This window comes from Chiloscyllium plagiosum, unplaced genomic scaffold (assembly GCF_037043375.1).
Source record: "Chiloscyllium plagiosum isolate Xiang-an unplaced genomic scaffold, Cpla_swu_hap1 HiC_scaffold_52, whole genome shotgun sequence".
Lineage (NCBI taxonomy): Eukaryota > Metazoa > Chordata > Chondrichthyes > Orectolobiformes > Hemiscylliidae > Chiloscyllium > Chiloscyllium plagiosum.
In genome coordinates this window covers 12670908-12742996 of record NW_028270190.1, presented here as the reverse complement: position 1 = coordinate 12742996, position 72089 = coordinate 12670908, and positions in this window count along the sequence as shown.

Here is a 72089-nt window from a genome sequence, read left to right as displayed (position 1 = left end):
ACACAGTGTTCTAAATGCAGCCGAACCAATGTCTTGTACAATTTTAACATGACGTTATACTCTTATACTCAATACCCCAGACGATTAACGGAAGCATACCATCTGCCGTCTTGACCATTCTAAACACCTGTGCAGCAATCATCAGGGTACAATGGACCTGCAGTCCCAGATCTCTCTGCTCAGCAACTTTACCCAAGGCTCTTCCACTTCGCTCTAAAATTGGACTTGCCTAAATGCATCACCTCACATTTGTCTGGATTGAACTCCATCTGCCATTTTTCCGCCCAACTCTCCAGTCGGTCGGTATTCTCATGTATTCTTTCACAGTCCTTTATGCTTTCTGCTCCTCCACCAATCTTCGTGTCATCTGCAACCTTGCTGATCATATCAACAGTGCCCTCTTCTGGATCATTTATTTACATGAGAAATGACAGTGGCCCCAGCACTGATCTCTGTGAAACACCACTGGTCACCTTTCTCCATTTCGATAAACTCCCTTTAACTACTACTGTCTGTCTCCTGTTGCTCAACCAGTTCTTTATCCACCTAATTAGAACACCCTGCACACCATGGGACTTCACTTGCTCTATTAGTTTACAATGGCCAATCTTATCAAACCCCGACTTCAGCTGCTGTCTGAACTTAGTCTGCGTCACAGCATAAATCCCAGTGTTTGTGCAGCAACTGAGGAGCTGCAGCATGAAACCCAATTCCAGCACAAGGTTGTGTAGATGCACAGGCCTATATCCCAAATACCGCATCCGATACCATATAGAATACACCATTAACGTTGACCATAATGCAATAAAATTAGCTGAGATCACGAACAGTAAAATGATGGATTTATTTCGATTTCTCATTGCTATGTCACACTGGCCGTCCCCATTGGTGTGAGCCCGGAGTCTCCTGCGGGATCGACTTGTCACTAAAATGTGTCTGATGGTGAAAGCATTGAGGACCAGAATCAGCAGAAATGGGAGTGCCGGAGTTAGAATGTGATGGAGGGACTCAATTGCAACCCAGGCAAGAGAGTCACGAACAATATTTTCTACAAAACAAAACCAAGGTGTGTTTTTCAGCCAATACCTACCTGTGAGCATAAAATACCAGAAAATGTTCTTTAAACTGCTCAGTACGGCCACAGTTCCCAGAACTATAGCCGCCGTTTTTTTCACAGCAATATTTACTTTTCAACTTCTGGCAACAAATGGCAACAAATCGATCAAAGGTGAAAGCGACGGTGAACCAGACTGCACAATCAGTGGCTGCATAAAACAGGACGGCGTGGATATTACACAGTGGAATGGAAGATCGCAGGAAACGAAACTTTTCCCAGAAAACAACAGGAATGTGTCTCAATATTAGGTCGAGAATAATGACAAGTAGATCCACCACTGAAATGGCCCCCAGGTAATGACTGACACATCGAGTTAACCCACAATCTTTGTAAAGCAAAACGAAGATCGTCACGATGTTGACTGTGAGGAAGGAAAACGAAAAAGAAAATGCATCAGCATGGAGTTAAAGTTCCCAGTTTGAGGACGCAGCAACATTTTCAAATGTGTCACTATATTCAGTGATTTATTGAAATATTTGAATCTAAAATAACAACTAGTGAGGTCTGAATTAGTTGTAAAAATGAGAGGTGAAACACAAGAAATCCTCTCTCCCGAAGCATACAGACACACATCCATAAGGACAGATGTTTTCTGGAACATCCCCACACATTCAAATACTCTAGAGCAGAGATAGGTCATTTTTGCCAGTTCCTCATTCGGAGTGCGAAAATGCTGCCGCCATTAAGAATTCTGTCACAGTTCTTGAAGACAAGCGGAGATTGGAAATTTCGACCTTTTGGTCAAAAATGTGATCGATCCTCTGCAGTGAAGAAATGTAACGCAGGGATAATGTATTCACCCCTCGAACTGCATCAGGGGACATCGAAACATCGTCTACCTCTTCCTAGAATGGATTTTCTTCGTCAGGATATTATCTTTTGTTCAATTAATAGACGTCCATCCGCTTAGACATAATGTTGGTGCCAGAATGTTTTGGGTATTGTTGGGTATGAACTTTTCTGGATGATATCGGTTCCAGAGTTTTCCAAGAAATGTTCCAAATAATTCCCAGGAATGATTTGGTTCAGTAAAGTGTCGGTCTCTGTTATGTAACACATAGGGAAGGAGCAAAGTCACTTTTGTTTTCAAATCGCACACAATTAAATTCCATCATGAAGTCATTCAGCCCTGAAAGCCTGCACGAACGTTCAAAAAAATCGACCTTGACATCCTGAGCTGCATGTTCCAGAAACTTTCAGTCATTCAACTCCCTGGGTTCCTGTCACTGACCATACGCCACTTGGTCACTTCTCACACTAATTATCTTCAAACATGGATTTGGGAGACATTTCAATGATGATAGATTCTCCAACCAATATGTTCCATAAGATTTAACCACTCCAAGAGGAACCTCGATTACCCAGCATTCGATAACCTGAATTTTCGGATTATCTGAACAAGATCGCTAGGTCCCGATGCTTGGCTAACTGTTTTATCTGGCATTCGATTGTCCTGCATTTGATTAACTGAACAAAATACTCTCCACCAGTGTCCTTCGGGTATTCAAGTTTCCACTGTAATGCTAGTTTAAGAGTCCATTACACATAACAATCAAAAACATGCACTTGTTTTATTGCTTCCAAAATGCAATTACGATTAAAGCAAGTAGTCATTGGATGTGACTCACCTGATTTTATTGAAACAATAACAGCACGTATTTCCTTCTCACATTAGCAAATAAAATAAGAGATCCTTTGCAGCGAATATCAGGTATTATGGAAAAGTACCAAGAGCAGAACCTACAATGACAGAATCTCTGGTTTACACTCTCAGCCTTTTTCCCCAGGGTTGGTGTATTGCGGACGAGAGGGCAGTCGTTTAAGGAAAGATGGGAAAGAACAAAAAGGAACGTGAGAGCCAACCTTTTACATAGAGGGTGGTAGACAGATGTAATGAGCTGCCAACAGAAGTGTTTGAGGTGATTCAGTATTAACAACATTGAAAAGTCAATGGACAAATACATGGATGGGAAAGGATTAGAAGTATCTGGGACAAGAGCAGGAAAATGGCGTCGGCGTGAATGAACTTTTTGATCGGCGTGGACCAGTTTCGTCCAAAAAGCCTGTCTCTTTCCTGTAGGATTATATGACTGCATGACTCTATGAGTAAAAATACTTCAATTGCACTTTTCCGCACAGCATTCTGCATCCTGACCATTTGCTGTAAGATAACATCTATCAATCTATCGGCATTGCTTCTTTTGTCAATTATTCTAAATCTGTGACCTTTTGTTCTCGATCTTTCCATCAATTGGGAATCGTTCCTCTTTCTTTCCGTTGAAAAAACCCTTTATCATTTTGAGCACCTCCATCGAATCTCTTCTCAACGTTTGCTTCTCCAAGTTAACTCCTATGATCTATCAACATCATTGAAGTTAGTCAGATGCACAGCTGATTGGATATAGGAAACGAAGACAGAGGGTAATCCTCCGATTGACATCCCACGTGTTACTGCAAATTATGTGCAAATTATTGCAGCTGCTGGAATTTGTACTGAAACCCACAAATGCTGGAGATCACAGCGGCTAAGACAGTATCCATGGAGAGTCCAGATGATTTGTAGTCAGGGCTCATGTTAGTATCGAGGGGGCAGCCTTTATGTAATTATGGGAGTGTGAGTGGAAATGTTGGGGTGCACGTTGATGGTGGACAAAAGTTGTTTTCACTTAGCTCAGATAAAGTGATAGAAATGTTTAAATGGCGAAACAATGGTGCATAGAACTGCCAGACTGGGAAGAGCAAACAAAACCATTTGGGGTGGGGGTACGAGTGGGGGCTGGGTTAGCTCGGGAGGGAGGACATGGGCACAGAAAATGTCTCAATTAAGGCTAAAGGAAAGGAAAGAATGGTAGTTTCTTCACAATGTGCACGTGTTGAGCTCAATCTGAAGTTCGTCTCCAGTGTAACATGCCGTCGGACTCTTTTAAAACTGAAGAAGTTACATCGACTGTCTCAATTTCCTTGTTTCTCCCACACACTTTAACGTGTCCCCTTCTGAAATTGGCGTAGTTAGCTGTCTCAGGTCACACCTCATTTTGTTATCAAAACCATCGACAAAGGCAATGCTCTTGTTGTCTGGTGTACTGATCTATAACTTTCCGAGGCTCAACGCCAACTCTCAGACACTTCCTCTCCTCTTCCCGTAGACCATGACTGCACATCAGAACATCAAGCAATTTTTGTCAGGACTGTCAGCATTACCTCTGCTCATCTTCCCCACACTGTCGACAACCTTGTAGTGTCCCATTCACAGACACTACAATCCAGACTACTCCTGGGGGACCATCATATCAGCCTGTTGCTCCCCACTGAGCTAATTTCCTCCTAACTTGTTACCATGTTGTCTCCACTTGTGCAGACTCTGCCCACCTATACCGCGATTCCTCTAATGGCCTCCACCATAATGGCAGTTTCCTGTTCGCTAGCCCTAATTCCCTTCTATCGACCATGCATCTCCTATCTCGATATACAACCATTCCCCACCAGGGATGTCTGTGAGAAGTCGTCTTCCTCCTTGACCAGAGGACGTAACAAATCTCATTCATCAGGACGCTCCTCCGCATTCCTGAACTTGCCCCCTCACTGAAATATTTCTTTAATTCATCTCACTTCTGCCAAGTCAAAGGAGAGGCAATGGGCACCCACATGAGTCTCAGTTTTGCTTACGTCTTTATGCAGCAAGTGTAATAATTCTTGTCCGATACACAAAGACAGCCTCCTACAACTCCTTCAATTGATGAATCGACAGGCTTCTTCCATGCAACCTCATGACCTGCTTGATTTGCCTCCAATTTCCACCTTTCTATAACATTCACATTGTCCTTTTCTGACACTTGCCATGGTTTTCTTGACCTCTCTGTCGCCATTTCGGGGAATACATTTTCCACTGCCATGCACCACAAAGCTTATGACTCCCATAATTGCCCTCACTGCAGCTCATTACACCCATGTCCTTCACGGGCTCCATCCCATTCTTCTCGTTCCTTCCCGCATGTCGCCCGTGTGCAGATGATGCTACTTATCAAAACAATGCTGCTGACATGGTTTGCTTCTTCCATACCCATGGTTTCTGTCTCACTGTAATTGATAGGGTCCTCATTCTCCAACATTTCAGACAGCTCCAGCGGAATTCCGTGGCAAACACATCTTTCCCTGACTATTCTTGTCTGTTTTTCTCAGGCATCACTCCCTCTGAGACATCAATTCCATTTCAAAAGCACCAAAATCACCCCCTCCAATCGGACCTTCCCATTTAACTACAGAAGGTGCAAAACCTGCCTCTTTACCATCCAAGAGCTTTGCAGCTGAACAGCATTACACCTGAAAAATTGTGTCTTGAATTTGTGGCATCCATTCTGGCCTACTCTGCATTGGCGAAACCAAATACAGAGTGGGTGGCCGATCGGCAGATCATCTTAGGTATGTGCGCAAGCAGGATCCTGAAACTTCCTGTCGCCCATGATTTTAACACAGCGTCCTGCTTGCATACCCACATGTCCGTCCTCAGAACGGTTCAATGTTCCAGCAATTTACAACGCAAACTAAAGGAGAAACAGTTCATTTTCAAGCTTGGCACTTTACAGCCTTCTGTATTTCATATCGAATTGAAACATTCAGATTTTGAACGAGCTTTCTTCTTCGCACTTTTTTTTTCAGAAGAGGATTTCTTGCGTGAGATGAGTGAGATAACTAATTTTTTTCGTCTTTATTTTTCAATAAATTCTTCGGGAATTTAGAATAGTTGGAATAGAGGTTAAGGCAGTTGAATGTTTCTGCTGCAGAATGTGGGAAGTAGAGTCTCCACTGGTGTCCCGGCTGACTTCATCTGCGTGAAATGCACTCAATTCCAGATTTTCAAAACTCGTGGTATGGACCGAGTGTTGGAACTGGATGAACTTCGGATCAATCAGGAGGCGGAGGAGGGCGTATTGAGACCACTCCTGGGAGATCGTCACATTTCAGGTACAAGTGAAAAGGCAGATGGGTTCCTGTCAGGGGACGGAAAGGCAATCAACAGGCAGTGCAAGGATCCCGTGTGGCCCTTCCGCTCAACAACAAGTATACCAATTTCTATACTTCTGTGCAGGACGACTTACCAGGTGCCAGCCATGGGGTACACGCATGTGTCCGCCCCTGTTGCTCCGAAGGGAATGGAGGAGAGGTGCAGAGCATTAGTCGTTGTAGGTTTCATAGTTCGGAGGACGGAGAGTAGGTTGTGTGAGAGCGAGTCAAACTCACGATTTGTGTGTTGCCTCACAGGTGCCAGGGTTCGTGATTTCTCAGATCGTGTTTTTAGCATGCATGACGGGGGGAGCAGCCCCTAGTCGTGGTCCACATGGACATATCGATATAGGTAGGAAAAGGATTGGGAATTTAAGGCAGAAACTCAGGGAGTGAGGGTGGAAGCTTAAAAAACACAGTTGCTATCTCTGGTTTGTTTCACGTGCCACGTGTTAGCAAGACGAGGAACAGAGATGGTGTGGAGTTGATGGCGCGGCGATAAAGTTGGTGCAGGAGAGAGGGTTGAGAATTCCTGGATGATTGGGGCTAATTCTGGAGTCAGTGGGACCTCTACAAATAGGATGGTCTGCACCTGAACCAGAGGAGTACCAATATAATGCGGATAAAATTTGTTAACGCTCTTCGGGAGGGTTAAAGCTAATTCAGCAAGCAGATGGAAACCTGTTTTGTAGTTCTAGGGTCCACGATGCTGAGAGTATTGAGGTCAGACATAACGTTTCAAGGTCACAAACGTGCACCAGCAAGCAGGAAGGTTGTTTTAAAATGTGTCTACATCAACAGCAGGAGCTTCCAGAATAGGTTGAGTGAACTTGCAGCATGGATTGGTATCTGGGACTTCGAAATTGTGGCCACGATACCAGGACTCGACAAACTGGGAACCAGAAACTAAGGCCAGTGAAAGATACAGGACTCAAAGAATCTCGTACAAGATAGATGCAAACAATTCATTTACTGAGAACATATTGTGGAAATAGGGAAGAAGCGAGGGGACTGGGACTAACTAGAGGAGTTCAACCGTGGACGGTTCAAATCACAAGGAAAAGATTATTGAATAAAGGTATTGTCCAATCATCTGAAATGGTTTGTTACATGAAGTTCTAAACCTACCTGACAGAATCCGTCCAAATGTCAGGAACTGGGACAAGATGACAGCACACCATGGAGAGCTGTGCAGACTGTGCTCGTGTACTGCTGAAGAAACTGTACTATCTTATCAGCAAGGCGGCCATTGCAAACCATTGCCAGTATATTTTTATTACACTTCATGTAGATAACAGCCACGCACGGGGAAATTTATTGTGAGCTCATATTGTGAGTAACAGTCAATGGGATACCCAGAAAACTATTTTTCAATACCTCCACTGCACCAGTAGAAGGGTGTTGTGTGTGAGAGAGAGTGTGTGTGCTTGTGTGTTTGTGTGTGTGCGTTGGGAAGGTGAATTCGAAAATTTTTTTTGACAACAAACAAGGATGGAGAGAATCCGTTGAAATATGAGCAACTGGCAGGGATTTGGATAAGGGACCAATAGAGACTGAGGGATTATTTGATTCCCTGCATTGTGGAAACAGGCCCTTCGACCCAACCAATCCACACTGACATTCCAAAGCGCAACCCTCTAACTAATGCACTTAACGCTGTGAACAGTTGAGCCTGTCCAATTCACCTAATCTGCACATTTTTTTGGATTGTGGGAGGAAACCGGAGCAAATCCACGTATACACGGGGAGAACGTGCAAACTCCACACAGACAGTCACCCAGGCTGGAATAGAACCTGGGATCCTCGTGCTGTGATGCCGCAGTGCTAACCACTGAGCCACTATTCCGCCCCCTTCGCTGATGCACAGATGTGATGTTGTCCGTGACCATATTTTAAAAAAAAGGATTGTTGGACTCAACAACATCGATTAACACAGGAATGTTGGATGGATTGGGATTTTGGTGTGAATTCGGATATGACCCGTGGAATATTGACTCAGATTTACTGCTGCACGTTTGAATTTGGTAGTGTCAGCAGCAGATATTGGTATCATTAAGATCATATACCATAGCTCATGGTTCAAACAGCAGACGGGATTAGCCGGAAAAATATTCTGGAGGTGTTATTAGTTACAAATAGAAATGTTCAAGTTGTGGAGTCAGGAATCAGCTCATTGTCAAAGGGATCACCACAGTTGTGACTGGTCTGTTTCAGGCTCAGATATTGGCCAGAGACGAGATGGAGTCACAGGAAGGAAACGGAATTCAGAAGCAGAACAAAAGACAGTGAAGTCCATGTTCCCAATATTTCAGTGTCAAGAGCAGTGATCCAATGAATCGTGGTACACAGCTAAAACCGAGAAGCTCAACAGCGACTCACAGAAAGGGACACTGTCAGAAGCAAAGAAGGAGAGATTGAATGAACAAGTTCATTCCGCTGTTACTAGTGGTTTGTGGAGTGAATCTCTAGATTCAGAGCCTCAGCCAGAATAATAATAGTGGCAAGGAGAGAAGAGTAAATGACAAGTATAGTAATATTATTGTACATGTTTTATCGAAAGATTAACTGTAGAGTGAGACTTACAAGGAGCACAAACGAAAGCCAGCAGAGCAAAAGAAGAATGTTAAGTGCATATTGGGTCTGGTCTGATAATCGAAATAAATCGTATTATGTTGGAAAACCCACACACACTGAAAAAAACTCCTGTACATTTTTGGAACGTCCTGGTCTACCGTTCTTAGATTCTGATCCATCGTTGTAACAGTCCATCGATTGTTCTTCGATTCTAGTCTCGACTGCCCATCACTCTGGAGCTGCCGAATCATGCAAAGGGAATGATTCAAAATATAGACAAGGGTTATTAGAGTTGTACGAGGTGTTATTGTGAGGACATTGTGTTGTTTGTGTTTTTCTTTGAGAAAAGAGAGACATTCATCAGATACAGTTTACCGAATCCTCGTAATCCATAGGTTGTTGCATCACATAATGTCTCTGACCTGTTACAGAAAGATAGGCGAAGACCATTCAGCCTCTCGAGCCTGTTGCAGAGGGACAGGAGGAGGCCATTCAGCCACTCGTGTCCGTTACACAGGCACAGGACGAGGCCATTCAACCGTTCGTGTCTGATACAGAGGGCTAGCAGGCCACTCAGCTTCTCGTGTATCTTACAGGGGACAGGAGGAGGCAATTCAGCCTATTGGGCCTGTGAAAGTGAGACAGGAAGAGGCCATTCAGCATCTCAAGACTTTTCCAGTGTGACAAGGTGAGGATATTCAATCTATCCTGTCTGTGACCGAGAAACAGGATGAGCCCATCAGCCCCTCGAGCCTGTTACAAAGGGAGAGGAGGGGATCATTCAGCTACTCCGGCCTGTGAAAGAGCGTCTTTTGGAAGTCATTCAGCTTCCCAAGTCTGCTGCAGAGAGACAAGAGGAGGCCATCCTCTGAAGCCTGTTGCTTCAGAGGCCATTCAGCTTCTTGAGCGTGTTTGACAGGAACAGGAGGAGGCCATTTAGCCTCACGATCCTGTAAAACAGAAAATGGATGGATACCATTCAGCCTCTCAATCCACTTACAGAGGGACAAAAGGAGGCCATTCCTCCTCTCAAATCTACTACAAAGGAAGAGGAGGAGTCCGTTAAGACTTTCTTATTTCCGACAGCTTAGTTAGTAAGATTGCAGATGACACCAAAATTGGAGGAGTAGTGGACAGCGAAGAAGGTTAACAGAGAGTGCAATGGGATTTTCATCAATGGGCCAAGGTGTGGCATATGGAGTTCAATTTCGATGAATGTCAGGTGCTGCATTTTGGAAAAGCAAATCCGAGCAGAACTTATACACTTAATGGAAAGGTCCTGGCGAGTGTTGCTAAGCAGACAGACCGTACATTGGAGGTTCATATTTCCTTGAAAGTGAAATCGCACATTGATAGGGTAACGAAAATGTATTTGGTAGGCTTTCCTTTACTGATCAGACTATTGATCTTAAGAATTGAGAGACCATGCTGTGGCTTTAAAAGACATTGGTGAGGCCATTGTGGAATATTGCATGCAATACTGATCTCTTTCCTATCGGAAAGATGTTGTGAACCTTGGAAAGCTTCAGGAAAGATTGACAAGGATGATGCCAGGTTGGAAAGTTTTGAGCTGTTGGGAGAGGCTCAATCGGCTGGGACTGTTTTCTCTGGAGTGTTGGAGGCTGAGGGGTGATCTATAGAGGATTTAAAATCATGAGGGGAATCGATAGGATAAAGAGTATTTTCTTTCCCTGAGTGAGACCAGAATGTGAGAGCATAGGTTTATGGTGAGAGTGGAAAAGATTGAAAGATATCTAAGGGCAACTACTTCATACAGATTGTATGTAATGAACTGCTCGAAGAAGTGGTTAAGGGTGGTACATTTACAAAATTTAAAAGGGACCTCGTTGGGTATATGGATTGGATGGGTTGATGGCGATGTGGCGCAATTGCTGGCAAATGGGACTAGATTAGGTTGTGATATCTGATCGGCATGAACGAGTTTGACCAAAGGCTCTGTTCCTTTGCTGAATATCTCGATGACCTTGTGAGTCGATGAAGGGGAGCAGGAGGACGCCATTCTGCCTCTACAGACTGTTAAATACTTTGAAGGATAAGAGACATAATGGGAGGGTGAACAGGCTGGGGTTTCTTTCCCCTGGTGCATCAGAGGCTAAGGGGTAACTTTATAAAGTTTTGAAAAGTCAAGAAGGAAATTGATAGGAGAAATGGTGAAGACATTTTTCCCCACGGCGGAAATTACAAGAAAACCGACTTAGGCTGAGTGGTGAACTATTTAAAATGGATTTAAGGGACAACATTTCCACGCAGATAGTTGTGCATTTATGGAATGATTTGCCAGAGGAGGCTGGTCCAATTATAACATTAGAAAGCATCTAGATGGATACATGACCAGAAATGGTTTAGAAGGATATGAATCAAGTGTTGTCAAAAGGGTATGGATTAATATAGAATATCTGGTTGGCATTGATGCGTTGAACCAAAGGGTCTGTTGCCGTGCTGTATATCTCTGTGACCATGCAACTGGAGGAGGCCATTCACTCTTTTTATCTATTAACAGAGAAACAGGAGGAGGCCATTCAGCCTCTTGAGTCCGCAAGAGGGGAAGAGGATGCCAAACAGCTTTACATTCTGTCAAACAAATGCACAGCCAGTCCACTTGCTTCTTTAATCACTGAGAAAAACAAACACAATTATTTCATGCAGATTTTGAAGATATTTAACAGAAACAGGAGAAAGGCTTTCAGTCAATGCACACTGTAAGGAATATGAAAAGGCCACTTAGTCCCTCAATTACATTCCAATGGAGCAGCACGAAATCACACAACTATTCGAGCCTGTTACTCAGGAACAGGAGGCGCACATGCATTTTCAAAAACATCGGGCACAGGAACAGGAAGCAGTCTTTAAACTGCTCGAGACTGGTACACAGGAAAATCTGGAGGCAAGTGAGCCTCCAGGATCCTGCTAACCACGAGTTGGGCATTTCTCATAGCACCAAGCACATGGTCAGCAAGGAGTAACTAACACAAACATACAGTGGATAGGCACAGAATAAGTTTCAGGGACGTATCTCAAATGCTTCAGGATGAGAAACAACAAGTGCAAGGGAAAAATACCGTACAGTTATTCACGTGAAACCGAACACTTACTTCATGGAGAATGGGTTGTCTGAACATTGGGATAGAGAGAGGAATGACAGCAGTTGGAAGAATCGTATTTTAGATGGTACATTCACAAGAATGTGAACGTAACATGAAGGCATTAGCAGGCTATTATGAATGATTCCTTATATCACATTGTCAATACCTCTCACAGAACGAACCCCGACAACATAAACCCAGCTGAGATATCTGTTCAAAGCGGTGGATCAGTGGTTAGCACTTGTTCATTACAGCACCAGTAACCAGCGTTAGATTCAAGCCTCAGGTTACTGTGTGAGTGGAATTTACACATTCTCCCTGAGCTATAAACAACTCAGATTCTGAAGCTAATTTGCGATATTTCCATGATCTCCCAATTGCCCTGAGACTTCGAATAATCTGTGCTGATACACACCCTTTGTAATTGTACAGCCTACTTTACATTATCTTTCAATGTTCGTTCTAACAAAGTGCACTGCCATACATTGCTCTGCATTAATCCTCAGCTGCCATTTATCTGCAAGGACTGAAATTCGACTAGAGTCACATGACTGCTGAAAAACGGACGTACTCATTTACATGAGCAAGAGAAATGCTGACAAACTCGAATAAAACGAGACAAAATTGAGAAAATTGCGAAGGAGAAAAATAAGTCTTGGGAGATTCCCTATGTCTGTAGAACTTGAAGTAAAAGTGCCTGGGTGCCTGTGTCTGTGTACATTTGAACGTCTGTATCTATGCATCTGTATTTGTCTCTGTGTATCAATCTGTGCGGGGTCAGGTCAGATCGTCTCTGTGGTGCTTGAAGTGATACAATGTATCTCTCTGTTTGCCTCCCCACCTTACAGTGTCGACAGCAATGGAGGGTGAAAACCACCACGAATTCAGTCTGCGTTGGAGAGCGGGAGGGAAGGCGATCACAGCACAATCCAAATTGACAGAACCATCAAGACACACACACACACACACACACGGTTTTTCCAGGGAAGGCCGTGAATGGCCTGTGATCCATTACAGTGGAAATATCATGCAAAGAAATGTCTGTGCTTTCCCGACAATGCGGTACTTACTTGTCCTTTGGTCATTTTGGACACAGAGTGCACATATTAAAAATTATTTTCAGTACAGTTGCCTTCAGGCACCTCCGAGTGTACCATTCTGTTCAGGAGATGAGTTCAATTTATTGCACTTTCTGTAAACTGCAATGCCTGACATGCAATTTAAAAAAAAAATATGAGAAAGGATTGAAAAGTCCCGACAAAGGTCTGATGGTTGTGGTCATATCCCAGGAACAAAATCGCTCGGTATTGGATGAAACTGCTCTGTGGTTTCAAAACATATCGTGTGACGAATAAACGAGCAGTGGAATGTCAGAGATTGACAGTATTTCATGCCTTGTCAGAAAAAAAAGACTTATTCCACTCGTGCCGCAGTGGATGGTATTGCATGATTCGAACACACAAGAGGGACAGACAGAGACGTCTTGATTGCAATTTTAATGGATTTGCTCCAAAAACCACGAAGACTTCATTGCAATGAGATGAAAACAGATACACACAAACATAACAATAATCCTCTGTCTTCGGAATTCTAAAGCCCTCTGACTTTCTGTTCGAATACGAATTTGATTGTTTGAAACTGAGTCGATTCATTTGGAGCATCTCTAATAGCAAGTAATGTAAATGGGCCATTTGTTTAATCCAAGAAATAAGTAACTAACGTAATCTTCGGGGTCTGATGTCATTTTTCAAACGCTCCGTGGGAATTCAGGATGTGAAATGTTGAATGGCGATGTTATGCATACCTCTTTAAATAATTTAGCAGTAAAATTGGACCTTTGTCATGTCTCCATTAGTAGTCCATGTCTGGTAAAAAAATGTAAGCAGGTCCTCCAAAAATGTTTTGCCTTGCCATTGCATAATGGAATTGCCTCCAGAAACATGCTGGTTAGAAAATGATAGTTTCCACTTTGGTTTTAGGGAGGGAACCTACGCAATCATAGAACATAGAACATAGAACATAGAACATAGAAGAATACAGCGCAGTACAGGCCATTCGGCCCTCGATGTTACGCCGATCCAAGCCCACCTAACCTACACTAGCCCACTATCCTCCATGTGCCTATCCAATGCCCGCTTAAATGCCAATAATGAGGGAGAGTCTACCACTGCTACTGGCAGGGCATTCCATGAACTCACGACTCGCTGAGTAAAGAACCTACCCCTAACATCTGTCCTATACCTGCACCCCCCCCTTAATTTAAAGCTATGCCCCCTTGTAATAGCTGACTCCATACATGGAAAACGATTCTCACTGTCAACCCTATCTAAACCCCTAATCATCTTGTACACCTCTATCAAGTCACCCCTAAACCTTATTTTCTCCAATGAAAACAACCCCAAGTGCCTCAGCCTTTCCTCATACGATCTTCCTACCATACCAGGCAACATCCTGGTAAACCTCCTCTGCACCCGTTCCAGTGCCTCCACATCATTCCTATAGTATGGCGACAAAAACTGCACACAATACTCCAGATGTGGCCTCACCAGAGTCTTATACAACTGCAACATGACCTCAGGACTCCGGAACTCAATTCCTCTACCAATAAAAGCCAGTACACCATATGCCTTCTTCACCGCACTATTTACCTGGGTGGCAACTTTCAAAGATCTGTGTACATGGACACCAAGATCTCTGTGTTCATCCACATCACTAAGTATCCGAAGATTAGCCCAGTACCCCATCTTTTTGTTACTCTTACCAAAGTGAATCACCTCACTTTCAGCTACATTGAACTCCATTTGCCACCTTCCTGCCCAGCTCTGCAGCGTATCTATATCCCGCTGTAACCTGCCACATCGTTCCTCTCTGTCTACAACTCCTCCTACTTTCGTATCATCCGCAATCTTGCTCACCCAACCTTCTAACCCCTCCTCCAGGTCATTTATAAAAATGACAAACAGCAATGGTCCCAAAACAGATCCTTGCAGAACACCGCTCGTGACGGCACTCCAAGAAGAACCTTTGCCATCAACTACTACCCTCTGTCTTCTTCCGGCCAGCCAACTCCTAATCCAAACCTACAACTCACCCTCAATGCCGTACCTCCGTATTTTTTGCAGTAGTCTTCCATGGGGAACCTCATCAAATGCCTTACTAAAATCCATATACACCACATCTACCGCTTTCCCCTCGTCCACCTCCTTAGTCACCTTCTCAAAGAATTCAATAAGGTTTGTGAGGCACGATCTGCCCTTCACAAAACCAAGCTGACTATCCTTGATCACATTATTCCTAACCAGATGTTCATAAATCCTATCCCTTACAACTCTCTCTAAGTCTTTGCCCACAACAGAAGTGAGGCTCACCGGCCTATAGTTACTAGGGTTATCCCTGCTTCCCTTCTTGAACAAGGGAACCACATTTGCTAGCCTCCAATCTTCTGGCACTACTCCTGTAGACACCGAGGACATAAACATCAAGGCCAATGGCTCTGCAATCTCCTCCTTTGCTTGCCAGAGAATCCTAGGATAAATGCCATCATGCCCAGGGGACTTATCTATTTTCACCCTTTCCAGAATTTCCAACACCTCTTCTCTACATACCTCAAAGCCGTCCATTCTACTTAATTGTGACTCAGTATTCACATCGACAACACTGTCCTGTTCCTGAGTGAATACTGACGAAAAGTATTCATTCAGTGTCTCCCCAATCTCTTCAGCCTCCACACGCAACTTCCCACTCCTATCCTTGACTGGACCCATTCCTACCGTAGTCATTCTTTTCTTCCTGACATACCTATAGAAAGCCTTAGGGTTTTCCCTAATCCTACCAACTAAGGACCTTTCATGTCCCCTCCTTGCTGCTCTTAGCTCTCTCTTCAGGTCCTTCCTGGCTACCTTATAACTCTCAATCGCCCCAATTGAACCTTCACGCCTTATCTTTACAAATATAGTCCATGTAAAAGGTTATTCAAATGTACGAACTGTCATCAAAAAGGCTGATTTTCCTTGTCTGTCTGGTTTTCCTGACATCTGACATGTATGGCAGGTATGGCAAGATTCAACCAGATCTTTATGTAATCCAAACAATGATAATGCTTCTGTATCTGAGCATGAGTCTTCACTCCTTGATGATATCCTCCCGGTAATTCTACCACCAAACCAATCTGGTGAACCATCTCCCATTTCTAATCTACACCACTCTGCCACGGTCTCCATTTCAGCCTTAAGATCCTTCCCTTGAAGTCATAGCATTCTGGAATATATCTGATTCCTTTGCTGAGTAGGCTTTATGATTTAATGCATTGATCGTCTCTTCTTTTTGTTGATTTAGAACTGTTCACCTCTGCCTGATATTTTATCTGCTTAGGATTCTCCTTTACAATCTTATCAAACAGAGTGTCAGCTAACTTGACTTTACGTCCTTCAACATTCTCTTTTGAGGTTTCCTTCTTGTCTTAACTTAAAGACGTGGCATCTTGACACTACACAGTCTGGAAAAAGTCTAGAATAGTTCTCTTATTACTCCTCAGTTCATTGGTTTCCTTATAGCTTTTGCACTACAAAAGGCATCACTCCCATCTGTTATTCAGTCATACCATTGCCAAACATTATCTGAATTCCTGGAATAGCCAGTTTTTCCAATACGCCCACAAACAAAGCCACAGTCTTGATTGCACTTTCTTGCCTTATCTTATACAAGAACACAGCACCTCTCACCATTTATTACACAGATTACACTTTTCTCCGGCAATATTTCAGAAGGAATGGAAGTATCTTCATTTCATACTACTAAAGACAGACAAGCTCCCGTATCTCTCAATATTTGAACTTCTGTAACTGGACCGCCTGCCCTACCTAAGCACACCTTACCCAAACAGGTGAAGTCTTTCAATATATCGGGCACAATCTTACAATCCAGTCCGTGACTGGGCAGTGTAGTCTCCTTCAGGTCCTCGTTTTCTCTTGGAATTGCCTTAATTGCCTTAACTAATCCCACTGTATAGCCTCTTTTGACACATCGTGTTATCCGAATGCCTTTCCAAACCAACCAGTGATGTGAATTTCTGTTTCACATTAATACACTTTAAACACCTCGGAAGTTTCATCTCATTTCCACCATCTTGAGTTTCTTTCTCCAACTGTGATACACTGTTCCCAGTGTGATCTACTCCCTGTTTGTTTGTTTTTTGCCTTGCAGGATTTCCCTCTATCAGCAGCTTGATTTCGATTTTTGCACTAATGCATATTCATCCATCATCTCTGCAGTTCATTTAACTATTTTAACTTGCTGCTACTCAACATGAGTTCTTGTCACTTCTGAAATTCAGTTTCTAATCTCTGACTGAAGCATGACAATCCTAGGGGGAGTCATAGATCTCTAATGCTCTCATCCGTCGATCAAAGTTGTTTTGTTTAATTCTTTCAAACTCGATATTAATCTGACCTGATTTATTTCTTAAATTTCTGCAACGTTGACTATATGCTTATGGCACCATGCAGTTGACACGGAAGTTCTTCTTACTCTCCAGAAACTCCCATGTATATCGCTTTAAACATCTCACTCACAATGCCAACGAACTTGGTCTGATTTAAAATTACCCACGCAGTCTGTGGTCAGCTTCTCTGTTTAGCGTATTTCTCAAAGGAAATGAAAAAAATATTTTCAACATCTTTTCACTGACTTTTGGTAATGTTTGGATATCTGTATATTTCGTAACCAAGCTGTACACTACAATGCATTTGCTTATGACTGCTTTGATCTTGTTCTTTTACTTCTGCCATTTGAAGTGTTTTTTCTTTGCTTTCAGTTCAGCATCATCTCTTCCAAATCGCACACACTTTCACTTTCTCCGGCTTTTAATTGCAATTCAACCTCATCTCTCTCTTTCACCCTTTGCACTACCAGTATAATTCGTTCATTTTCTCTTGCCTTGGCTTTTAACCGTAATTTAACCGTGTCACTTCCTTCTTTTGAGTTCATTTACGAACTCCAATTGCCTAATATGCTTTTTATTTCTAATTCCTCTCCACTTGACTGTTTCTCTGATATATCTAATTGCTTGGCCACCTCCGTTAGAATTTCTGCTTTGTTATTATTTGAAATTAAACACAATTATAGTCTGTTTGTTAATTCTGCAGTTGTCACATTTTGTTCTCAACTTTCTTCGCAAACTTGAAAGTATCTTCGATCCCCAAATGCCCTTTATCAATTATAAAAGCCATTTTCCCATTTTTAGATTAACTAACAACAATCTGCTGAAATTAAAGAGATTTTCCATTTCTCACTTTAGGTTTTTTTAACGATGCAAGACACGAGTACACAAATATGTTTCAATCTGCTGGGATCTTTCATACCCTTAATCTGTTCAGATCTGTCTAGATCCCGTACTCCAGCGACTGATTCTGTCATAAAGCAGATGTTTACTCCTTCCCACTGAGAAATGGAACAAATAAATCGCCAAAAGAGGAGCAGCAGTTGTGCGTGAAATGTGGTGTAACGTTCTTTCATCAACCTCTAGTGATTAAATAAATTAAGCCTCAGACACTCACTTTAAAATCATCAAGTAAAACTTAATTTATCTAACTCAGCAATAAACAAATTAACCAAATTAATTTTAAAAATTCGCTTCTACTAACTATTCCCAAACAAACCAAGAATGCAATGGTACACTTCTCCAATTAAGAAAAGCAAAATCCCATTCATATAACAAAATAAAATCGAATTCAGTCTCTCTGAATTACAGCCAGGTTACGAGTTCCAGAATGTTCTATGCCTTCTTGTGTCGTTCTTCTGACCGGAGCCTCTAATGTCCTTCAAGGGAAAAAAAAAGTCCATATTTACCTGGTCTGGCCGACATTTGCTTCCAGACCCACAGCAATATGGTTAACTCTTAGTTGCCTTCTGAAATTGCAAACCAGCGATTCAGTTATATCAAACACTCTGAAATCTCAAACACGTGAAACTGGAACAACTAGAAATTTATTATTCGGACTGTAGTATTTCAATTATCTCACCACTACCTTCTCAAAGCAACGTATGAAATGGAAGGAAATATTGGCGCAGTGAGCGATATTCAATTTCAATTAATGAATGCAAGAGGATGACCATACTTAGGGAAGAGAGACAAATTGGACATAACTCACTTTAAACAGGGACTTGTACATATACCTATAAAGGACTTATATGCTAGAACATGGGAAAAGGCGAAAAATTAATTAAATCTCACATTTCATTCCCATCTCAGCTGATCATCAACAATACCTTTGTTCGCTTTTTTTTTTATCGTTCTTTCTCTTTGACCATCCATTCAACTCACTCTTTCCCCTGCATGTCAAATATCCCTGTCATCAGCATCAAGTACATGCTTTTCCAGCTGCTTTCAGTCCTGCTGTATGGTAAATGGACTCTGAAATGCTAACTCTGTTTTTCTCTTGACAGAGACTGCCAAACCTGTTCCATTTACACAGCACGTTTTGTTTTTCTATGTTGTTGTTGTTTTCAGACCTCCAGTCCTTTATTTAAAAACCAAAAGAACTGAGGATGTTGTTATTCAGCAACACAATCAGAAGTTGCTGGAAAATCTCAGCAGATCTGGCAGCATATGTGAAAAAAAGTCAGTTAACTTTTTTGGATTTGGATTCCCTTTCTCAGATCTGTTCTGAGGAAGTGTCACTGGACCAGAAGTATTAACGCTGAGGTTTTTTAACACAGACGCTGCCAGACTTGCTGAGTTTTTTCTAGCAATTTCTAACTATGTTCAGCACCTTTCTTTCTTGGACCTAAACTTTATTTTTATTTCATGAGGGGTCGGCATCGCTAGCAAGGGCATTTGTTGACTATCACTGTCGTTGCCTGTGACCATTCCTAAGGCAGTACAGAACCAATTACATTGATGTTGGTCTGAGGTCATTCTTAATCCAGACCAGGAAATAACGTTAGACTTCTCTACCAATGCAGATCAGTGAAACAGACAGGATTTCAGACAAAATATTGCTGGTTTTATTATCGGTATTCGAGAAATTCGCTTTTATACGAATTCTTCATTTGAATTCATGTTCTGCCATCAACTGTGGTAGAATTTGAAACCGTGTTTTTAATGTAACAAACTGTTCCTCTGAATTAAATGCTCAGCGATATCACTATACTGACACAATAACGTAAAAACAATGACTGCAGATGCTGGAAACCAGATTCTGGATTAGTGTTATTTGGATGCTGCCTGAACTGCTGTGCTCTTCCAGCACCACTAATCCAGATACTGACACAATAGCCCGATCATGAAGAACATTTAGAGACATGAACACATTTTTAATCAAAATATTTTTAACTGGAAGGGTGGCTGGAATCAGAGCTGAAGTGAGAAAGTATGAATTTTACCAAAGTGGAGACAATGGTTTATTCAGTCGCAGTACTGACACAGACATGGAGTTCGGGGTAATATGGAGCTTGTACTAGACAGGTGAATTGATGGTAAATCTACCGAGACATAAATCGATTCTGGGCAAGAAGGGCCGTCGGGTTTGTGAACAGTCATGTTCTCAGATGTTGGTGACTGAGAGGTCTGACGCGTGCGAAAAATGAATGGAGTTTGAAATTTAAACTGAAGATAATAATTCCATTTTTTCCAAATATCGATAATAAGATTAACAATAAATCTCATAATAGTTTATGCAATTAATAAATGGACAGAGATCGAGAGACTTACCAGGAACACCAAAAATAGCGAGGATGGGATAGTAACCCGCCTGAATAATCATCAGTACACCGTATGACCGATCTAGTAATGTTGACCATGACAAGGAAAGCCAGATAAGACCCGAGGATAAGCTCCTGTCCATTAAGATAACATTCCAGCCTCTTGTTCTCAGGTTCTGATCCATTGTTGAAACATTCCAATCCATTGTTCTCAGATTCTGATCTTTCCACTGCCTCTCTCTGCAGCTGTTGGTCCCTGTTAGATTTGGAGCCGGTGCATCTGCTGCTTCAATTGAGTAATGCATTGAAAGAAGTCCCTGACAAATATGAGCGGGAAAACCTCCAGTTGCATTTAGAATCCACGGAGACTGTTATCAATCACAGTCACTGAACAAACAGATCCGATTAAACCCTCTCAGGTCCTCGTTTTCAGATCGCAATAGTAACTGGACTGCATTGGATGGTCACACTGTTTTCACCTCCCATTGCCAATTGTTATAACGAAGTCAGTGGTAAGGGAGAACGTGGATGTTTTCTTTTTGCAAGCTCGATTATTCCGCTGTGTTGTCCGTATGCAATGCTGTAACCACATGACTCCACCCCGCAAAAGAAAAGCTGTCAAGAGGTTCTTACTGTGCTGATTTCTCCTCCACGAGAACAACTATTAACCAGTAGATTGTCGCTAGGCATAGTTGATCTGCACGTTCCTCATACAGCTCTAATAAGGCAACTTTGCATCTTTAACTCACTATGTTCTTCAGTAAACTCTTTAATGAAACTGACAAATATGCTATTGCAGTTTATTTGCTTTAAAGCAGCAATACTTACATTTTTGTCTTCAGTCCAAATCCACTTGTGATATGCACAATGTCTTTGTTCAAAATCAGAATGAGTATGACATTGACCACGAGACAGAAACGAGTGGAGCGAGTGGTTGTGGAGGCTGGAGGGGAGTACAGTCATATTTCCCAGTCACTAACAATTACCGACAGATGGAATGGAATGAAATGTAATGCAGAGAAACAAAACAGGTTGCATTTGAGAGCTGGAATGTCAATCCACAATGTGGAGAAGATAAGTTTGACATTTGACACAGTCAATTATATTTGCTAAAATGGGGATTCTGAGTAACTCAAGATGGAGGAAGGGAAAATTTTCTGACTGTAACACCTGCTCCTTTTTTGAGGTAACTTAGGTGCTGGAGGTGATTTCCTAGAATTCCTGGAGCAGCAATTACTGATTCATGTGCTGCTGCATTGCTTTGGAACTTTGGAAAATAAGGCAAAACGACAGCAGTTTTCAAGGGAGAAGAACAGACAAAGGAAGCACGTGGTGAGGACAGTGCAGGAGAGAGAGAGACCATCTGCACAGTTAATGCCTTTGCCAAGGCGGACGTCGAGACAGGCAACAAAGAACAATGGCCGACTAGAGGCTGATAGCGAAGTTTGGAAGCCTATGGGGATGGCCTCACCCGGGACCTTGTGTTCATGTCACACTACAGGTGACCACAGTGCACTATATACACAGACAGACAGATACACACAAGCACACAGTCCTACAGACCCATACACTCACACAGACTCTCTCTCATATGCTCACACATACACTCCCACACTCACATCTGTACCCTCTCACAGACTTGTATCCCTTTACACTCACAGAAGTACGCACACTCTGTCACAGACACTCATAACCCTCCCTCAACCCCCATACACCCACATGCACACTTGCATATACTCGTTTCTGGGGTGAATTTGAACTCGCAGAATTACAATTTACTCAAAAACTGCATGAATCCATGTAAGATTCCGTAAATCCATTTTTTATATTAGAATTAGTCTGACCATTGTGACATAGGCAGTATCACGCAAGGCAGCTCAAACCTTAAGTGTATTATCTCGGCCGACATGATACCAATTTTTAAAGTACACTTGGAATTGTGACTGTTAAATGTTCTGGGATTTACAAGAACTGAAACCAACACGTCCATTCTAAAAGATAAGACACTGAACAAACAATCAGGTTTTTTTTTTCTGGATGTATAATTTCAGTAACATCACACTGTAAACTGTTGCTGTAAATTCTGTGTCTTACGATTTATAGTCCACAACCACCTGTTGAAGGAGCAGCGCTCCGAAAGCTAGTTCTTCCAAATAAACCTGTTACAATCTCAGCTGGTGTTGTGTGATTTTTAGCTGTGTACACTGCACTCCAACACCAGCATCTCCAAATCAATATTTACAAACCATTTGCATAGGTGCATAAATATGAAAAGTTTAGAGTGATATGGGCCAAGTACACGCAGGTGGAACTACTGTAGTTTCAGACGATGGTCAGCATGGACTGGTTGAATGAAGCGATCTGTTTCCGTGTTGTCTCAGGAAATGACTCCATGTACAGCAGACTGAGGGACCTGGATTGAATCAATGTGGAGAAGATGCTTCAAAGGGTATGACATAGCTGAAACCGAGGGCACAGCCTCAGAGTGAAGGGATAACCGTTTTTAAATGAGATGATGTGGAATGTTTCAACTAGAGGGTGGTGATTCTTTGGAACTCATTGGCTGTCATAGGTTGGGGATGCCGCGTCAGGGAAAAGGCAAACAAAAGGAAAATTGGGTTGAGAAATATATCAGTCACGATCACATGGTGAAACAGACTCGGTGCACCGATTAGTCTAAATCTGCTTCAATATCTTATGCTTGTTTGGTTATTACGAGTGACTTAAGTAGGCATAGAAATCAATGAAATCAACTCATTACTAATATCACAGAGGACACATTCCTGGAGTGTCGATGAGATGTTTTTTTCGAACAAGACATTAATGATCCCAGTGCCGTCAGACCACCATCGACTGCATATTGTGTAATGGTTGGGAATAGATTGGCTTAGTTGGGTGGAGGGTTGGTTTGTGATGCAGAGTGACACCATCCCTGTACCAGCTGAGATTACTATAAAAGTCCGAAATTCTTAACCTTGCCTGTCGCCTGAGGCACAGTGATCCTCATGTTAAAGTACCATCAGTCATCTATCTCTTTCCCTCTCTCGGGAGACTTCAGTCCTGTGATCTTTTGGACATCATTCGCGACACATATGCTCACAATGCACATTATCTATGCGCATGCTGTGGCACGCTGCCCGCCAGCATGAATTACAGCATATAGCCGGCAGGAAGCAAGGTGTGGCGATTCTGTGATTCGAAGAGGTGGAGTGTGTTGCTGGAGTTTGTGGATGAATGCCATGCCTCTAGGAATTCCCTGGCTGTTCTCTGTCTGGCTTGCCCTATGATAGTAGTGTTGTCCCAGTCGAATTCATCCACAAACTCCATCAACAAACACATCGACCTGGACCCAATATACCAACCACTTCAGCGGACAGCTGAAAATGACAACGGGAAGCGGTAGGGAAAGACCACTATAAACACCGGAGGAAACATCAAAGAAGCGCTTCGCAGGAGGCTCCCAAGCACTGATGATGTCGCCTAGCCAGGGGACGAAACGTTTGCAACAAAAACGTACAGCTCGGCGAACAGAACCACAACAACGAGCTCCCGAGCTACAAATCTTCGCACAAACTTTGAATTTTTAAAGGACTTTGGATGCTGGGAATCTGAAACAAAAACAGAAATTGCTAGAGAATCTCAGCACGTTTGGCAGTACCTGTGGGAGAAAAACAGAATTCTGGCAGAATTATGAAGAAGCTCTGAAACTTTGTCTCTGATATTCTCTCCACTGATGCTGTCAAACCTGCTCAGTTCCTCCTGCAATTTCTGTTTTTGTGTTGAACTGAACCCCATTCCGACTGCTGGGATGAAACGCCCAGACCCAACATGTCCCTACATTTGACCCTTTCGAAGCCGTGGTGATTGAATTCAAATAAACTCAAAAATGATTCACACTTTCTCTGCTCAACAAGGAGAGAGATCTTGAAAGGCAGGTCGGTAGTGCGCCATTCGTTGCCGTGGCAGAGTGGTAAAGGTGGTTTGTTTTTAAATCCATTGGAATTTACTCGTAAAGGTTTGAATCTTGCCAACTGTGATTGGCAGTGAAAAGGAAAGCGGAGGAATACTTATTCCCTGTTTTCTTGTTTGAGCTTCAAATCACAGGAGCGGATAAGAAACACTTAACCTTGATTAGGCATGTTCGGAATCTGCAATCTACCACCTGTCAGGGAGGAATAAGCATAAACATAGAACATGGAGAGGTACAGTACAGTAAAGGTCCCTCGGCCCACGATGTTGTGCTGAGGATTACTCATAATCTAAAATAAAATAACCTAACCTACGCACTCCTTAATTCACTGCTGTCCATTTGCATTCTAGCTGTCACTAAAATATCCCTCATAATTCTGCTTCCACCAGTACCACTGGCAACGCATTTCACGCATTCACACCACTCTGCATAAAGATCTCACCTCTAACGTCTCCTCTATGCCTTCCCCGTAACACCTTAAACTATTCCCAATCGTGACAGTCAATCCTACCTTGGGGAAGTTCTCTGACTCTCGATTCGTTCCATGTCTCTCATTACCTTGTGCAGCTCGATCAGGTCATCTCTCTTCCTCCTTCTATCCAGAGAGAAAAGTTTGAACTCAGTCAACCTCTCCACGGAAGTCAAGCTCTCCAGTCCAGGCAGAATCCTGGAAAACCTCCTGTGCACCCATTCCAAAGCCTCCACAACTTTCCAATAATTGAGCAACCATATTGGACACATTATTCCAAAAATGGTCTCACCAGGGTTTTGCAGAGTTGCAGCAAAACCTCGCGGCTCTTAAACTTTATCCCCTGTTAAGGAAAGACAAAACACGATAGACTTTCTTATCAAGGCTATCCACTTGTTTGGCAAGTTTTAGGGATCTGTGCACTTGAGCACCAAGATCCCGCTCTTTCTTCACACTGCCAAGATTCCTGTCCTTAATCCTATATTCAGGAATTAATTTCGACGTCCAAAATGCATCACTTCGCATTTTTTCAAGTTGAAATCCATCTGAAATTTCTCAACCCAGCTCCGCAAGCCGTCGATGTCGCGCTGCAGTCTACAGTAGCCTTTGATACTATCAACGGCACGTCCAACTTTTGTGTCATCGGCATACAGACCAACACACCCCTCAACCTCCTCATTCAAATCATTTATAAAAACTGCAAAGAGCAGATACCCATAACAGAGCCCTGCGGGAAACCATACACCAGGTTTTCTCCAGGTAGAATACTGACCATCTACAACCACTCTCTGCCATCTGTCAGCCGACCAATTCTGAATCCAAACAACAAAATCTCCCTGTATCCCATACCTCTACTGTGAATGAATGTGTCTATTGTGGGGAACCTTATAAAATGCCTTGCTGAAGACCAGATCCACTAGTTGACCTTCGACAACCTGTATCGCCAATCCCTCAAAGAACTCAATGAGATTTGTGAGGCATGACCTGCCCCTCACAAAGGCATTGCTGACTGCCTATAATCAAGCTATGCTTTTCCAAATGATCATAAATTGGAGTTTTGCCTTGCACGCTTATCGTGATGGCAGCATTCCTGAAATAGGTACTAAGGCATGGAGCTGGCGAAAGAGTTTCGTCTCAGCGGGAGTTTATTGATAAAATCTTCTTTTTGGCTACATTTGAAGTTTTTTCTATCAGTTGTATTTGGGAACAATGGGTCAGGGATATGTGCCTATTGTTTGGGTCAATGCTTAGTTCCTCCAGTTTGAGAAGTAAAACATAAACTGATTGTCATGTGGTTTAAACACCCTAACCTACCCCTCTCTCCAGTCGCTGCGTTCAGTTGTTAACAGTGCATTACTTATAAAATTTAATAGAAATTTTACACTTTAATCCGTAGAATCCCAGTTTTATATTTCAATCGATCAGAAAATTCCAACTCATGCGCTTTGTACTCAGTAGAACGATGACTGCTGTTGTAAAAGAGGTTTTGTGAGTTCGATTCTCGCTGAGGCTTTCCTGGATTTTATTACATCTACGGCAGCTAATATTGGAAGTTGCAATTACAAACTTAGAACATAGAAAAGTACAGTACAGAACAGGCGTTTTGGCTCACAGTGTTGTGCCGAGGATTAATCCTAATGTAAAATAAAATAACCTTACCTACGCACCCCTCAATTCACTGCTGTCCACGTGCATGTGCAGCAGGAGCTTAAAAGTCCCCAATGACTCTGCTTCCACCATTACAGCTGGCAATGCATTCCATGCATTCATGACTCTCTGCGCAAAGAACTTACCTCTGATATCTCGTCTATACCTTCCTCTTAATATTTTAAAACCATGCACTCTCGATCCAGCAAGTCCTACACTGGGGGAAAGTCTCCGTCGATGCCTCTCATTACCTTGTACAACTCTATCAGGTCACCTGCCTTCTCTCCATAAAGAACAGTCCGAGCTCAGTTAACCTCTCCTCAAATGACAAGCCCTCCAATCCAGACAGCATCCCGGTAAACCTTCTTTGCATCCTCTCTAAGGCCTCTGCATCTTTCCTACAGTAGGCAGCCAGAACTGGACACAATGTTCCAAGTGTGGTCTCACCAGTGATAACCTTTGCTATCTTACATAAAATCCATCTGTCTGTAGTTTCTGAAGACGTTTTCACAACTTTAAACATTTAAAACACCGGGTAGCTTTTTTTGTTGATATGTGCAGACTCTTATGCTTGCCTCCAATTCTGATCTGGCAAAAAATAGATTCTGAGCCACCTTTCAAGACTGTGACAGTGTTTGATCACTAACATTTTCAGTTGTTAATATTTTCCAATGGTAGTAAAAGGACCTTTGCCCTGAAATCCACATTCTCTTCCATAACTGTCATTTCATTTGACACCCATCTTTTAAATGTTTTATTCTTCACACCAATACACATACTGCCTCAACAACAATTGGGTGAATGTAAGAACTATGAACAGAAGTAGGAAATTCAGACCCTTGAAACTTTTATGCGATTTGATACAATCACAGCTAATCTCAACATCATTTCCTGCCCTCTCTCCATCGCCCTTCAAACGGTTACCAGATTTACTCTATGTCCCAGCATCGAATGCATTCTGAATCAGTGAATTCAACAGATTGACAATCCTATGAGGGAATAAATTTCTCCACATTTGTGTGATAAATATATTATACACGTAAATATTTTCCTAAAATTTATGACCTCTCATTCGTGATTCCCTCCACTTCAGGAAATACCTTCTCTTCATCAATCCCCTTCAGTATCTTGAACAGCAGCAAATATATTCTTAACAGACACGTATGGAACCAGGAAGTGTGCCATTTGATCAAATATTCTGGGGAAACGAAAGGGCACATAGTCGCAGGTTTGAAAAAATTGGAGACATCAAAATACTCGAATAACAAATTTAGAAACATCGATACAAGTCCTAATTTCAATTTAAAAACACGCAGTAAATAACAAAAATATGCTGCAGGGTGTATAAATATCACTGCTGTATTTCATTTTCAGCATAAAAACTCATTTCAATTCAATATATTTTCGATTTATCAAAGACGTGGGTTTATAAGGTGCCGGATAAAACAAGGTGTGCTGTCCCTCAGTTAGTTGTTCTCTCACTTTTCTAAACTCCAGAGAGTATTGGCTTAAAAAGCTAAATCTAACTTCGTAAGACAAACGCTTATCTCTGCAATCAATAGCGTGAATCGCGTCTGACAGTCTCAAATTCGACTGCATCCCTTCTCAAGTAAGGGGACCGAAACTGTATGAAGTACTCCAGGTGCACACTTGCAAACATCACTGGAAGATAATAACTTTCCAACATCAGAAGCTGATTTAATTGAGTGCAATAAATCAACATTAACACCAAACAATATATCACCTCAAAGACAGATCTTGGTGGTTTTAAGATCTCCAATTTGCGTTTTCGTTCAGCTTTTACTTGTTTGTTAATTTTCATGCTAGTTATCTAAAATAATGACAGCAATCTAAGGGCTCTTTGCAATACACACACCACAATGTAGTGAATGGCTATAATAAAATGTTATCATGCTAATAATTCACGGTGAAAACTTCATGGTGTGAAATTCTGGGGTATTTCAAAATACGATAGTGTTCTCAAAGCACGTATTCTGAAAAACTGATTCATGTTAATGCATTTTAATAACAGCATTTACTGCAACTTGGGTTTCTCTAATCCTAAATTAAATTTAATGGCTTGTCTTTGGCAAAGGTGTTCACAACTTGTTTAAAATAAAACTACAATTCCGATAATCCGAAATCAGAAGAAGACACTTAAGTCCTAGAGAGTTACTGAGAAGTCGTCGGGTAAACTATTACAGATTCAGTCTGATTGAGAGGTCATTTGAGAGAGAAGCAAGTATCATGATCCAAAATGCTAGGAAGTCTTTTGATGAGGTCGCATGTGCTAAGGAGAACTCCTAAGAAAACATTTCAATTAATTACATTTTCTTCAATCTAAAATTTATTATTAAACCCAGATTAGAGTGTTGAGGATACGATTGGTGGAAATCAGTCTTTTAAAGCTAAAACAAAAATCTATGTTAGAACTAACATCGCACTGGAAGAGTTATGGCAGGAGCATGCTAATAAGAAAAAGCAAACATAATCTACAGCTGCAACAGATACGTTTCTGTTATATGCATGTATATCACTTTGAGCCCATCAAAAGTATGATAACGAACAGCAAAATTATTCCGTTTTGAAAGTAAGTTCGGCAAGTGGTGAAGTGCCTTGGCATTGCAAAAATGTTTGTATGGTGTTCCATGCTTGATATATTTCGAATTGTACTGAAACGTCTTTGAATCTGTGTCACACGGAAATTGAACACATTTCTTTTCTTTGCCTTAATTTCATTATTAACAAATTTATATTTTCATTTCTTGTGAAAACGAAGACTTCCAAAAATAGAGCTTATGTTTTATTAATTAATCACGTTGGTTGAAAAACATCTAGCAAGGTTCATGTTGGAGATCAACCTTGCTAGCTGTTAACATCAACTGGTTCACCTGGAAGTTAAGAGACCTTCTGCGATTGCATGGAAAGTGTCTTTGGGAAGTGTTGAGAATGGAAGAGTGGATCAGCATGTCCTTAAAGGAACAGTCCATGCACAATGAGACAAGGACGGAGGGGAACGTGTGTACGGTTATTGCATCCTGCGAGAGGTGGCAGAAATAATGGCTGATGGTCCTTCAAATATGGAACTTGGTGGAGTGTAAATTATAGAACATTTTGGTGATAAGGTGCCCGACCCGAAACTCAACTTCCCTGCTTCTCTGATACAGCCTGAGCTGCTTTGCCTTTTTAACTCTGTATTTCATTGACTTTAAAGTCCATATTGTTGTTGGAGGAGCTCGATGTACATGACATTAATTGTACACATCCATGGTGTATTGCGTACAGTTCTGGTCACCGCATTATAGGAAGGATGTGGAAGCGCTAGAAAGAGTTTAGACGAAATTTACAGAGGAGCTGTTTTCGTTGAAGAGAGGAATGACGAGAGGTGACGTATTCGAGACCTATAAGATACTCAGAGGGTTAGATAGCGCGCACAATGACAGCCTTTTTCCTCAGATGGTTAAAACTAAAACGAAGGGGACATTGATTTAAAATGAGGGGTGATAGATTTAGGACAGATATCGGGGTAGTTTCTTTAATCCAAGAGTAGTGGGGGCGTGGAACGGCCTGCAACAGTAGAAGACTCGCTGAAATTAATCATGATTTGGAGATGCCGGTGTTGGACTGGGGTGTACAAAGTTAAAAATCACACATCACCAGGTTATAGTCCAACAGGTTTAATTGGAAGCACACTAGCTTTCGGAGCGACACTCCTTCATCAGGTGATTGTCCACAATCACATGTTCTGTGTTCGATGGGTGGTGTCGAATATTCTTTTGGTAAAAAGCAGAGAAGTTTCTGATCACATCACCGATCCCCCACTCATGGAAGGTGGCATCCATAACACAGTTGCAATGAAGATATTGAAACTGCGAGAATGGAATGGCGTCCTTGCAGAAATTTGAGTTTATGAATGCACAGTCAAGCTAACTGGGAGTCGGTGGAATTGTACTGAAAATCAATGACCAGCTTATCCCCTGAAATCTTAATGGAGATGTCGAGGAATGGAAGAGAGGGGTTGGAGATGAATCAGGTGAGGAAGAGAGGATGGTGTAAATTGACTTTGAAATTGATAAACTTCTCCAATTCCAAACGAGAGGGAGAAGCAGCACTGATGATGTCATCGATGGAGCAGATAAATATTTGTGCGGAGGGAATTGAATGTAAATGGAACAAGGAATGTTCCACATAGCCCAGAAAGGGACAGACACGTTGGCCCTCATGGCCACATATTTATAATGAATAATTTGCGAGGAATTGAAGGAGAAGTTGTTCGAAGTAAGGACATGCTCAATAAGCAGAGGGGGCAGATGGCGGACGGGGACTGTTTAGACCTTCTTTCCGGAAAGAAGCGGACAACCCTAAAACAATCTGATGGGGGAGTGGACGTGTAGAAGGTGATGAGACAGCTGGTGCAGGCAAAATATAAATAACTGAAACTTCAAAAATGTTTCAGAAGAATCATGTATCAAACTGTGAAGGGACTGGACAAGGAGAGAAAAATTACAGTCAAGATAGCAAGAAATGAGTTCCATTCACGGGAACAGGCAGACATCATGGGTCAGTCGAAGCAGTGGTTCCTCAACAGACTCTATGCAGTTCAGTCACGTTTCACAAGAACAAAATGACAATTCTTCTATTTATCCCACCAAACAAGATTATCTTTGACACTTACATGTAACTTTTCAAATGTCTCCTGTTGTTGAACGGCAGTATATTTCTCTCCTTATTTTTTGCTTCGGCCTTTGACTTATGGTAGTGGAACTTGGATACTACACAGTCTGGGAAAATTCCAGTGTATTTTGGTTTTAACTCCTCAGTTTCCTGGTCGTCATGGAGCTCCTCCAAAACAAGTGGTGTCACTCCCACCTGAGATTCTGCAAAATTATTCCCAAGAACAAACTGAATTCCTGGAACTGACAATCTGTCAATCACTCCCACGTTACTTCTCCAGTCTTGAGTGGGCACTCCAACCTGACCTTACATAGGCTACGCACCTGAACCTCCTTCCACCTATCGCATTTCGAACGCCCCTCCCCAAGTCCCTCCTCCCTACTTTTTATCTTAGCCTGCTGGACACACTTTCCTCATTCTTGAAGAAGAGCTCATGCCCGAAACGTCGATTCTCCTGCTCCTTGGATGCTGTCTGACCTGCTGCACTTTTCCAGCAACACATTTTCAGCTCTACGCTGAATTTCTGCCCATCTATCCCAGAAATTGCCACTTTATCGGGTAACAGTTCAACTCGTACTATTTGAAACTGGTTAGATTCTGTATCTCACAAAATTAAAACCTACTTTCCTTCTCTGTCTGTTCTTCCTGAGCAAATCTTACGCATTGAGGCGAATACTTGATAGAGATCAGACATGAACCCCATACCCAGCCCCTTCCTGGGCTGTGCACTCTCCCGCAGCTTCTCGTCGTTTCTTGGGGTTTCCTTTGCTACATTCACTAATACTACTAGCCTAGCCTCTTTTACCGCATCTTTTCACACAGTGCCTTTCTTTAACGAACACTGCTGTGACTTCACCACAGAAAGAAAAAAATCTGAAGCCTTTCATCTCCTTTTCACACCTTTTGGGTTCTTTTGTTAACCTGTGGTAAACAATTACTAGTGTTCTCTACTCTTTTTTTCGTAGTAGATGATCTGCCCTTCTCCCAATTTCTATCGCTTACAGGGTGAAAGTCTTCCAGTAGCTAAACTTTACCATATGCACCAACCTGCCACCTCTGCTACATTTGTCACTTCTTGAACTTTCTGTTCATCCACATGAATTCTTATTGTCTCTGCATCTGATGTTTTAAACATTTTCAGCATAAAGTATCTCTCTGAGAACCTCATTGGTCTTATCTACTTTTAAGTCTCGCACCCATCTATCAAGATCATTATGTTTAATTCTTTCAAAATTCAAAGTAAGTCTGACCTGGTTTATTCATTATGTTTCTGAACCGCTGTCTGTACACTTCTGTTACCAATGTATCCAGCACTCAAATCAACCCATTTGACCTCTTCATAATCTCTTGACCACTCATCTGATAGCATTGCAAATACCTCAAAGGTTCTGCCTCCAAGTTTAGACGGAACCAGCATGACGCACAATTTCACTGACCACTGTATTTGCCTTGTCTATGTTTGAAATGAAATAAAGAAAGCTTCGACAACTTTCTCATCAAAACGTGGTAGTGTTTAACATGTTTGTGTCTATCACTACCTTGTCTCTTCATCTCCATCCTGTTAACTTGACTTTCTTGACCTAATTGCAATTTCTGAATTTCAACTTCTCTCTCCTTTTGCCTTTCTTCTCTCTCACTTTGTCCACACCTTTCTTCTCTCTCTGTTCAGTTAAGAACCTTCTCTTTCTTTCCTTTTCACTCTCTCTCTCTTTATTTATCTTCTAAATCCATTTTCCTCAATTGTAACTTGTATTTTCTAACTTACTGCACTTGAGTGTTTCTGTGGACTCACTCCAAGGATTCACTCCCTTAACATTTTAGATTTACTTTCATCCTTGATTAAAGGAATTTCTACCCTCTTCACTAATTCTAAAAGTATGCTCTTTTCTTTCTAAATGTTCTTGGCAAATTTGGGAAACATCTTCAATCCCAGAACGTCTTTCGCAACTTTAAGAGCCATTTCTCCCATTTTTAATTTAATTAACCGCAAGTAACTGAAATTTGAGAAATTATCTCATCTATGTTTCATTTAAAGATCTAGCACACTAATTGGCAAATGCTCAAATCTGCTAGGATCTTTCACACCAAAAATCTGTTCAAATCTGTCAAAATCTCTAACAGGGTCTGTGTGCATCTGTCCAGTATACATAACCAAACCCCTAAACTGTCACAGCACGGTAGGAAATGCTTCTGCTAATTAAAGCTAATACACAGAAAAACTCACTTCGACTCATAATCTGCTAAAGTATCAATGTCAGAGAACTGCACAAAATTCCACGATTTACCAAAAAATATCGATTTAATTCTTTAACAATAAACGTGAACATTAAACAACAACTATTTACAAGTATATGTCTCTTTTCTCTTAAAGATTTGTTATTGACTTCCCAAGCTGTAACAATACACTGCTCCAATAAAACCCGATTAAATTTATCCAAATTCAATGTTCAAAACCAGACAATGGCAGTCATTTCCACTGTCCATCTTCCTCTGTTTGTTTTTCTTCCTGGGTCGCCTTCGATCATGTGCTGCATAGATGTTTCATATGAAAAAGTTATCTTTGACAGAGAGTGTGGTGATAGCAGTCTTTCAAGTGATAGTTCGTGCTCTTTCTGGCGAACTGTCCAAAAAACCTACTTTTTATAACCCAAACATTGGATCGTGTCTTTGGTTCGATATTGTCAAAGCAGCAAAATTCAATTTGATCGGGTTTTTTCACCTTGAGCCATAATTTAACCTGATTGGCGCAATTAGCAATGATATGAAAACATTTGAGGTCTTTAGGTTACAGACAAAGGTTACATCTTAACTTTAAATGTTTCCCTTGTCAGTCACATGACAAGTGGTTGGCAGCTTTCCTTCTCTCTTAAAGTTACACCTTCAACTTCATAACAAGATCCCTATCTCTATTCAATACTGAAGCATAACAGCCATTTCGGGCCTCCACATCCTGTTCAGACTCCAGGCAAAAGTTCCCTCCATTATCACTGATTGGTCTACTCTATCACTGATTCCTCATGTATATGTCTTATGCTTTTGCATTTTAGCTAATACTTCCCAACAAGACTTTTTCTTACCCCCTCCATTTCTCCTCAATGCTTTTTGAGTTCTTTCCAAGCTACCTTGTAATCTTCTAGAGCTGTGTCAGATCCGTGTTTCCTCAAATATAAGTAGGCTTCCTTCTTCCTTTCGACGAAAAGCTCCTCTGCTGTTATCACTGATTGTCCTCTCAGTGGGACAAATATATCTCACTCTCGCAACAAATTCTCCATAAACAGCCTCCACATTTCTGTTGTATATTTCTGATCGAGCAACTGTTCCCAATTTACCCAACACAGGTCTTGAATGGTAGCAATATAATGACCCTCCAGCAATTAAATACCTTGTTGTACTGTCTGCTCCTATCCCTCTCAATGGCTTTGGTCAAGGCGAGGCAGTTATAGTCACTGTAACTGAAATGCTTGCCCATTGAGAGATCTGAAATGTTTGCCCACTGGCTTGGCTCGTTGCTGAGCACGAAATCCAAGATGGCCTCCACCGCAGTCGGCCTATGTATGTACTGAGTCAAAATGACGCCTCGACACATTTGACAAATCAGCTCCATCTGGGCCATCTGCACGAGGGTGGTTTTAAACAATATTGGGGAAATTGAAGTCAACTATAACATCAACTCCGTTAAATTTGTACCTTTAATAATCTGCTGTCGAATCTGTTCTTCCACTCCTCTCCTGTTATTGGGGCGTCTATTGAAAACACAAAATAAAGTGATTGCTCCTTTCTGTTACAGGCTTCCATCCATTAGACAAGCCTTCCTCAGCAGCCTCATTTTCTGCAGCTTTGATTCACTCTCTGTTTATGAGGATGTTGCTGAAGACATTTATCAGGATATTGCCTGCTTTGGAGAAATTTAGTTATGAAGTAAGATGGGACAGACTGACGTTGTTTACTGCATACCAGAGGAGATTGGGGGTGGTGGGGACATGATTGGGATATGAGAAAGATATGAGGGGCAGAGGCAGGGTCGATTGAGTTCCACCAAGGAGGGTCAGAGAACTTGGGTTATTAATTAAAGTTCAGGGTGAGGATGTTTAGAGGAGATGGGATGCAGAATTGCTCCATCCAAATGGTGTTAAGGAACTGGAAGGCACTGCCTGCAAGTGTTATAGGCAGAAATCCTTAAGATACTTAACAAGTATTAACGGACAAGGGCAAGACTTGCAGTACAACGGCTCAGTACAGGGAAATGCGATTCATATAATTTGCTGGTTGGCTTTGATCATGGTAGAGGTTGGGCACTAATCGACTTTTCTCTCTGTATTGCATATGCTTCTGATAGTAATTCCAATCTGTTGGACAAAGTTCGAATTATATTAGAACACTCCCGCAATCGTTCGCGTCAGCTCCTCTGCAATTAAGCCTCCATTGCTTGAAAAAGCAGCTGTTCAGATAACAGTTACAATGAGTGTGAGATAACTTGTTTATTAAATGTATCTTCAACAATCTTTGATCTTTAAAAATAGTTCGTTTTCTTCCGATTCCAATGTATGAGTTAAAATACAGAATGATGTACACTTTTAAAAAATACGTTGTGCACCTGCCCTCCCACACTCGTGTTTGTTAAACGAGTGACTGAAACACCTGCAAGTTTCAGAATTCATTTCCATCAGAGTATTTCAGATTCATTAAAAGAAAAATACATCTGAATTGAAATAAGTTAATTTGAATCATTTGCCCAGTGGCTGGAAACACAATGAACAATTCTTTAACACAGCTCAGGTGTTCATGATGACTCGATGCCAGTTCAGAAAAAAAAAAAGAAAAATGTCTCTTAGGAACTGTTCTTTCGGCTGTATTTAAAGATTCCCCTTTACTGGTACGAACGTGTACTGGCTGCATTATACATAATTACCTTTGAACCGTTGATGGAATAGGCATCATGGGTTTGGCGATTATAATTTCAATATATAACGAGAGAGCTATTATACAATGCATATTTAAGAAGATCGAGAGGATATACTTCCCAGTACTTGCTGTTGTCAGTGTCCCTCGTTAGTGATATCCTCTGATATCAATTCTCCAAATTATGTTCTACTCTTTTCTGATTCTCTTGAATTGTTCCCCCGTCTTCGGACAGCACGTGGTGAACAATGCTGCCTCAGAGCGCTTGGGATCTGGGTTAGATTCATGTCCTGGGCCTCTGTGGGGAGTTTGCACATTCTCCCCGTGTCTATGTGGGTCTCCTTTCGATGCTCCTGTTTCTTCCACAGTTCAACATTGTGCAAGTCTGCCTCTCGTGTACAGAATTTCTGACGCATCCATTCTCACGCACACTCTATCTTCACCCAAACATTCTCCCTCTCGTGCACTCATATTCAATTCAATGGTCACGCACACACTCTCGCTTCCAGGCACTCTGTCTCTGTCGCGGAAAATTTCGCTGACACACTCTCTCGCTCACCCTTACACATGCATGCACACATTCATTGACCCTTCTCTCTCTCAATACACATATATTCACAAAGTCACCGAAACTCACTTTTATGCGCATTACCTATCACGCACCTCCACTCATACACTCACTCTCAAACTCGTGCTTCCCCATGTTCACACTTGCAAAGAAACCGTCACATAGGTACTCATGATGTTACAAATGCACACTCAGTCATGTACACAAGCATGAACACACATTCTTCACATACGTACTAATGCACTCGCTCTCTTGACTATATTGTGTCAGACACGTGCAGCAGCTCACATATCTACTCTGATTATGCAGCATTTATCATCTGCCACTAACTGCTGCAGACAAAGTATTGGTGAGGTTCCTTCTTTCACTGGTGCAATCCCTTTGGTGTAGGGGCCCCGATCTTGACATTTGGAATGGGGTTCCTGGGTTTTGATTTTGATTTGATAATGCATGGTTCACTGGAGAGCGTGCAGGTTTTTGGATTCCCTTTATCCTAAGCATCTTTTCTTGGAGGTAATGGTGGAGATGGTTTGAAATTTCTGGAGGCTCCAGTGTAACTTGCAGATGATGTACAATGCGGTTACGGGGATAAATGCTGAATTGTGGGGTTACCAACACCGTGCATGTTGTTCCATTATAAACATGTTATTTATCTCAGTTAATTTAGTGACCATTGTGAACCGTCCCGTGGAAACTGTGGAGTCTCTACGTCTGTCACTCGCTACCTCGTGGCCATGGCCACAGCAGATCTACTGGTGGTGATCCTCGACTTGATATGGAGATATATCCCTGTTCTTTATCCAGAAGACATCATTTTCCTGGATTAAATAGATGTGTGTAAAATTCACGCTGTCCTTCTTTATGCAGTCACTGACTGTTCTGTCTGGTTCACCGTGGCATTCAGGTTCGATCGATTTGTGGCTATTGCTTGCCAGAAGCTGAAAACGAAATATTGCAGAGAGAAAACAGTGACTTTGATCCTTGGAGCAGTGACGTTGCTGAGCTGTTTAAATAACTCGACCTGGTATTTTATGTATAACAGTAAGTATGGATTTGGCAATTATCGTATGTTTTGTGGTATGTCTGTCTCTGATCCTAATTTAATGCTATGGGTTGCAGTTGAAATTGTTCATTATATTCTCACACCCTGTGTCCCATTTGCGCTGATTCTGCTGGTCAACATTTTCACCATAAGACACTTTTTCGTGAGCAGCAGAGACCGCAGGAGAACTCCGGACTCAACTGAATGGGGAAAATCCCAGAGACTCTGAGATGGAGAGCCGAAGAAAATCCATAATTTTACTTTTTGCTATTTCTGTCAATTTCATTCTGCTGTGGGCAGTGTTCACTGTGAACAATTTAGTTAAGCGGATACGTGACCTGAGTAGTACTTTGCCTCTGCTTCCGCGCTTCCAAGAAATCGGCTTCATTCTGCAGATGCTGAGTTGCTGCACGAACGCTGGGATCTACGCCGTGACCCAGGCTCGGTTCAGAGAACCATTCGAGAAAATGGTGATCTTCCCTTTCATTCTAATTTTTAACCTATTGAGAAAATTCAAGCACTAAACATTACCAAGCATTGAATCTGAATGTTATGCTCAATTCTTCTCGCGCATTGTCCAAGAACAGTTTTTTTTTTATCCATTCACTGAGCTGCTGTATTTACACTCACTTTGACATACACCAGGAATTTTGTTCATTACCGGGACCCCAACGAGTGCAGTCATCGAGTTGTTGCCTCATAATGATAGCGTCATACAGCATGTAAACATACCCTTTAATCCTACTCGGCCACGCTGACAGCATATCCTTAACTGATCTCGTACACTTTGCCAGCAACTTGTCCATATCATTCTAAATCCTTCCTGTTCATCTAGATGCGTTTTAAATGTTTTCATTGTACCCACCCGTGAAACATTCCTTGACAGCCTGTCCTGTATACGCGCCATCCTCAACATAAATATGATACACTTCAAAAACCGTTTTGGATCTTTCCCCTCTCACCTTGAACCTATGCCCTTTTGTTTCTGATTCCCCTACCCTTGGAAAAACATATCTTGGCTGATCACTTTAATCAGGCCCTGAATGACTTTGTCAATATCCATCAGTGTCCCCCTCAGCCTCTGATGCTCAGGGGAAAATAGCCCATAACCGATTCGAACCCACCCTGCAGCTGAAACTCCCGAAATTTGGACAACATTCTTGTACGTCATTTCTCAACCCTTTTAAGATTAACAGCAGGGCTAAGCACAACTCTGTCACAATGCCAATGGAGGAATCGTTGAATCAAGCTTGTTTCTCAGTTGGGGTGTTTGTTGATTTTGGGAGAATTTCTGTGTACACGTGGGATTGGTGGCTGTGCGGTGCTACAGTTAGAGAACAGAGCGGATGAAGAAAGAGAAGGTACAAATCCGTCATTTGTGAGTCACGAGCAATGGCAGGTTTTGTAGCACCGTGGACGGTGCTTTGACACGACATATTAGATGTTTAGAACTGATGAACTAATTAATATTTTTACTAATATATGTTTCACAACAAATACAAATTCAAATGGGCAAATGAATGTAATATCCCCAAGTATACCGGTAACAAATATTTACTCAGAGTGTGAACTGTGGGAAGGATTTTGTGATGCTGCACTGTGATTTAGACAGGTCAAGTGCATGGCAGATGCAGATTAATGTCGGTAAGTGCGTGGTTATTCATTTTGCCAGCAAAAACAGGAAGGTAGATTGTTATAGGAATGGCATTCGATTGGAAAGGTGGTGTGGGGTGTGAAATGAGGACTCTGTGTCTGAATCTGTGGCTGCGGTGCAGCAGTTTTGACCGTCACTGATCTGCAACAGATTTGATAGAGCCTGGTCCTCGGCAGTATTTACCGGTCCCCAGTCATAGAGTCATCGAAGCATGAAGCACGAATCGGACAGCTCTATGCAACCAGTCACTGCCGAACATAGTACCAACAAACTAAACTGTCCCCACTTCCTTGTTTCTGTTTAATACCACTTTGAACGGAAAACTTTTCCTTTCCATGCACTTATCCAAAAGTGTTTTAAACGTTTAAATTGTACTGACATCCAACACTGCCTCTGGTAGTTTATTCCTCAGGTGAACCCACGTCTGTACAAAAGACGACATTGCCCCTCATGTCTTTTTAAATTCCTCATCACAGGAAATAAAAACATCAATAACGATAACTCTACCTGCACTCTCAGCATTTCATGAAATACTATCTGGTAGGTTCTCAACCTCCTACATTCCAATGTAAAATGTCATAGCTTTTCATTCAAACTTCCGGGCACATTCTGGTGAATGTGGCATGGACCCTGTCCCGTTTATTAAAATTCTTCTTATAAATGGGTGATGAAAAACGGATACAACATTCCAGAAGTGGCCTCACTAATGTATTGCATGACCTCACCATGACTTCACAACTCCTTCACTAAAAACACCGTGTCACAGATTCAACAGAGTCTGGACCTCAGATGTTTTGAAGGCATTCATGGGTCGATGGACAATGATCAGAGAATCACTGTCTCTGCACCTAACTGCGTGTTGTCCCTGTCCTGGGAGTGTTTGGTTGGAACAGTGTCGAGAGGGCATTACTCTTTACATACTCCCGTGCTGTCTCTGCCATAGATTGTTTAATTGGGTGCAGCGTGGAGAGTGGTTTCCTCTGTGACCAAACCCGTGTTGTCCTTGTTCTGGGAGTAGTTGATTGGAGAAATGTTGAGGGAACTTTTTTCTGTATCTATCTCCATGCAGTCCCTGTCACTGTGAGTGCTTGGTAGGACACTGTGTGGAAAGATCTTTACTCTTCATCTGAGTCGGTGCAGTCCATGCCCTTGGAATTCATGATTGATGGTCAGTGTAGAGAGAGCTTTACTTTGTGCTCTTCCTGATATGTGCGTTTGAAGAGAACATTGTCAAGGGAGCTTTGTGTTTTGAATCACAGAAGCCTTGCAAAGAGAGACCAATCAGCCCACAGATTCTTAAAGGCCATCTTAAGTGAATCCAATCCAAACCCAGGCCACCAATCTTTGCTTAACCGGGCAGTTCCCATGTCTGAACTACCTAACCTGCACATTTTTGGGCTGTGTTGTATCATAGCATCCGGGGTAACCCACAGAGACATGGGGAGTAAAGGTAAACTCCAAACAGTCATGCAAGCCGGCAATCGGACCAACATAACTGAAGCTGTGAAGATGTGACGCACCATGCTAAACAGTGATCCACTAATTCGCGCTTTTTCGGTGAAATATTAGAGATTTTCCTTATATATAATATCATGAAATGTCCCTATATTGGGAGTTTTTGATGGGGAGACTGCAGAGATAGCTTGACTTTGTACTTAACTCCGTATTGTCCCTATCCTGTGAGTGTTTGATGTGGGCAGTGTGGAAGCAGCTTATTCTGTATCTAACTCGTTGTTGTCTTTGGATAACCTTTGGACATGCGTTTGTAGATACTGTAGGGACAGCTTTACGCTCTTTCTAACAGCTTGGAATACCTGGCCTGGCGATATTAGATGGAGAGACTGAAACAGGAGCATTATTCTGTTCCCTTTGCGTGTTTAATGGGACAGTGCACACAGACATTCAACTTCTGTTTATAAGAATGGGGGAAGTAATTCTTTTCATTTAGTCCAGTACAGAGAGTTTTATTCTGTATCTAAACTCGCCTGAATCTGTCCGAGGCATCTTTGAAAGCGACTGTTTAGAAAGAAGATTACACTTTACCCCGCTCACACCAAGTATCTGATTCTCATTTTGAAGTGTATTTCAATAGTGAGCCACTTCGGAGTCTTAGGGATTACAGAAGCTCTCTGACAGACTCTGGGAATTCTCTCTGTAAGTACAGATACACTCTGTGAACTATCCGTGAGAACAGACCCACTATCTGACTGAAAAACAAAAATTGATGAAAAACCTTAGCTGGTCATGGAAGAACTGAAGGGAGAAATTGTCGCTAACGTGTCATGTACAAAATAATTTCTTCTGATGGTAGCAAAGACAAATTTGCTCGTTCTGCAGAAGATAGTGCGGGGGGACATAAGAAGTAAATACTATGAGACTGAGCTAAAACAGAGATAAACACTAACAGATAAAGCAGTGCATAGCGTTCAACTTCGAGAGTTCAATCGTTGCTAATGGGGACGGGTTTTGGTAACAATAGTTAAAGCGTAACAGCAGACCATGTGTAACAATGCTTGCTGTGGTGGGGGTAGATGGGGTAAAACGTTTGCTCAAGCACTCAAACAGTCAAATTTGATATTGATTTCAGAAGGCTGTGGAGGACCCAAGTGAAAAATGAGGTGCCATTCTTCTAGCTTGTAGTGGGCTATTTGGGAGCAATGCCACAAGGCTGATACAAACTCCTGATGAAGGTCTTTTGCCCAAAACGTCCATTCTTCTGCTCCTCGGATGCTGCCTGACCCCCTGCTGTCCTCTACCAGTACCATACTCTCGACTCTAATCGCCACCATCTGCAGCCCTCAATTTTGCCTTATACAAACATGTAGGCGAGAGAGCAAGGCGATATATTGAAGTGGCAATCATTGGGAATCTCAGGTGATTTTTCTACGACAGAGCAGAAGTATTCTGTGAAGTGATCACCAAGTTTATACTTTGCTTCTGAAAGTAGAGGAGCCGACTAGGGCCGGCACGGTGGCTCAGTGTTTAGCAATGTTGCCTCACAAAACCAGGGACCCAGGTACGATTCCAGACTCGTGACACTGCATGTGTGGAGTTTGCACATTTCCCCGTGTCTGCATGGGTTTCCTCGATTTGTGCTGGTTTCCTCCCACGGAGCAGAAATGTGCAGGTCAGGTCAATTGGCCATGCAAAATTGTTCATAGTATTAGGTGCATTAGTCAAAGCGGGTGTGGGTTACTGTTTGGAGGGTTAGTGTGAAACTTGTTGGGCCTGTTTCAACAACTTCGTGAATCTAATCTAATTTGTGCTTCAGCTGGAAAGTGTGTTAAGGCCGTTGGATACAGAGAAGGGAGGAAGTAAATGGGAACTATTTGAACATCCTAGGGTTGTAGGGAACAGATCCACTTTCTTACTGTCTTTGTGAACTTTTTGCAAGCAAAGACCCACTCTCTGACACTCTTTCTGAAGTCTCAGTAAGTACAGTCCCACATCTTCTGTTACTTAGTAGAGTGAGAAACGTCTGGAAATGAACACTTCAGCTCAGCGAGCAAACCTATATCCAGTACCTCAACCTGTGCTACACATCTTATCAAAGCTCACTAACACCTATTGGCGTAATATGATAAAATATCCCGAACATAGGAAACGAATGGTATCCCCCAGAGTGTCACCCACGAACATCTGTACTCCCTGCGTGAATGCCTCAGAAAACAAGTACGACCTCAATGCCTTTAATATTGACATCATCTGAACACCCCAATAGCCAAAAGAACAGCAGAGCAAAACGGCCGCAGAATGCTTACAGAAACGATGAATGATGCCCAGAAGACACTCCGTAAATACAACCAGGAAATGTTGCACAAAAACTCTTTACTCACTCATGCAACAGACCATGAATGGACAGTCACAGTACAAAGGTCCATAGATATTAAACAGCAACAAACATGGAAAATGAAAAAAAGGAACGAGGCACGCAGAAAAAAAAAACTTTACAAACTTACACAAAGTAACAACACTGACAACACAGAAGCATGGATAAAAAAGAACTTATCTGACCGACGCTTAAGAGACACTGTAAAAGCCGTCTTAGTAAGAGGATTAAATTACAACAGCCAGGATGTGGACAAGAAAGATTACATAACAGCCTTAGAAACAACATGAAAAGACAACCAACTCACAGAAGAAACCCAGCAAACCATCAGGCAGGTAGGTGCACCAATATTAAGTAGTAAAAAACGAAGGAAATACACAAGAAAGGAAAGCACTGGAAAGACTGAAAAAATTGTTTTCACACCTGCAGAAAAAGGGCGTTTGACAGTCATTCTAAATCGAAGAGACTACATTGAAAAAGTGAACGCACTACTTCCAGATACCAACACTTACCAATAAGCGGGGATAGACCCGGCCCCAACCGAGAGAACCGAATCATAGCCCTACCCCAAAACACTTCAGAAATCTGAAGAAACAAATAAGTCCGACTTCCAAAAAATGAAACCAGACAGATCCAACACACCAAGCTTCTACGGATTACCCAAAATTCACAAAACAGGAGCTCTTCTCACACACATAGTTTCGCTACCAGGAGCACCAACTTACAGATTGGTCAAGGAGCTACAACAAAGACTAACACATTTCGTAGGAGACTCACGCCACTCTATCCACTCCACCCAAGAATTCCTGAAGATCATCAAAGATACTATAATAGAAGACGATGAAGTAATGCCCTTCTTTGATGTAACGGCCCTGTTTACATTAATCAACATTAACCTTGCCAAAGAAACACTGACTACACTATTAGAAGACCCAAAGGCACATACAGCAAACAAAACTAACTCCATCAACAAGGACATTAACATCAGGTTAGTGGATCTATGCCTTACCACACACTTCACCTTCAACAACAAAACCGACAGATAACCCAAAAGAACACCCATGGGAGCTCCGATATCAGGGTTTTCAGCAGAGGCAGTAATGCAGAGACACGAAGAATTTGCTCTTCCAAAAATCCAACCCAAACTTTGCATCCAATATATGGATGATAACTTTGTCAACGCGAAAGGAAATCTTCAGGACCATCAATAATAGCCTTACTTCATAAAATTCACTAAAGTGGAGCAAAAACAACTCGAAGTTGCCATTCCGAGAAGTTACAGAATAGCGAATAGTCAATCAGGAACTTCAAACCAGTGTCTGTAGGAAAGCAACACATACGGACCAAATATTGAATGAAAGAAACAATCATTCCAACATCCACAAATGAAGGTGCATCAGAACATTATTTCAACGAGCCAACACACTCTGAAAGGCAGAGGAACCACACAGAGCAGAGGATAATCACCTACCGTGTATTAAAAAAGAATGGGTACCCAATGAGCACAGTCCACCGATTTCTCAGCAACAAACCCAAACAAGCAGACAAAACACTTCCAGAAACATTTGCCACTCTTCTCTACATCAAAGACATCTCGGAAATGACTGCCAGACGACTCAGACCCCTTGGTATCATGGTAACCCACAAATCCACCAACCCACTAAAACAGCAGCAAATGGACTTGAAAGATCCTATACAGGCAACAATAAAACAAATGTCATTTACAAAATACCGTGCAAGCACTGTAATACACACGACATTGGACAAACAGGCAGAAAATTAGACACCAGGATACATGAACACCAACTAGCCACAAAACGGCATGACCCTCACTCATTAGTATCCTTACACACAGATAAGAAAGGACATCTCTTCGACTGGGACAACACATCCATCCTGGGACTAGCCAAACAAAGACACGCACGAGAATTTCTAGAAGCATGGCACTCCATCTTGAACTCTATCAACAAACACATCAAGTTAGCCCCCATCTACCATCCCCTGAGAAAAATAACAGGAAGTTACATCGCTACAGGGAATGACATCACCACAAAAAGTAACATCACCAACCCACGTCAATAGAAAGCAGAAATTATCAGCAACGCTTCGCCTGCGGCCCACTGACGATTTTACCTAGTCGGGTGATGGAACCTCTGGAAAGCACCTTTCAGCTCAGCAAGCAAACCTACATCCATAACCTCAACCTGAGCTACAAATCACCTCAAACCTTGCTTATTCAGTTTAATGTTCTAACTGAATAAAGAGATAAATTAATAAATATAAATATATAAATATAGCCTGGTGGTTAGAAAGATCGTTCGATCAACAGATAGATAGATGGATGGATAGATAGATAGATAGATAGATAGATAGATAGATAGATAGATAGATAGATAGATAGATAGATAGATAGATAGATAGATAGATAGATAGATAGATAGATAGATAGATAGATAGATAGATAGATAGATAGATAGATAGATAGATAGATAGATAGATAGATAGATAGATAGATAGATAGATAGATAGATAGATAGATAGATAGATAGATAGATAGATAGATAGATAGATAGATGATGCTCGATTTATAGTGTTGCTGGAAAAGCGCAGCAGGTCAGGCAGCATCCAGGGAACAGGAGAATCGACGTTTCGGGCATAAGGAATTCCTGAAGAAGGGCTTATGCCCGAAACGTCGATTCTCCTGTTCACTGGATGCTGCCTGATCTGCTGCGCCTTTCCAGCAACACATTTTCAGCTCTGATCTCTAGCATCTGCAGACCTCACTGTCTCCTTATAGTGTTGTATACCTAAGCTGTGCATAAACTCTTTTAACAGCCGAGCAGTAAAATGTGTCCTTTTTTTTCTGACTGAATCTCTGAATGTAGCCCATTCCATGTGAAGAAAGATAATACCTTCTCTACCACTTTGTTTGCCTTGATACTCCATAATGTAATTGCCTCTGAACATCCTGTAGACACATTCCATATTAACAAGCACTGGTTCTCGATTTTTGTTCTCCAAAGGGGATCTACACAACAATTATGACCCCCGTGAAAGTTTCTTCGAATGTAGGAACTGGCATCAAGGGGCTTGATTTTGTTATCGGTTGTGGCTTACCTACCCTTTGGCATGTAAGACACGTTGAGTGAAACGTAGCCGCATTGTGTGCATTCCAGGACAGTAACAGTTGTGCGTTTTGTCATGTCCAAACCGGAACACCTCTTGTCTGTATGCTACCGGAAATACAATCTGGTGCACATCCCCTCATTTCTCCCCTGCACTAATCTCCCGTGGTCTCCATTTCTGCCTTCGGATTCTATCTTTCGGATAGAAATCCTCTGGAATTTTCACTGTCTCCTTTTCAGAGTTCGCATCCATATAAGTAACTTTTATCATATTGTCTTGCTGTCACAACCCTCTTAGCCTTTCAGGATTGAACACTTCTGTCTGACCCTCTACCGGTTTAGATTTTTCTTGCACCATTGCGTAAAGCAGTTTATATGCTAACTGAAACTCAACTCCTATTTCTTGCATTTTAATTTTCATTTCATGAATGACGTTCAATAGTGGGATCTGTTTATGACACAGATGTGGAAAGTGCCAGGATATTTCTGTTCTGAATCCTCAGTTTCTTGGTTTTCCTTGGGCTTCTCTGAAACAAGGTGTGTCACTCCCACCTTGGATCCTGCCAAATCATTGTCAACAACATACTGAATTTCCGGAAGTGTCACTCTAACAATCACTCCCACTGTAACTTCCCCAGTTTTGAGTTGGCAGTTCAACCTGATCTTTCATAGCGGATGCAACATTTCTGGAAATCTATTCCTCAAATTGCCACAGTCTTTGGTTAAAAAAAGCAGGAAGAGCGCATATTCGCTCATCCTTACTGTTAGCAACGGTTTCGACAATTTATCTCTCAAAATTATAACTTTCTGCCCTTCTTCCCCTCTCTCTTTCCGAGTTAACTTTACCAACAGAGGCAAACTTTTTGTAGCGGTAACCTGCTAACTCTATACCCAGCACTTGCCTCAGCAGTGCACTCTCCTGCAACTCTTTGGCTCGTCTTGTGGTCTCCTTTACTACATTCACTCATGCAACTCGGAGAAAGAAAGCGATGACTGCAGATGCTGGAGATCAGAGCTGAACAATGTGTTACTGGAAAAGCGCAGCAGGTCAGGCAGCAGCTAAGGAGCAGGAGAATCGACGTTTCGGGCATAAGGCCTTCTTTAGGAATTCTGAAGGAGGGCTTATGCCTGAAACGTTTATTCTCCTGCTCCTTGGATGCTGCCTGACCTGCTGCGTTTTTCCAGCATCACATTTTTCAGCTACATTCACTAATGCCACCGGCTTAACGTATTTGTACCACATCTTTTCCCATTTTGCCTTTCTTTAACGACCAGCATTGCGACATTACCTGTCCCACCTTCTGACTATGAAATCACCTTTTCTGAGTGACCTTCTGAAACCACCATCACTTTAAAATGTTGTATCCCACTCCATCATAGTGAAAACACCTGAGTCTTTTTACCTCCTTGCCACCCTCTTGGGCTTCTTTTTTATCCGGTGATAAATTCTTACAGTGTTCTCTACTCTCGGCTTGATGATGTTGGATATCCTCTTCTGCAACCTTCTGTCCCTCAATGGGCAAAACACTAGCCAGCAGCTTGTCTTATGCACTAACATGTATTCATCTGCTGATCCTGCTGCCCTTCTCACTTTCTGAACTTTCTGTTCTACCACCCGAATTCTTACCATCTATGGAAGTGAGTTGTTAAACCCTTCTCCAAAATAATGTTTTGTGGACCCTCCAAGGTCGTGTCGATTTTCAAAGCACGCACCCATGTATCAAAATGACTATGTTTAATTGTTTCAAACACCAGATAAGTCTGACCTCGTTCCTTCTTTCTGTTTCTGAACCCTTGTCTATATGCTTCTGGTACCAATTTCATAAGAGCTTAAAATAGTCTGTTTAACCTCTTCATAATCTCTTGACCCCTCATCTGACAACACGGCAAATGCTTCACTAGCTCTGCCTCCCAATTTCGTCTGAACCAGCATTATCCATAAATCCTCGGACCACTCCATCTGCCGAGTCAAGTTTCCAAATTGAATAAATAAGTATTCAACATACTTCACATCTCTTTTAATTCCCATCCTGTTAACTTGACTTTGCTGACTAAGTCTCAGCATCTCAAGTTCAAATGTGCTCTTTTTTTAGCTCGGCTGAGAACGTTCTCTATATTTCTTTTTCCCTGTCTTCTATCTGTCTCTTTGCTCAGCCTAGAACCTTCTCTCTCTTCTCTCTCTCTCTCCTCTCTCTCGTTGTCCTCTCTCACTTTATTCTTTCGAGGTCTTTTCCTCTCTCTCTCCTCTCTCCCTTTCTCTATCGTTGCTTATCTTTTAACTCCATTCTGCTCAATTGTAACTTAAGGTTTTCTACCCCGACTACACTTGTCTATTTCTCTGACACACCTAATTGTTTGAGTAATTCCCTTAAAATTTCAGCTTGCTAAATCTAAATGAACGACATTTTTTCCTTTCTTCTATTATTTCTTGGCAAAGTTGAAAATCCCAGAACTTTCTTTACAGGAATTTTAAGAGCGGTTTCTCTCATTTTTAACCTGATCAACCACAAGTCAGTTAAATTAAGGAAATTTTCTGAACTATGTTTTATCTAAAGGTCTAGGACACAATCTGCAAGTGTTTAAAATTTACTGGAAGTATTCGTACACTCAGATCCATTCAAATCTGTCTTCATCTGTTGAAATCAAGAATACATGACCCAATCCGATCAAATTGTGGACAAATGTCCCCAACACGTTCAAATGCCGCACAAACCAATTTCCCCAAACTGTTACGACACGTGGTAAACCCCTTCTGTTAATTTTAAATCAGCAACATAGAAAAGATTTATCCCATGCGGTAATCTGAAAATTCGAGAGGGCAAAAACTAGTTAAATTAGGAAAAGTAACTGATTTATTTCTTGAAATATAACAGAGCATGTTCGAATAACAATTATTTGTAACTCCATCCTCGAACCTATCGTTTATTTTCCCTTCTATAATAGTCATCCGATAAAATGGCTGATTAAGATTTTCCAATAATTCAAATTTCAAGGTAGCTGGCGAATCTTCTCTTGGTGACATCCTCTGGACATTTTCTTCTTCTTAGGATTTATCTTTCACAGGTCGTTGATGGATAGATACCACTGTAAAAAAGCTATTCTGTGTGGATTGTACGTTTATTGGTCGCTTGGCAGTTCTCCCTCAATTGTTCAGGGTTTGGCGGTCATACCCTTCCAAAGAACCGGATTGTGTCATTGGCTTTGAAGATTGTGAATACACTTAGTTCAAACTAGATTGGAATTTGATATATTTGGCGTATAATTTAAGCTGATTGTGAGAATTTGAATCTGTTTTGTCGTCTCCAGGCAACCCAGCTAATTAGATGTTCGACCAAATGTTATATTGTTTCTCTATTCAGAACACTTGGTATGAGGTAGTTCTATTAGCTTTTAACGCCCTTAAAGGTACAGTATAATTCTACACCTTCATAAAAGTTGGGTTGAGTAGTTTTGGCCGAGTTCTTGAAAGAGTCGTTGGAAGAGTTGTTCAGTGTATTTGTGTATAGTAGTCACACATTTTTTTTCATCTAATGCTCAGAAGGAAAATTGAAATGATTGACCTTTCTGTCATTCCACTCGTAGCTTTGCCACTTGCCTCTGTTCTTTCCTGCATCCATTTGGGAAATGGTTTTGGAAATTGTTATTATTCTAATGTAATGTAGTGAGAGTGCACAACCAATCCAGTCAGCGTTGACAGAACAGCCTTGTTCGTGACAGAAGATAATAGGACCACAATGATGTCAGTCCTCCAATATTTCACTGGAAGACAACTCTTCTCATGCAATTCCATGTGTTAGTTTGCATCTCTAAACGAGATGCATCATCCTGAATGATTGGATTCAAGTGTTATGCATTTCCACATGATATGACAAAATGTTCAGAATTGGTAAGAAACGAGGGAGGCTGGGAATTCATTATTAATTCAGTCATTTATGAAACATCTCTCTTTCCTCCCCTGTCTACCTTACATATTTCAGCTGATATTGGTTTATTTGGAAATGACGCATGAACTTTCTCAAATTTCTCACGGGTTTCAAAGTCTCTGTAATGGTGTACGACTCCAGTATATTTGAGCATTGTCTGCTGGAAGATGGTTCATCCGTTCGTGGTTATGTCAAGCATTGCACTTAAAGAGGCTTATTTTCGGTTCAGGACAGAAAGAAAAGATATTCTGTCGTATTTTCGGAGGGTGGAAACAACTTTCAGATGATCAAATTTATTCAAGATGAATAATATGTTCATTCTATAAGAGGGGAATAGAGAGTACAGCACAGAGTAAGTTATCTTCATAAAAATACAAACAGATAAACTTGAAGAAACTAAAATCCTTCTGGCAGCAAATGTGCAAAAATAGAGTTGATGTTTTAAGCCTGATAAATCTGAAGCACATACAGAGACGATAAAGTCTCGCTGAAATTGTTGAGCAGTTTCTCTCCCTTTTTATGTCAGACGTCTACGACTGGCAGTTTTTTTTAATCGATCTGACGTTATCAGAAAATTACTTTGCCCAACTTCCAAAACTAGGGTGTTCAGACAGCAATTGTATTACTGGAAGCTGAATTCCCAGATTTGTACTATTTTACTGTGAGTAGCCCTCACACTTTAATTCAAGTAACTTCCAAGAGTCAGTTGAATCAAGGGTAACCATCTAAAAAAGACAATTCTGCGCTTTTTCCTGATTTCAAACAAGCAAACTCTTGCAGATAAAACTCGAGACTCAAATTATGAACAAGGAAAATCACAGTTTATTGCACAAAATAAAAGACTATTGGAAGATGAGAGGTCTCCCTAAGAGTGTCATTCAAACGAGGCAATCTCCTCGAATTCAACAATCAACGGCCTTTTATGCCTTTGACTCAAGCAAAGCACATTGTTTCCATTATGTAAATTATTTTCCTCTTGAAAGTTCCAAGGCTGTTACTGCTCCTAGTCCACCGCAAATGTTTCCATAGTTCACAGGCTGCAGCAAGATGTTTCGCTTTAATCACACCTCAATTCTGAATAACAGGAAGTCTTTTGCAATAACATAAAAAGTGTCTGCAGCAACCTGTAAAATATTGGTTTGCAGAATAACAGATAACGTCTCTCTCCACTTATCACAGTTCCTGCCCATTGTCTTTTACGGGATATTTTTCCTACCCGTGGTTAGTTTTGCTAACATTCTCAGTTTACACAGTTACAGAGGAAAACGCAGCATGTACTGTCAGCAAACAAATTTTGGCCAAGTATCCCAGCATACACTTGTAACATTAACATTGCTCCCATAATACCCGACTTCTCTACCCTCTTGTGGTCAAAGGCACCTGGGGGACCGTGGACTCGAGACCCGTTTAAATCAAGGCTGAGATGAGTCCCGGTCACCCTGGGGGAATGCTGCACAGTAAATCAGTATGGAGACTCGCAGATGTCATAACGTGACGAGTTACCATTCTATAATATGAATTGAAACGTGTCATAAAGACACAGAAAACAATGACAATGAAAAGCATGAACAAAGAATAAAAACAGAATACAAGAGCCCGAAGAAAGACTGAGTAGCCAGCGTAGCCACCCCAGAGAATTGTAATCATGAAATTGCTCCTGTACCTGACTAACCTCATCTGCCTCCAAGTATAAGTAGATTAGTTATAGTGTCCGAAGTGTTCCGAATATGTGTGCAAGATTCGGGGCCAATAACAAGGCAGGTGCTACCCTGTGCCACTGCCAAGTAGTCAAGGGCCAGATGGTTCTGTAAACGTCTGGATTATGATTCTTGTTTCCACCCTATCACCACAGCTCAGTATTACTCATTTAAAATCAGACTCTCTGTGAGTATATGTGTCAATGTCCTATCTTTTAAACTATTGTCTTGCGATCTCCCAAGCCACACTAATCAATTTGTCGAATAGGTATACATGTCTAAGGCCAGTTCTACAGTGCAACAATTTTTTTTCTCTTATTTTCTCAGCATTCACCTCTGCTCGTTACTTCCGAGGTGATAATTGCTTCTGCACACTTACATTGACAACCTAAGGCTGCCATGCATTCTTGTATGCCATATGAGCTTATCAACAAAATTGAGATATTACTTATCTGTTGTGGTTCTGTTCGCCGAGTTGGAAATTTTTGTTGCAAACGTTTCGTCCACTGTCTAGGTGACATCCTCAGTGCTTGGGAGCCTCCTGTGAAGCGCTTCTGTGGTGTTTCCTCCGGCATTTATAGTGGCCTGTCCCTGCCGCTTCCGGTTGCCAGTTTCAGCTGTCCGCTGTCGTGGCCGGTATATTGGGTCTAGGTCGATGCGTTTGTTGATGGAGTTTGTGGATGAGTGCCATGCTTCTAGGAATTCCCTGGCTGTTCTTTGTTTGGCTTGCCCTATAATGGGAGTGTTGTCTCAGTCGAATTCATGTTGCTTGTCGTCTGCGTGTGTGGCTACTCAGGATAGCTGGTCGTGGCGTTTCGTGGCTAGTTGATGTTCATGGAACTAGCCACGAAACGCCAAGACCAGCTATCCTTAGTAGCCACACACGCAGACGACAAGCAACATGAATTCGACTGAGACAACACTACCATTATAGGGCAAGCCAAACAAAGAACAGCCAGGGAATTCCTAGTAGCGTGGCACTCATCCACAAACTCCATCAACAAACGCATCGACCTGGACCCAATATACCGGCCACTACAGCGGACAGCTGAAACTGGCAACCGGAAGCGGCAGGGACAGGCCACTATAAATGCCGTAGGAAACACCACAGAAGCGCTTCACACGAGGCTCCCAAGCACTGAGGATGTCACCGAGATAGGGGACGAAACGTTTGCAACAAAAATTTCCAGCTCGGCGAACAGAACCACAATAACGAGCACCCGAGCTACAAATCTTCACCCAAACTTTGAATATTACTTATCTCTCCACGTATAGACCCGATGCCTCGTGTAGTGGCTTAATCATCAAGTTCACCAAGCAAAAACTAGGGCACGAATATCACCAACAGAAATGTGTCAGTTCTGCACTCTCATTTAAATTTAATTTCACGAAAATGCACGATAACTTCAAGTGCAATTTCAATCCAACCCATTGTTTTTTGTTCTTTCTCTAAATTTTCCCCAAAATCTTAAACTTTCTTTATGGCTTATTCGAGGCATTTGATATGTTACTATGCAAATTTGGACCAAATATAAATTTTTGTTTTGAGAAATCTTATAACAACGACTCTTTCCAAAAGTATAAAAAATTTTTCTTGTCACAATTATACCAGGGCTATAATGAGGGAAACATTCCGAACTTTAGTGAATGGAGTAAAACAACTTTAAAGGGACCATTCCATGATGAGAAAGGCAGTTTTAAGGTGTAGAATTTACCCATAACTTCCTACTCGCCGATGGGCCTCTGGACAATCCTCTACTTTCCTCTGTTTAATCCTGTCTTTCTTGTTTGTCCCTAACTGTTTTATGCATCTCCTTCAGCTGTGTTTTTCCGGGTCTCCCTTACTGTAATAACGGGTCTGATGGGTGGCAAAAGGATAGCCTTTCATTTTGCTCTTCTCATGTTAGAGGCTTATCGTAATTTTTCCGGATTCAACATTTCTGCAGGAGCATTTTAGTTTATAAAATTACATTTCCTGTAATCACAGTGGGTTCATTGACCATGATGGTTCATGCGACACTGTTAAGGTTCCCAGTCTGGGATATTTGTGGGTTTTTTAAAGTATTTATTTTTAATCGGGACAGTTTGTGTTCTTCCATTATTTTTATATACATAAAATCGCATCAGTAAATACAAATTATTGATAACCACTAGAGTGGCCTCACTCATGTACGCTGGGGTTTATTGACCATTAATCCCTTATACATTAATCATTTTGTTTGTTGTGGGCAGGGGTAGCTCAGGAATGGATATAGATGCTTTCGGGTAAAATAACATAGCCCACTGTCTGACCGCTATCGGTGCAGATATGTAAATCCTACCCTCCTTATCACACGTGCCCGTAGTGCTGCCTGACATCAGTGTAACGTGTTCTGGGTGGTTGTTGGTTTGCCATATTTTGCGCAACAAGTGTCTTCAGAGTGACTACATTTGCCACAGTGTTCACAGACCTGGACTTCACCATGAATTTCAAAATGTAGGCTTAATGCCAACCATTCCCGAATCCTGAGTTCTCGGGAACAAAAGAAATGACCACACAAGAGCATATGTCACTACGAACAAACAAAAGTACAATCAGAACAGACCACAAAGTGTTAACACCAGGGGCTGCTCTCTCTCTCTCTCTCTCCTCTCTATCTCTCTGTTTCCTTTTTCAATTTTCTCAAAAGTTCTACTGATTGTTTTATGCTATCGCAATTAAATTGTCATCACGTGGAATGGCTTCTCAGTTCCTTGTGTCCAATTCATTCATTTTTGTGACAACGATTTATTTTTGTTTTGGTATCAGGTCCGTACTGAATATACATATATACCAAACGTATTTGTAGTTTTAAACTTAGTAAGTTGACCAGTTCACGCAAATGATTTACAAACATGTCCAATTTCTCAGAAGGGCCTTTACTCTCTATTTCTGTGAGGGTCCTCTGGCCCCTGTTTGCTTAACTCGTGATTCCCAGGTTCTTTTCTCCTATGTCTTTGTGGATCCTGAGTATTGGCCGATAAGCTTGGCTATTGATGTCACAAAAGGACCCCCGTTCTCTTGGTTTATCTTTCGTCTGTCCGAACAGCCAATTTCATGGTTACTTCAGGACGATCCACCTTTTTTTCCACCTGTTTAATGAGTCCATGTATGTTTGTCATGTGCTGATTAATGAGAAAGCCCGTGGGTCCCCTTTGACCTTCCTGTCCCACCATAACAAATGATCGGTTTACACACTCGATCTCCACCAATCTCTTGACTGTGCTTAAACCTATAAACACATTGTAGTCATGTTTTCCCACTGGCCGTTTCTCACTTGGGGGAAATTTAGCGGTACATAAATGAAGAGTGGCTAATTCCCCGTATACCACTTTAATTTATATTAGTCAGGCTCACAACAATCACACTTACATCTGAGTATCATATCCCAGGCATTCATTTTCCAGTCTCCACACCAAATCTAAGGTTCTGGCTTTTGCTTGGGAGATCACCCCTTTTAACTGTGGCCCAGGCTATGTGCTAGAGACGAATACCTTCTTGTCCACTTGTGATTAACTCAGATGCGAAGGGACTGATACTCTCACATTCACTCATTACAGGTCAACAATTGCTGTAGCGCCAAATTTTATAGGTAATTACTGTAGTCTAATTCCCGCCAACTTTGTTTGGTGTCCTTATTTGATGCCCAGGCAACGACCACTTACCTGGTCCAGTAGAAAGGACGCAGCTCGCAACGCCAATTTCTTGTAGGAAAAATAATACCAATACGAATTTAGCCGTGATTTCAGGCACAGTTTATTGAACAAAAGCTTTTGTGCGTTGCAACGTGATTTTTAACCCAAAACGTGCGGCTTCACCCAGCTGACTCGCCGATTACAATATTCAACACCCTTTATATCTTTTAATTATCGCAAAGTATGCAGTTTCAGTCACGTACTCAGAATGCCCCATGACTGTCAGCGAGCTGCCCCATGACTGTCATCCAAACACAGGAACTAGTTATTTTGGGTTCGTGGTTTTGCTTGATTTACGCTTTTTCTGCTCCTGCACAAAAGTACAACTTGCACAAAGTTTCAATAAACACTCCCAACATGCTTTGCAAATGTAGTCAACGATCCAAACAAGTTCCACTTCAGAGCATGGGCACGATCTTCGTGTATGGAGTGAACTATTCATGAATGAGTTCGGCTTATGTTGCTTTGAATGAAGGAGAGTGGTACTGTAGAATACTCCACCATAAAAGACTGCCGAGGTAAAATCACTGTACATATTCAAGAAAGACATCGATGTATTTTCAGGTTATGATGACCTCAAGGAGCACGGGGAGCAGGCGCGGACATAACATCGAGGAGGAACATATTGAAGGGTGAAAAGCCACAAAATGCGTTATATTTTTCTCTTGCATTATGGTTGATTTGACTCAAGTCTTCAGTCTTGTCTTGTGGAAGCTCTGCATAACCATCAGGCTCATCAACATTTTGGAAATCTGTCTCCCCTCTCTTGTAATATTTCCAATGAGAAGTAAGTTCTGTGACAATATAAGATATAGAACAATACTGCACAGTAAAGGGTCCTTTGGTCCACGACGTTGTGGCCAAACATGGGCATAAATTAAACCAATCCCTCTGCCTCCACGTACTGTATATCCGTCCAGTTCTTGCATATTCATATGCCTACGTAAAAGTTCCTGAAATGCACCTATCCTATCTGCATTCACCATGACCCCTGTCAGTTTGTTTCAGACACCGACCGCTCTGCATAAATCTTGACCCTCACATCTCGTTTGAACATTCTCCCCTCACCATCAGAGCATGCATCCTAATGGTAGACATTTCAACGCTGGGAACCAAAAAAAATCTGATTGTCAACACTTCCTATGCGTGTCATAAGTTTACCAACTTTTATCAATCTTCCCTTACTGCCGCAGAGAAGACAAGTCGACGTTTTGGCGCTTCTTCTTCCACTTTGTAACCTTCAATGCTGGCAAAATCGGAATGCAAAACTACTGAAATATCTAAAATGCACATTCAAAACGATCAGGTAATGTTATACACCAATGATCTGCAGAGACCATATCAATCAAATAAGATAAATCTCTGTGCAATTTGGTAACAGACCAATTCATTGTAGTCACATTCTGAATCATTTTTGTAATATTCTGGGAGACGATTCTTGAATTGTGATCCAACTTTGCTACGGTGTCATCTCCTGTCCACAGACTGCAGTTCTTCCTCTCCTTCTTTCCTCTAGCTGTTGTCCCCAGAGATGATGCTGCAGCTGATGCGATGGGATACGAAAATAAAGCCTTCATATTCCGTTTTAATACAAAAGGAGAATTGTCCAGTGTTACAGTTGGCCCACAATGACTTCCATGTCCTGTACACCGTTTTCTGACAAGCCAAAACTTTTAAGTGCGTTATTATAGTAGAATACTCAATTTTATAATTACACAGGAGCATTGAGTCAAATTGCACTGAAGGTGCACTTTAGACCATCGTGTCTGTATCAACATTTCAACTCTAATCCCACTGACAAGCATTGAAACTTAGAAGAAAATACAAAGAACAAAGAAAATCTACAGGCCTGGAACAGGGCCTTCATCCCTCCAAGCCTCAGCCGTTCCGAATCCACTGTCTAAACGTGTCGCCCAATTCCTAAGCATCTGTATACCTCTGTTCCCCACCAACTCATACATATGTCCAGATGCATCTTAAATGAATTTATTGTACCTGTCTCTATTACCTATGCTGGCAACGCGTTCCAGCCACCTACCACACTCTGTGAAAAGTAATTTCCACGTGTGTCCCCGTTAAACCTTTCACATCTCACCTTGAACGCGTGACCTTTCGTTATTGAATCCTTCAGCCTGGGAAAAAGCTTATCACTATCTACCCTCAATCAGGACACCCCACCAATCTCCTTTTTTTTCTAATGAAAACAATCCTCGCCTACTCAAACGCTCTTCGAAGCTAGCACACTCCATACCAGGCAATATCCTCTTAAAAGTTCTTTGCACCCTCTCCCAAGCACCCACATCCTTTTAGTAATGAGGCGACAAGAACTGTACACTGTATTCTAAATGCAGCCGAACCAAAGTCTTGTACAATATTAGCATGACCTGCTAACTCTTATACTCAATACTTCGTCCGATGAAGGCAAGCATAACATCTGCCTTCCTGACCACTCTCGCCAGCCACCTTCAGGGTACAATGGAACTGAACTCTCAGAGCCCTCTGCTCATCAACATTTCCCAAGGCTCTTCGGTTTACTGTATATTTCTTTCGAGAATGAGACTTCCCAAAACCTCACGTTTGCCTGGAATGAACTCCATCTGCCGCGCCTCCACCCAACTCTCCAGTCTATCTATATTTTCCTGTGTTCTTTAACAGTGCTCTATGCTTTCTGATACTCCACCATTTTTCTTGTCATCTGCAAACTTGTTGATCATACCAACAGTGCCCTCTTCCAGCTCATTCATGTGTATCACAAACAACAGCACTGATCTCTTTGGAACACCACTAGTCACCTTTCCCCATTTTGAGAAACTCCCTTCAACTACGACCCTCTGTCAACCTGTTCTTTATCCACCTAGCTAGAGCACTCTATGCACCAAGTGACCACTTTCTCCATTAGTTTACCATGGACACCTTATCCAACGCCTTACGAACGTTCACATGTATGACATCTACAGCCCTTCCATCATCTCATAACTTGCTCATATCATCAAAGAACGCAATTAAGTTGGTAAGACACGATCTCCCCCGAACAAAATCATGTTGCCTATCACTGATAAGGCAGGTCTTTTCCAAATATAAATAGATTTTATAACTCAGTACCTTCTCCAGCAACTTTCCCACCACTGACTTCAGGCTTACGCTATGCAGTTACCCGGAATATTACTACTCTTCTTGTACCGGGGGACAACTTGAGCAATTCTCCAGTCCTCCAGCACCTCACCTGTGTTTAAGGATGCTACAATTGCATCTGTCGGGGACCCACCTATTTCCTCTCTCGCCTCCCCGAGCAATCTGGCAGAGATCCCATCCAGTCCTGGGGATCCACCTTAATAACGTCTAGTTTACCCAACTCATATTTCCTACTTATGTCCACGTGGTCCAGAGTAATCTAACTTCAATCTCTATTCTCAATATTCATCATGCAGCTCTCCTCAGTGAACACTGATGCAAAATTATCATTCAGAATCTCACCCATTTTCTCAGATCGATACACAGCCTTCCTCCTTATCCTTTCGTGGGATAATCCATTCTCTAGTTACCCACTTGATTCTTATATATGAATAAAGTGTTTTGGGATTCTACTTAATTCTGCCGACAAAAGCTATTTCGTGACCCCTTTTAGCACACTTGGCTTCTCGTTTAAGACTGGTCTTAGTTTCCCGATATTCCTCCAGGGCCCATTCTGTTCTTAGCTGCCTGGACCTTAAATATACTTTCCTTTTCCTCTTGGCAAGTCGTACGATTTCTCCTGTCATCCACGGTTCAAAGACTTTGCCTTTCCTATCCCTTGCTTTCAACATGACATGATTAGAATTGTGGTGGAAAAGCCTAGTAGGTCAGGTATCATCCGAGGAGCAGGAATCTCGACGTTTAGAGCACAAGCTCTTCGTCAGGAATGAGGCAGGGTGCCGTTGGGGTGGAGAGAGAAAAATGGGAGGGTGTGGGGCTGGGGAGAATGTAGCTAAGAGTGCAATAGTTTGATGGAGGTTGGGATGAAAGTGATACATCTGACAGGAGAGTGGAGCGGCTCGGTGGGAAGGAAGATTGGTCATGAGGATAGTGCTGAGCAGGCAGGTAGGAACCGGAGTAAGGTGGGAGGGGAAAAGAGGAAACTGGTGAAGTCCACTTTGATGACCTGGGGTTGAAGTGTTATGAGGTGGAAGATGAGGTGTTCTTCCTCCAGGTATCGGTTGGTTAGGGAGTGGCGGTGGAGGAGGCCCAGGACCTGCATGTCCTCGGCAGAGTGGGCCGGGGAGTCGAAATGCTCGTCTATGGGGCGGTGTGTTTGATTGGTGCGGGTGTCCCGGAGATGTTCCCTAAAGTGCTCTGCGAGAATGCCAATACCAAGGAGATTCATCGAGAGCGACTGATACATTAAATGACAGTGTGGATATGCAGGTGAAACTTTGATGGATGTGGAAGGTTACTTTGGGGCCTCAGATGGAGGTGAGCAGGGAAGTGTGGGCGCAGGTTTTGCAGTTCCTGCGGTGGCAGGGGAAGGTGCCAGGACGGGAGGGTGGCTTGTTGGGGGGCGTGCAACTGACCAGGTAATCACGGAGGGAATAGTCTTAGTGGAAAGCGGATAGGGGTGTGGACGGAAATAAATCCCTGCTGGTGTGGTCTGTTTGTAGATGGCGAAAATGACGGATGATGAGGATTATGCAGAGGTTGGTACGATCGAAAGTGAAGAATGGGGTAGTGGGTATCCGTCCTTGGGATGGAATGTGCTGGTGGAGTTGATGAACTGCTCAACCACCTCGCGGGAGCACAAGGTAACACCGATGCAGTCATCAATGTAGCACAGGTAGAGGTGGGGAGTGGTGACGATTTCATTACAGAAGTTGGACTGTTCTACGTCGCCAACAAAGAAACAGGCATAGGTGAGGACCATGCGGGTTCCCATGGCTACTCTTTTTGTCTGGAGGAAGTGGAAGGATTCGAATTAGAGATTGTTAAAGGTGAGGACCAGTTCAGTCAAACGAATGAGAGTGTCAGTGGAAGGGTACTGGGGGAAGTTGGAAGAGGAAGAAACGGAAGGCTTGGAGGCCATGGTCATGGCAGATGGAGGTGTAGAGGGATTGGATGTCCATGATGAAGATGAGGCATTGATGGCCGGGGAAACGGAAGTCTTGGATGAGGTGGAGGGCGTGGGTGGTGTATTGAACGTATGAGGGGAGTTCCTGGACGAGTGGGGAATAGGCCATTATCGAGGTTGGATGGAGATGAGTTCAGTGGAGCAGGAGCAGGCTGAAACAATGCGTCAGCTGGGGTGGTCAGGCTTGTGGATCTTGGGAAGGAAGAAGAATCAGGCAGTGTGCGTTCCCAAAGTATGAGGTTGGAAGCTGTAGTTGGGAAATCTCCTGTGGTGATGAGGTTGTGTATGGTCTGGGAGATGAAAGTTTGGTGATGGGGATGAAGTAATATTCGAGGGGGCGGTAAGAAGAGGTGCCTTCGAGTCGGCTGTTGGCTTCAGCAGTGCAGAGGGTAGTGCGCCAAAGTACCACTGTGCCCTTTTATCCACTGATTTGGTGGTGAGGTTGGGAATGGAGGAGAGGGAAGGGAGGGCTCCACGTTGTGAGGGTGAGAGGTACATGCCTGTCCTGCACTATATTCAACCTATCTTTCAAAGCCTCCAACGTATCAAATATGGACTTCCTTCAAATAGCTGTGTCCAATCCACATTTCCCAGTTCCTGCCTAATTTTGATATAATTGGCCTTGGCGCAGTTTAGTACTCTTCCCTTGGGATCACTCTCATCTTTGTCTAAGAGTATTTTAAAACTTACAGAATTATGGACTCTGTTCCCAAAGAAGTCCTCCACCGCAACTTCTAATAGCTGGCCTGGCTCATTCCCCAATACCAGGTCCAAAATTGTCCCTTCCCTCGTCAGGCTATTGACATACTGCTCTGGAAAGCTCTCCTGGACACTTCTTAGAAATTCTGCCCCGTCCAGATCTCTGACACGAAGTGCATCCCAGTCAATGTTGTGAAATTTAAAATATCCCATCGCCACAATCCTGTTGCCTTCAGATCTTTCCATAATCCGTTCACCTATTTGTTCTTCTACCTCTCGTTCACTGCTGGGAGGCCTGTACTATAGCCCCAACAATGTAACTGCACCCTTCTCATTTCTCAGTTCCACAATGTGTCACTACTTAAGAGCACCATAGTGCCTGCTTTTAGCACAACCGTGATATAATGCCTGACCAGCAATGCAACTCCTCCTCCCTTTTACTTCCCTCCCTGTCTTGCCTGAAGCATCCATTTCCTGGATTTAGTTGCCAATCATGCCCTTCCTTCAACCAAGTCTCTGTGATTGCAATAACATCATATTCCCAGGCACCAATCCAAGCCCTAAGTTCATCTGCCTCTAACACAATACTTCTTGCATTAAAGTATATACACATCGGGCCACCAGTTCTTTTGCGTTCACCTGCTCTCTGCCAGTCTTCCCCTTATTAATGCTAATTTCATGATTCTTACAGTCCCAGTTTCCACCTCGCTGTCTACTTTACTTCACTTCTGGTTCCCACTCCCTTGACACGTTAGTTTAAAACCTCCCCAACAGCAGGAGCAAAAACTCTCCCAAGGACATTAGTTACAGTCTGGTTCAGGTGTAGACCATCCAATTTTTAATACGTTATAAAGGTTATGACGTTTCGAGTGCGTATCCATGTACTGTTGTTTTTCGAAGATGAAAGGTTGCATACTGTGAATTGCATTGAGAGTTGCTGTACAATATCACAAGGATGGTACTAAAATACGATCAACACATCTTCTGTCCCTCCTTGTGTTGACAATCCTTGACCATTTCTGAAACTATCAAAATGCTAATCACTCCATTCCGCGTCTGCAGTTTCGAAAATGCAATCACACTGCTTTGTTTGCCTCCCACACTACAAACAGAAGTTGAAATGTGAGGATCCCAAGCAGTAAGTAATGCAGTGCTGATCTGAGCAGTTGAATAACTTCTGTAGGCCTGTGTGAAAGTGATAGACTGGTCGACACTCAGGAATTCCACGGAAACCTAAACGAATGTGGTCCTATCATCACTAACCTTATTAACAAGTGCGTACTGGATACATACCAAATATGTCAAGCCGTATATTCCCCAGACCATGCTTAAACCGAGAAATCCATTGCTTACTGAAAATCAGGTGTATGGTGTTCAAGTCAGACTAACAACAGCTTTATAGGAAATCCAGACGCAACCTCATTAAGGCCATAAGGGATGTCAAGAGTCTATAGTAAGACATTGAGGAAGAGTCTTAAATTAACCAGACATCCACCTATTGTGACATGGTCAACACGACATTATGGCCTACAGAGTGAAGTAGGAAAGACGAGTGGACAAAATACACCACTGTCTGATGCGCTGAATGCATTTTGCTCTCGGTTCGAACAGAATTCAGTGAAATAGTTCCACCTGCTTTGAGAGCTGCCGATAGATCTGTTTCCTCTGTCACCGCTGCAGATGTCAGATTGACCTTCATTAGAGTCAACCCCGGGAATCCAACCTGATGGATTCCTTGGTCATGAACTCGTGCACGATGTGGACCAGCTGATGGAAGTATTCAATGACATCTCCAAATTCTCTTTGTTTCAGTCTAAATTCCCAACCTGCTTAAAGAAGACCACCATCATCTTAACATCAAAGAAAACACATACAACCTGCTGCAATGATGATTGCCCTGTGACTGTGTGATGAAAATATTTCAACCTGCATTAAAGAACAACATTGGGTTCTGTAAAATGAGTTAACTGCTATTGATTTTTTTTTGTGTGTATGCACATAAAACTGAATGGATTGCTGTTAATTAATTAGACTGACCACCGTGGTTAAGGTAGGAAGGGGATGGTTGAGAGGATGACTCTGAAAAAGGATCACTGCTCAAGAAATGTCAATTCGGTTTTTTCTCCGTAGAGGCTGCTTAGTAAGATATGCTACTTTCTCCAGTATTTTCTGTTTCTGTTGGTTTTTGAAAAAGGGTGACGTTCCTGGCTACCAAGCAACATTCGGTGATCATGGGCACAGCTGCAGAAGCCTATTTTGATTGTTTTTTCTCTTGTTCATTTCTCTAGCTTTATTTCCGTTTTGCTTTGGTGCTTTTTTCCTCTTATTTCTTGTGTCAGCCCCACACTGCAGCGAGACCAGAATGGTGGACATGGCTTTTCTTGGCTTTCGCTACCTTTGGTACCAGCAGCAGGATTGTTCTCCTGTTGTTTGCGATCAGAGGAAGATAAGCTCATCCTGTTTCAAGAAAACAGAGCATTGTAACGTAGCATAGATGAATTTTAGATTAGCAAACACAGAACAATGTACGTTTTTTGTTATATCCCAGTTGCACAGAAATGAGGATCTACTGGATTCTGTTTGGTACCTTGAAGGATCACGAAAAACTTCATTTTAACTCTGATTTCCGTCCAGAGATGCTTTCGAACTTGCTGAGTTTCTCCAACAATTTCTGTTCACAAATTAGATTACATTCCAGTGTGGAAACAGGCCCTTCAGCCCAACAAGTCCACACCGACCCGCCGAAGCGCAACCCACCCATTCCTCTACATTTAACCTTTCACCTAAAACCACGGGCAATTTAGCATGGCCAATTCACCTGACCTGCACATCTTTGGACTGCGGGTGGAAAGCCACGCAGACACGGGGAGAGCGTGCAAACTCCACACCGTCAGTCGCCTGAGGCAGGAATTGAACCCAGGTCTCCAGCGCTGTGAGGCAGCAGTGCTAACCACTGTGCCATCGTGCCGCCCACTGATGTAGCTGAGATTACCTCTCCTTGTCCTTCTCCCTTGCAACTGGAAAACGATAATATCCAGCACCAATCTCACGTGCAGTATGTCCATTCGTCTCTGAGAACCTGTTATTTTCTTTATTAACAACTAGCATAGCTGAATGCTGCTGTCTAAAAAAATATAATTCTCTCTTCTCTCGGTTCTCCAGCACCTGTTGTAAAGTGGAAATGTCAATCCTCAAACTATTTTCGTCATTTTGTCATTTATTGAGTGTTCGTCATTGTTGGTGGTGTGTCAACAATGAAAATTGAAGGAATCTTGTTGCTGAATCACTTTTCTTGAACCTTTCCCAACGTATTTGTAACGAAACATGCCGTGTTTCCCATAATGCAGACATTTGCTGATAAGATACGTCTAATGCTGTCTGGATTTATTTTTAGCTCTTCAAGCTGAAGGTGAGCTATTATCTTATTTCACAAAAGATAAAACATTACAAGACCTTTCTGCACCATCTTCCTGCAACCTCCATATGGTGTGAACTTCGAAACACGTTGTTCCAGTTTTTATCCTGAAGTTTTATTCATGAAAAACGTACCTTCCACCGTGGGACTTTTTATAGATCTACTGAACTCTACGACTTCAAATCTGGTTTTGCTGAAGTAGTTCACCAAAGATACCTTTTAAAGTGTTTATCGGATGCACATTTCTTGAAATGCTCACACGAGAGGTTTTTTTTTCTGTATCAATATGTAGATGGTGCTGCAATGTACTGTGCAGCGTTGGCCCTATGTCTTCCGAATGTAGCAAACAAATGCTCGAGGCAACCCGCGGCTAGCATTCGAGTTAAGAGCAAGCACAAAACCGTCCTATTTGAGTTTCCATTTGAAAAGGATAAATCTAATCTACACATATTGCAGTCATGCAGATTTTATTAAAGTAAGACAGGGCCTAGCTAAAATATACTGGCGACAGTTACGTGAAAGCAAATCAACAGAAGAGCAGGGGTGTGTTCAATGATTACTCGCAGCAATTTCATTTATCATAAAACAATGAAGCAACAAGCCCAGAGCTGCTGCATCACATGATATATTCAGTGGAAAATGAGGTCCGCAGGTGTTGGAGTATCAGAGTTGAGAGCGTATTTCTGAAAAGGCACAACAGGTCAGACAGCATCCGAGGAGCAGGAAAAATCGACGCTTCAGGCATAATCCCTTCGTCAGGACTTCAGGACTGGGAGAAATGGGAATGATGGATGCATTCCAGAAACGAAGGGAGAAAAACAACCACGTACCAAAAAGAATGCAGGAGGTGCAGGAAGAATTAAAATGGATAAGTCCCCATGGTCCGATGATATCTACCTCTGGTTAGTGAGGGAAGCATGAGAAAAGATTGATGATGGCTTGACCAAGATCTTTACATTCTTGCTCGCCAGCGAAGTGGTCATTGAGGAGTGTCGAGCAGCAGATATTGTTTCTCCGTTGAGTTCGGGACATAGTGATAATCCTGGCTACCATCCACAGGTAAGTCTCACATCGGTGATTCAAAAACATTTGCATAGAATTCTGAGAGAAAGGATTTATGCGCATTTGGGAACACATAGCTAAATTACGAACAGTCAGCATGGCTTTGAGAAGGGCACCTTATATTTTACAGTCATTAAATAAATTTTCGAGGTGATGCGAACATGGTTATTGAGGACAGAACAGTGGAATTTGTTTACTTGGATGCTCGTAAGGATTTTGAAAAGGTCCTCACCGTAGGCTTATTCAGAATAGCAGCATGCATGGGATCCACGGCCACTTGGCTGCTTGGCTTTCCAATAGAGTACAGAAGGTAGTGGCGGATGGCTGTTTTTCTGGTTGGAGTCGCGTGACTCATAGTGTTGTGCAAGGACCTGTACTGGGACCTCTGCTCTTTGGGATACAGACACACACATACACACATGTGAATGCGTTGGAAAAACTGTAGATGGGTGGGTCAGTATTTTTGCAGACTGAAAAAGTTCAGTTAACTTCTGAATAATTTAGAAGTTGATTGAAGTATCCAGTGGTACAAAGATCAGTTCCAGACATTGGCGGAGAAAGGGCAGGCGAAGTTTAATAAAGATAACTGTGTCTTGCTGCTTTTTTGCAGATGAAATGTTAAGTCAAAGTATTCACTTCATGGCAGAACTGATTTTCAGGGATCTTCTGGTTCATGACCATACCTCCCTGAAGATGACCAGGGCGGTACAGCAGACGTATGGCTTGATTGCTTTTATCATTTGAGGAATTAAATAGAGGAGTCAGGTTTGCATGTTGCACCTTAATAGATTAGATTACTTACAGGAAACAGGCCCTTTCGGCCCAACAAGCCCACACCGACTCGCTGAAGCGCACACCACCCAGACCCATTCCCCTACATTTACCCTTTCACCTAACACTACGGGCAATTTAGCCTCGCCAAATCACATAACCTGCACGCTTTTGGATTGTGGTTGGAAACCGGAGCACCCGGAGGAAACCCACGCAGACACAGGGAGAATGAGCAAACTCCGCACAGAGAGTCGCCTGAGGCAGGAATTGAATCCAGGTCTCTGGCGCTGGGAGGCAGCAGTGCTAACCACTGTACCATAGTAAGAATTTGAATTGAACAAACTTAGAGAATTGGGTTCAGTGCTGACCGTTTCATTTCAGGAAGATGTGAGAGCTTTGGAGTAGGTGGAGAAGACATTTGCCATTATGTTTCCTGGATTGGAAAACGTGAGCTTTGTGGAGAAGCTAGAAAATTGGGTCACTTCTTCTGAAGCGGCGGAGGCTGAGGCAAGACCTCTTAGAAATCTATAAAATTATGCGATGCATAGATAGAGTTAATGGTCAGAATCTCTTTCCCAGGGTCGACAGGTCTATCATTAGCAGACAGGAACATTTCAAACGAGACGGGAGGGCTTTTTGTTTTACAATAGAGTTACAGGAATGTGTTGCCAGCGGTAATGGTGGACGTAGGTCCACTTGGGACATCTAAGGGACTTTTATATAAGCATATTAATATGCAAGGAATGCAGTGATACGGCGCACAGACAGGCAAAAGAGATTAGCTTCATTTGGCATCAAGTTCAGTCCACGATCGGAGGCTGTAGCTCCTTTTCTTTGTGTTTAGTTGTATGTACCATGTTGTTGGAGGGGGAATGGGGGGGTGTTGAAAGCTCGAGGACCCAATTCGAAGAGAAAATTGAGATCTGAGAACACCCTGGCAGGTAAGATTAGGTAAAATCAAATATGTTCTACAAGAATAAAAATGGAAAAAAACGATGAGGGAAATATTCAGGTCGATGAGGGACCAAGGGCTACTCTGTGGGTGAAAATCAACGACATTGGCCGACTGTGTCTTCCCTCCGGACAAGGAAGATTTAAGTGCAAACCGTTACCACGTTACGAATGAAGTTCGTGAGCAGATTCAGCGAAAAAACAATGGAGTTTTAGGTGGTTTTGGTGGATTTAAAATTGAACAGATATGCCCATCTCCACACGAGTTGTATCCTAGACTATTGAAGGAGATAACGAGTAAAGTGCTGTACTGCTGACAGAAGTTTGGACTTATCTCTGACAACAGGGGAGGTGCCAGAGATCTGGAGGACTGCCAGCAATTTTCCAATTTGCAAGAATTTGTTCTCCGTTGATCAGAGGATTACACGCTCGTGAGTGGAACCAAGGGATTCTGATTCTATTGGAGAAAATAGTGAAGGATAAATTTAAAGTCTGTTCAAATTCTTATCGTCATTGCATCCTCACAGTGCACAGGAAGGTCATTCAGCCCATCGAGTCCACACTGAAGCACATAAGAATTGCTCCCACCAACCTATCCCTGTGAACTTGCATTTTCCATGTCTAATCCAGCTATCCTGCACAATTTGGCATGGCCAATCCATCTAATCTTCACATTGTTGGACTTGGAGTAACAGTGTTGATCAGGGATATCAGCATGGATATGACAGACTGAGATAAAGAATGCAAAAGCTCATGATATCAGGGTAAGTTCAGAATTTGGATTCAAAATTGGCTTCGCTGCAGGACCCAGAGTGTAATAGAGGGAACCTACCTGGTGTCGGCGTGAAAGGATCTACTGCTATGATCAACACTAGGCCTTTTATATTCTATTCAAACCATAATATAAATGAGAATGCGGGAAAGAAGATAAGTAAGTTTTTCAGATCATCCAACAATTGGCCAGGTGGTTGAGCTGAACAGTATTAGGTTACAGGACGGATTGGTCTGATGTGCAGATCAGTAACGGATGAAATTTGACACTGATACATCTGAGGGGACATAATTTGGAAGAAGGAACTAGACAAGGTGTGCTATGGAATGCTTCCAATAAAGAAAAAGGGAATTTTGCCCGTAGAATCTTCGAAGATCACCCCAAGCAGAGCAATTCATTCTACCCAGCCCTGTCACCAACATCCGCATTTAACATGGTTAATCAACATAACGAACACATCTCTGGACAATACAGGGCAATTTACTTCAGCCAATTCACCTCATCTGAAAAGCCTTGCACTGTAGAAACAAACCATATCACACAGTCGAAATGCCTGCAGACACAAGGAGGGAGTGCATATTCTGGCAGGCCTTCACTTAAGGCTGGGTTTAAATCCACGTCTCTGATATTGTGTACAAAGTTAAAAATCACACAACACTATCTTATAGTCCAACAGGTTTAATTGGAAGCACTAGCTTTCGGAGCGACGTCCTTCAGCAGGTGATAGTGTAGGGCTCGATCGTAACACAGAATTTATAGCAAAAATTTGCAGTGTGATGTAACTGAAATTATACATTGAAAAATTGATTGTCTGTTAAGCCTTTCATCTGTTAGAATACAGTGATAGTTTCACTTCTTTCATGTGTAAATCACGAAACCTATTTTTTTAGTTTGCATTCTCGGGTTAGCTGTTAACAATGGTGATAGCTAGACAATATGTTGAAGGTGTTCTCTGTCTATGACCTGATGTTTAGATTGATTCTAATCTAAAAAGTGAGATAACAGAGTTTTACATAAATTCATGCAGTTTTTGAGCTCAGAGTTTTACATGACTGTATGCAGTTTTTGAGCAAAGTGCAATGTAACTCTGCAAGTACAAATTCACCCCACAAAATATATGTGTGCATGTGGGTCTTTGTCTCTGTGTGTGTCTGTCTGGGGTGGGGGTTGTGAGTGTGAGAAAGTGTGTGTGTGTGTTGTGCAATGGTGATCACCTGTAATGTGACATGATCCCAAGGTCCCGGTTGAGGCCCTCTCTATGGCTACCGAATTTAGCTATCAGCCTCTGCTCTGCTCGGTCACATTTCTATGACTCTCCATCTCTGGGTCACTACCACTAGGAGAAGCATTAATTCTCCTACGAGCTCTACTTGTAAATAACATATTTCTCAAAATCAGGATGCAGGTGAGACATAATTTTAGTACATCTGGTAGAAATTCAATTGTCAACCAGAACATCGATTAGAAAACATTTTCTCTTATGTAACAAAATCAGAGTAAGTTGACATGGAAATATTTACCTGGTAACATGAAATACCAAAAAAATGATGTCTTCATGCAGCTGAAAGCAGTCAAAGTCCCCAGAATCATATTGGTTTTTCTTTCAGTGCAGTATTCTGTTTTCAGCTTCCGGCAGCATATGGCAACAAGTTGATAAAACTGGAAAGCCACAGTGTACCATTCATAACAGTCAGCGACTGCACAAAGTAGGACAGCATGGATATTACATTCGGGAATAGAAATGAAGAAATGAAAATCTTCTCGGTAAACAATTGGAATGTGACTGGATATGAGATAGAGTCATAGAATCATAGAGATGTACAGCATGTGAACAGACTCTTCGGTCCAATCCGACCATGCTGACCAGATATCCCAATCCAATCAAGTCACACCTAGCAGCACCCGGCCCATATTCCTCCAAACCCTTCCTATTCATATACCCATTAAAATGCCTCTTAAATGTTGCAATTGTACCAGCCTCCACCACTTCCTCTGGCAGCTCATTCCATACACGTACCACTCTCTGCGTGAAAACTTTGCCCCTTAGGTCTCTTTTATATCTTTCCCCTCTCACCCTAAACCTATGCCCTTTAGTTCTGGACTGCCCGACACCAGGGAAAATACTTTGTCTATTTATCCGATCCATGCCCCTCATAATTTTGTAAACCTCCATAAGGTCACCCCTAGCCTCCGACAGTCCAGGGAAAACAGCCGCAGCCTGTTCAGCCTCTCCCTGCAGCTCAGATCCTCCAATCCTGGCAACATCCTTATAAATCCATTATGAACCCTTTCAAGTCTCACAACATCTTTCCGACACGAAGGAGACCAGAATTGCAATTCCAACAGTGGCCCATCCAATGTTCTGTACAGCCGCAACATGACCTCCCAACTCCTGTACTCAATACTCTGACCAATAAAGGAAAGCATACCAAACGACTTCTTCACTATCTGATCTACCTGCGACTCCAATTTCAAAGAGCTATGAACCTGCACTCCAAGGTATCTTTGTTCAACCACACTCACTAGGACCTTACCATTAAGTGTATAAATCCTGCTACGGTTTGCTTTCCCAAAATGCAGCACTTCGCATTTATCTGAATTAAACTCAATCTGCCACTTCTCAACCCATTAGCCCATCTGGTCCAGATCCTGCTGTAATCTGAGGTAACCCTCTTCGCTGTCCACTACACCTCCAATTGTGGTATCATCTGCAAACTTACTAACTGTACCTCTTATGCTCGCATCCAAATCATTTATTTAAATGACAAAAAGTAGTTGGCCGAGCACCGATCCTTGTGGCACTCCACTGGTCACAGGCCTTCAGTCTGAAAAACAACCCTCCACCACCACCCTCTGTCTCCTACATTTGAGCCAGTTCTGTATCCAAATGTTTAGTTCTCCATGTATTCCATGAGATCTAACCTTGCTAATCAGTCTACCATGGGAACCTTGTCGAACGCCTTACAGAAGTCCATATAGATCACATCTACTGCTCGGCCCTCATCAATCTTCTTAGATACTTCTTCAAAAAACACGATCAAATTTGTGAGTCATGATTTCCCACCCACAAAGCCATGTTGACGATACCGAATCAGTCCTTACCTTTCCAAATACATGTACATCCTGTCCCTCAGGATTCCCTCCAACAACTTGCCCACCACCGACGTCAGGCTCACTGGTCTATAGTTCCCTAGCTTGTCTTTACCGCCCTTCTTAAACAGTGGCACCACGTTTGCCAACCTCCAGTCTTCTGGCACCTCACCTGTGACTATCGATGATACAAATATCTCACCAAGAGGCCCAGCAATAACTTCTCTAGCTTTACACAGAGTTCTCGATTACACCCGATCATGTCCTGGTGATTTATCCACGTTTAACCGTTTCAAGACATACAACACTTCCTCCTCTGTAATCTGAACATTTTGCAAGATGTCACCATCTATTTCCCTACAGTCTATATCTTCTATATCTCTTTCCCCAGTAAATACTGATGCAAGATATTCATTTAGTATCTCCCCCATTTTCTGAGACTCCACACAAAGGGCGCCTTGCTGATTTTGAGGGGCCCTATTCTTTCACTAGTTACCCATTTGTAATTAATATATTTGTAAAAA